Raw genomic sequence first — 72,089 nt, forward strand, 5'->3', positions numbered from 1 at the left:
GCCCATTTCTCTTTTCAGCAGCTCTCGGGTGTCCCCTTCCTCCGATTTTAGCAGAAGAAAGGTAGGCAGGTAAGGGCGCCAGCAGGGATGGGGCGCCGCACCCTGTTGTGTGGGGCTCCCTTGGACCACCAGACTTTGGGTGGAAGCAGGCAGGAGGCACTCTGAACATATAATAAATCTCCAAACACGAGCCCCCTCCCCCCTTCCTTTCTTAGGAGTGGAGGCGGGATTCTTTGGAAGATTCTGGTATTCTGTTTCTCCACTAACCTCACCCCGTTTCGCCGGCTGTTTCCATTAAAACATGTTCTCTCACCAAGAGTCTCTCCCTATTGAACCTGGCGCGAGAGACGTACCTGTGGATCGACCCAAGGGTTTATTGGGTCTGGGGAATACTGATGTTATTCCTGCTAAAACTAACCCAAGCTTAATGTCTCGGTGCAAATGAAAATATACCCAGGGGAAGGCAAGTCAGTGGATTCATCTGACCCCCTAAATGCCAGAAGATCTCATTTTATCTGAAGGCGGCCCCCTTCCCAATGCAAAATGATTCAGGGGACTTCTAGGGAGAGCCTCTCACTCTCTGTCTGTAGCCATCATATCACATCCCTGGTCAGGCTGATAGAAAACGCTTAGGAGTTATCGGTTCCCATTCTCTGCGCCTTTCTCCCCCAGCCCTCACTTTTCCCTCCCCTCCTGTCTGTCTGTCTCTGTCTCTCTGTCTCTCTCTCCCTTTTCCTAAGCAAAGAACAAGAACAGAGCTTTCCACAAAGACAAGGGGCTTTCCCCAACTGTGGATGACTGCCCCTAGCCGCCCCGGCCAGGTCACCAGGGCATCTCGCCTTTCCCAGGGCTCTGGAAAGGACGTCTGCGAAAACTGCCTGGTTTCTCCTCGCCGGGGAAGGCGGACCCCTCCTCCCCACGCCCCCCCTGCGAGTTCTCAGTTGCTAATGAAAACCGTGTGAAACAGATTCCCCTTCTGTTATGTAACCGGCTTCTGCCTTGCCCTGACTCGGGCATCACCGCTTCTCCCCCGCAGCGGCAGCGGCGCCTGGGGAGGGGCCGGTGGGGACCCGAGGGCACCGAGTGTCCTGCCCAGGTTGACGCCGGAGTCTCGCCTTCGAGCAAGTCAGCGCAGCGCTTACCTGGCTGCAGACGCGGCGGCTTCACTCAATCATGATCTCCTCTCTTGGAACGGAGCAAGATTTCATCATTGGCCACACGACGGAAGGCGAGGGGAGGAAATAAAATAAGAAAAAAAAAAAAACACAAACAAAAACCAAAACACCACCTTGCAATCAGATGGTCAGATTTCACAGCAGCCCCCGGAGGCTGTCAAGAGATTCCATCTTCGTCGCGGTGCATCGGGCTCTGGGTGTCGCTGCCGGGTTCCCGCGGGTGCCACCCCTGCGCCCGCCCTCTCGGGCCAGGTGCGGCGTCCCCGCGGGCTCCGCGCGGCCAGAGCGCAGGGCGCAGAGCGCGGGCCCGGAGCGGGGGCGGGGGTGAGCGCCTGGGCAGGGTGCAGCGAAGAGCGAAAAGGCAAGGGTGCCGGGGGAAAAAAAAAAAAATCCCCGGCAGGGAGAAAAGTGATGGACCGCGCGGGGAGACGTCATGAGAGCCGCAGATCCAGTGACTGCTCCTCAATTCCAGCCGCCGGCGAGCTCCGCCGTCAGCGCGGGGCGGCCGCGGGCGCGGGGAGAGCGAGCGCAGCGCCGCGCGCTGGAGAGCGCGGGCCACGCAGGGCCTTCCCGCGGGGGGCGGGGAGCGAGCGCCCCGGGGCCGCCGCGGCCCCAGCCTCACCCTCACGGCCCGCGGAGCGGACGCCGTCGGGAGTGGGTGGCGCTCCACCGACCCCTCCCCAAACCCGGGCGGGCGCGGAAACAGCAGCGCCAACCTCCCCTCCCCCCCAATACGAAGCTGGAAACGTGGGGGAACCTTTGGGCTCAGCCACCCGATTCCCGCTTTTACCCCCGTGTCTCTAAGAAAGCAGTTTCCAGAGAAAAGCCTGGAAAGCAGGAAAGAGCCTTAGCTCCGGGGTCAGTTTTTATCGCTGGTTGGAGGGGCTCCTTCTTTAAGGTTTTGTGGCACCAGGAGAACGAGGGTCTTGTCGCCGCTGTCCCGCTCCGGGCTGGGATGGGCAGTCAGCCGGGGCGCGGGAGCTGGGGCGCGCACTGTCCACGCGGCCGGGGTGGGAGGGGAGGATTCGCACCCAGGGCTTCGGATGCACCTGCCAGGACACGGCCAGCTCCCCCGTTCAGTCCGTCCTGTCCACTGCAGCTGGAACCGGGTCCCCCCTGCTGCTCCACCCTGCCCACCCTGAGGTCTCCGGTGGCACTGGAGACAGAGCAAGGCACCATGACCCTCTCCACGCATAACCCAGGTTGCCGTCAGCGCTGGTTTAGTCCTGCCTTGGACAACCGCCTGCTCCCTCCTCTGATTTTCAACTGGCTTTGCGTTGTGATCCAGGAAGCACCCCCTCTTCCTCTTATGGTCGTCAGACACCGCCCCATTTCCAAAGCCTTTCCACAGCTGGCGTCTCCCTGTGCGCAGTCCCCTCTCTTCTGCTCTCTGCCCCTGGGATGAACGGGTTGACAGCTACGTGGTGACAGGAATGAGTGCCTTTGGTTCGTAGCTGTGTAACGGCCTTTTCAATAACTGGCTGCTCTGGTGCCACTTTGTAAAGCGGCTTTCCCCCCACAAGGCACAGAGTCTCCGTCTCCAGAGGGTGGCCCTGTTCCGTGTGGAGGGCTGATGGAGGCCTCTTATTCCCGAGTATTTTCCCCTGCAGCCATGCGTTCCCATCGCACCGCAGCCGGCCCCTCACGAACGCTGCCTGCCTGTGAAGGTGTCTCTGGCATGAGAGGCGCTTCCCTCCGTTTTCAAATCAACCACATACACTGGTTGAGCTCATGTTGATTTCCCCCAAGAGGCTGTAATCTCACTTGGTTCTGCTTCTGGGTCACATATCTCATGCAAGAAGATATCAGTATGTGTAATGTGTGATTTTTATGCTCCATGGTGCTTGCTGGAACTAGTGATTGTGCCGGAGACAAAGATGAACCGAGAACAACTGGATCCAACGTGCCTGAGGGATAGCAGAGTAAGGATGCAAGAGGAGGGATTTTGGTGGAAACCGCCCTTGAGCATTAAAAGAGCAGCTCACATTGGCTACCTGTCTAGCGAGCATTCTGTTTGATCTGTGAAGCTGTTAAGGGTATTACCACTAATTTTGATTATATAAGTTTCTACTGGTAGAAGGATTTCAGAAAGTTTCTTTCCTACAACACGTCAGACTAAATAAGCAAGTGAAGAGAGTGTAATAACCTGTGTTTCTCCTTTGAGCACTTTGAAAAGTCCCCTAACTGGAAACAGAGGCCAGGGTACCTGGGCTTCATACCCTGTAGGGACTGGTGTGAAATGAGATCGATCACATAAACATGGCAGAAACAAGAGCAATTGGCCGAAATGAATTCATTTATTCCCAGCAGAGCTCAGACAGGGATGGGCATGGCTGTAACCAGGAGTCTCTGTGACATCCAAGAGCCAGGCAAGCTGGGCTTCCGAGCTGCGCACTGTAGTTCCCGTCAGCTCCCAAGAGCCCTGTCTCTCAGGCTGCACTGTGCTCAGAGTGTCTGGCATCTTGTTATGAATCTATTTTATGATTCCAGGTGAAGGCAAGGCCTGGGGGTGGGGGCTCCCAAGCCTTTAGCTCTTTCTGTCTCGGGGTCAGTGCTCCAAAGCTGATAAAGACGGTGGCTTCTAGGATTGATCGATCCTTGTATAGCTGAGGCCGGATTTCCCCTCACATATCAAACTGTAATGGAGGCTTATTAGTAGCAAAATTGACAAACTGAATTATCGCAACTGGGTATCATTTGTTGTGGGTAATCTCCGTTTCCTCCATCATTGATTGTGGCAATTTACAGCTCAGTCTCTCTCCTCTGCCCACGTGAAGCTCTGGTCTGCAGTGGGCAGGCCCACATAGATCTAGGTGGGTGGCTGTGTCTGGTCACTGTCTTGTCTTGACTTCTGTCTACTTATTTTATATTTAAGACCTCAGGCCGCTGTGGGGACCCAGCTCCTCTTCCATTTCACTCCCTGCACCCACCTCTCTCCACCCAAAACAAAAAAACCCAACACAGAAAACAACATCTTTAAAATGCTGAGATGGATGTATAATTGTTAAATAATTTATTTTAGTGATAAAAGGACATCTTTACAGGTATCAAGGAAGAGAAATGTAGAAGTTATTCTATTCTACAACTCCACATCCCATGGACTGGATGGATTTAATCTGTGTTTAGGAAATATCTGTAAACAGCTATTGTATTTCCTTTTTGGATTTTGATTATAAGTTTGGAGATACATTCTTTATGAACATCTCCAGGTGTAAACAAGTAAATACTTTTGCTAAGAAAGGGACTGCTGGTGGTTTTTAGCAGGCTGGGCGCTTTAGTGTGATCTGCAGCGTTTTTATTCTCGTTACTCAGTTATTATTTCCTTTCTTGATACAGTTTCATCTCCCACACATTTTCCTTTCTTTGGAATTCCATTTGCTATTTCTGCTCATCTGAAATTATTTGCTTATAAACATTTTGAAATTATACATTTTTGTTTGTGGTCCATGACTTGATAAATGAGTGCAATCTGGAGTATTTGATAAATTTTTCTTATGAATGTTTTATTTGTTCATTGTTTAGTACGTCTCACCCTGTTGAATCACAGTGACCCCTGAGGAATTATTTAAAACTGCAATTAAAAAATCCCAATAGCTTCAAATATAATATTTCAAAAGATCACACAGGAGGTGATGATTACAAACAACTGTGTAAATTAGTCTTTCTGTACCTGTTACTGGAAATAATTTTAGTTAACATGAAATCTGCACAACAGAAAATAGAAGGCCAGAATAAAGGAATTGAACTTGGAAGATGCTCTTCCTGCAGTTAACCAACCATTCATGAAGATGCCCGGATTCTTTGTGTGTTTACTGACATTCTTCGCAGAGGCTTTGGGCGGGAGGGACTAAGGTAAAGCTTCTGTTGCCTGCTACTGTGACCGTCTGTGCGTCATCTCCTGCCATCGCCCCGCACACCAAGCAGTCACTGATGAACTGGACCTTGTTTGCCTTCGGGAGGGGTGGAGCTCCCGCCCAGCATTGCCAGGCTTCCTCAGCTCCCCCCAGGGGTCTCGTCAGCCTTCTTTCCTAGAGACGCAGCCCAGAGGCCAGTCCCAAATTCCAGACCAGCCTTGGTGGGCTCAGCAAGATTTATATACTTTAGCTGTCTCAGCCCCCAGGGTCCATGCCAAGTGATGAGTTTAGCCGGGGGTCTCCTGCTTGGGCAGATTTTTCATATTTTCCAGACTTGATTAAACCCATCTTATATATACATGTGCTGCACAGTTCACCAATAGTCAGTCCCAGAGAACCACAGCATGCCCTTGGGAGCTCAGGTAAAACCAGCAGGATCTGCCATTTGGATCGTTGGCTGGATCAGGTAACACCCAGGTAATGAAAAAGATTTGAGTTATATGATTACTCATGGATTGGTGATCCATGGTGGGTATTCGTCTTTACCAGAGCCCCACATCCAGCAGGGGGGTGCTTTCAAATGGAAAATTGCTGTTAGCAGAAGAGAGCATGGCTTTACTTCCAAAGCCCAAGAAGCTGTTCAGTGAGTCTCCTACAGGAACTTTCCAGAGCTCCATACACTTTCCTGATTGACATCTGTGGCCACACCACATATCCAAGACCCGGCCTCCACCTGCTCCATCATGGGGCTCTGGGTCTGCAGCTGACTTAGTCTGGGAACTGGACAGGAGGCTGTGAATCCCATGAAGGGAACTTGAGTTAGGATTAGACCCATTCTCCAGATTAGAGTTTTTCTGATATTATAGGCAGAACAACACCATTAGGAGGAAACATTTATTTCGTTCCTAGGGATGCCATCGCCAATCAGATCCCTGCAGGTCAAAACATCCGTCATCACTCCATTCCTGAGGCTTTTAACGAAATGGAAGTTCAGGTTCTGGCTTCCAAAGCCTTGCTCTTTTGATGTAGGTGTATATGATTTATTTGTTTTATTTTGGCTTCTTTATTATTAGTGGATTCTGGGAACCCTAGATAACCTGATTATCTCAGTAGGAACAGAAGGAATCTTGGACAAATCAATTCTTAATTATGAAATGACTCAGTAGACAAAGAGAGTTACAAATACCAGGAGACGCCAGGTAATGAATTCTATTATAGTAATAATGGAAATGCTGAGTGTTTGGGGACATTGAATTCATGCAGCTACAAGAGCAGCGAGACCTCTTGTCATAACATGGTGGTCTTCAGGAGTGTGCATTGCTCTTTGTGTATTTATTTGTATGTATTTTGCTCTGTTAGCCTTATACTTGAGAATGGAGAGTAATAAGACACATCCTGGTTCTTTTACATGACCATAGTTCTTCTTTCAGAGCGGGATGGACCCCAAAGGGTATTAAAGCTATAAATATTAACAAATAAATTCAGACAAATGGGGATTCCTTATAATAAAGAAAATAACTTTGGAACATATTAAACTGAAGGAAAGTAAGAGGGAAAAAGGAACACCACTCTCTTAGGTAGCTGTTTATAAGCCAAAAAAAAAAAAAAAAAAAAAAGAAATAAATTGCTAGAGAGAAGTGCCCAGTGGACTCGGGCTCATGTCATTAAATGGCTGCTCATCGCTGACTTGCAGGGACCCAGACACTAGACTGTGTCAAGCCTGTGACTTGCTGCAAGGACACCACAGTGGAAGACTCAGGCTCCAGATTGTCACTGTCACGGCGACACAGATCCTGACTACCCAGCTCCTGCAGGAAGCATAAAATGACCTTCCCACATTTTTATTTCTCTTCTGATTGATGCCCTTTTCCAGGTTATATCTCTGATTTGAAACAGCGTCAGCCATAAACCACTGGATTGACAGGCATGGGGGACTCTAGTTGGTGTTTCCTTGAAATGAAACAAGTCATACACCGTTCCTTCCCCTTTAATAACAAATTCCATCAGAATGGCAAAGGGTCAGAATTATTAATTGGCCTATTGAAATATTCATGGTGTTTTAGAAGGCAGAAATATACTTGAAGGATGTGTTTTTAAGCAGTTCGATTTTCCAGGTAATTATAAAAAGCAACACAGTTAACACACACACACACACACACACCCCACATAAGAAAATTCCCACCCCAAGCAATTGAGTGCAATCCATCAAGCAGCCTTAGGTGTTGTTATGATGCTGTGTTTTTATCTGGAATAACAGGTCACGTCTTTTCCTTCCCTCCCACTATGACAATGGAGAACCAGGGCTCTTGGAAAAGAGGTTATCAAGCCATGGTTAGGAAGATCCTTTCAAAGGGCCTCTCGTCCCTGAGGGAACAGCTGTGTCCCGTGGATGGGGAGCCATTTTTACTCGGCGAGACCCATATGGAAACCAACCTAGTGACCTCAGGTGAGGGAATTGCTCCAATTGCAAGAGGGTTTTCTCCCTGCCTGCGTAATGTGTGTGACTTCAATAACAGGGGCACATTTCAGCCAGTACCCTGGCTCAAGGGTCTTATATTCTACTGGGAGTGAGTTGATATAAACTTGAAGACAACTGTGATATGTTAAAGATGAATATTGACAACTGAAAAGAAAAAAGACAAAGGAATAGAACTAAGATGTCACTGGAAAAATTGTATAACCAAGAAATATTTGTGTAACACAAAAGGAAGTAGTAAAAGAAGATCAGGGGGGAAAAAAGAGACACAAAGTATTGGCATATGGGCAGAACTACGTTTAACCATACAATAATCATTAAATATGAATGCACACACCATTGCGATCAAGAGGTAGATATTGTCAGACTGAGTAAGAAAATCAAGGCCCTCCTCTATGCTGCCTTTAAAAGATGCACTTTAAATTCAAAGGCACAAATCGGCTGCACGTAAAAGATATAGAAAAAGTGTACCATACAAATAGAAACATAAGTTGGCTTGAGTGTGTGTATCAGACAAAATAGACTTTAATATAAAAAACATTTCTAGAGATAAACAGGGACATTTATCATGATAAAAGAGTCAATAAAGTAGGAAAATACAACAATCATAAGTGCATGTGTATCTGACAATAAGCTACAAAGTAAGTGAAGCAAACACTGACAAATGGAAAAGAGAAATAGGCAAACGGCAGTTATTGTCGAGAATTTCACTGTTCCTCTGCCAGTAACTGACGGGCCGTGCAGACAGAAAATCAGTGAGGATATTGACCACTTGAACAACACTATAAACCAACTTAATCTTAGTGACAACTGTGGAGCGCTTCGCCAAACAAGAGCAGAATATACATTCTTTTAAGCACATAGAACATTCATCAGGGCAGACCATGTGCTCATTCATAATGCAAATCCCCCAAATTTAAAAATATTTCAATTATACGGGCTATATTCTGTGATCACCATGTAAATTAGAAATCAGCGAGAGACCTGGGAAAGCCCCAGCTATGTGGAAACAATAATATAAGTGAATATGTAAACATAACATACAATTTGTGGGATGCAGCTCAAATAGATCTTAGAGAGACACTGTAGCTTTAGAAAATAAAACCCGCCAGGCCGGTGTGGCTCAGTGGTTGGGCATCGACCCATGAACCAGGAGGTCACAGTTCGATTCCCAGTCAGGGCGCCTGCCCTGGCTCCATCCCCAGCAGGGAGCGTGCAGGAGGCAGCCGATCAATGACTCTCATCACTGATGTTTCTATCTCTCCCTCCGTCTCCCTTCCTCTGTCTGAAATCAATAAAAAAATATAAAAAAAAAAAATCCACGCCCTGGCAGGGTGGCTCAGTTGGTTGGAACATTGTCCCATATACCAAAAAGTGGGTTTGACCCCCGGTCAGGGCATAGAGAGGAGGAAAAGGCGTTTCTCAGCTCATTTTCCGAGGCCAGCACTCCTCTGATGCCAAAGCCAGGCGAAGACATCATTAGAAAACCAGATATTAATATACTTCATGAATATAGATGTAAAAGTTGTTTTTTTAAATGTATCTTTATTGATTTCAGAGAGAGGAAGGGAGAGGGAGAGAGAGAGAGAAACATCAATGATGAGAGTCATTGATTGGCCGCCTCCTGCACACCCCCAACTGGGGATCGAGCCCGCAACCCGGGCATGTGCCCTGACCCGGAATCGAACCTCGATCTCCTGGATCCTAGGTCGATGCTCAACCGCTGAGCCACGCCCGGCCTGGTTAGATGTAAAAGTTTTAAACAAAATTTTAGCCAGTTGAATCCAACAGTATGTCAAAAACGATGATGCACCGTGACCGACTGGGCTCTATCTCAGGAATGCAGGCAGGTTTTAAATCCCCAGATCAATTAGAATAATATACCATGTGTGGTAGGCAGAAGAGTGATGCCCACCCCCAAAGATGTCCATGTTCTAAATCTCTAAACCTGCGAATAGGTTAACTTATGTGGCAAAAGGGACATTGCAAACGTGATCCAGGTTAAACACCTTGATACGGGGACATTGTCCTGGTTTTCTGGGGCTGGAGGTAGGGACAGCAATAGACTGCAAAGGGATGCAGGGGAACTTTCTGGGGCATAAAAATGTTCTAACCACTGTCTGTGGTGATATTTGCACACCTATATATATATTCATCAAATCTCATCAATCTGCACACTTAAAATAGGTACATTTAAAAATATCTGAAAAGTTCTCATCACAAGGAAAAAATTGTAATTATGTGAGGTGATGAATGCTAACTAAACTTATTGTGGTCCTCATTTTGCAATATATGCAAATATCGAATCATTATGTTCTACACTTTAAACTAATACAATGTTATATTTCAATTATATCTCAATAAAACTGGAAAAAAATTAAAATGGGTGGATTTGATTGTATGTAAATAATACCTAAATAGAGCTGTTAAAACATGAACATCTCTAATAAAATAAAATAAAAATAAATATAATAGTTGAGCACTGTCATAGTCTTCTGATGAGTCAGCCTGACTAGGCTAAGTGCCATTTATTCAATCACGCACTAATCTAGGTGTTGTTGGGAAGATATTTTGTACATGTGGTTAAGGTTCATAATCAGTTGGCTTTAAGTAAAGGAGATTTTCCTAGATGACCTGGGTGGGCCTGACTCAATCAGCTGAAAGACTACAGTGCAGGGCTGAGCCTTCTGTGAAAGAAGAAATTCCAGCCGTAACCTCAGCTGCAGCCAGGGCCCAGTTCTCAGCCCCTGCCGTGCCCTTCCTGTCTGCTGCTCTGCGAGAATTCCAGCCTGCCTCTGCGGTGGTGTAAACGAATTCCTCGCAATTAATTCCAAAGGCACTATAATTTTGTTCTGTGAAACTCTGCAGAGTTGTAATTTTACTTTGATATTTGACGATGTGACTGATGTCTGTCTCTAAGGGCAGGGAGTTGGTTTTCTTTGTTCATTGCTGGCTCCCCATCTTGTGCCTGACCTATAGGACACACTCCATAAATATTTGCTGAGTAAATGAAGTACGATCCTGGGAATACATTGATATTTGTCAGACCGTGTGTTTCAAATGTCAGCATGGAAAATATTATCATGATTTAACCATAAATCAGGAGTTGGAAACATTTTTCTTAAAGGGCCAGATGATAAATATTTGGGGCATTGTGAGCCCTATATTCACTTCTGTTACTCAACTCTGTCGTTGTAGGGCAAAAATAACCATAGCTAATAGGTAAATCAATGAGTGTGTGTGTGTTCTAATAAAGCTTTATTTATAAAACCAGGTGACCAGCCCATGGGTACAGTCTGCCGGCCCTGCATAGAGTTACGTGTATTTAGAGTAGTCGAGGGGTGTTGTGTTGATGAGTCATCTATCTGGTCAGCATGGGAATTGTTACAGACCAAGGCATCAGACTGTACTAAGATAAACTTCTCATCATAATTTCACTGGATTTGATAAGTATAATGTATCTGAGTGTTCATGGGGTACTCTAGCTTTGCCTCCTCCTTACATAAAAATCCACTGAATATAGATGCAGCAGATGCAAAGGTGTAGAGACTGACCTGCGTCAGCACCAAACTCAGGACCGTCTCTGCAAACTTGTTCTATTTAACATGCACCTGAAATTTCAGTTTTACAAGGCATTGGCTTCTTTCTCGTGAACACATGAGCTTTGGGTCAGAGTTCTCACACTCCACAGTGAAAAGGCCACTTTAAAGGTCCACTCACTGGCCTCAGGACTCAGTTTTGAGAATTAAAGAAGCCACTGCATAAATAGCATTTTTATGACAAATTTTTAGATTATTGTTGTTTTATTCCTTATACTTCATTTATTGGGTGGAAATATTCCTTCCATACACATCCACCTTCTAGAACCTAACCCTAAATGTGCAAATAAAGGCCTTTAACATGGAAAATAAATTTTCCAAAGCCCTGGGTGTTAAAATCTCGTATCTTACTATGTGTTGAGCTCTGCTTTACACGCGGTCCTAATCAACGTGCCCATCTGCACTCCCAGCCCAGAGCCCACCGCTCACAGCCCGAGAGGAGAAGCGAGGTCCCGGGAGCACGCCCACCACCGCCCAAAACACTGCTGGTAGGAAAGCGGCGTCGTATTTATTTAACGCGCTGTATTAAATAACCGTGGTTCATCCAGAGGATCTGAAATTATGTTCATTGTTCTCGGTTTAGAAAGAAGGAAACCATGCTGTGCTCTTTAGAACAATTTCCATTAAAATAGCTAAATTATTTAAATTAATTCTGACTCTAGATGGGGACGTTCTGATGATCTGGAGCTAACTCCTCACCAGCAGCTGATAATGCCAAAAGGCCAGGACACTAACGCGGGACCTGTGCCTCTTTTTAGCTTCTCCTCTGGAAACGTTTTAGCCGTGCCCTTCAGCTTCTTTGCATAACGTACATCTGCCTTTAGAGCCAAGATTCTGGGAAGTATTTTTTACCATGACAAGTGTCTTCAGGTCTTCTGCAGAGAACTTCCTCAGACAGTGTATGGATTTTGACATGCCTGCGTTCATAGGCAACATTAATCACTGCTCCTGCTTACAGAATTGCAGCCAGAGAAGGGCTTTGGCTCAGGAAACAGAAGGGGACTCAGAAATGCCAAATGGCATCATCAGCTTAGATGTGATTAGAGACTCTATCCCCCAAGGTCATGTGTGAGAGGCAATTTGTTATTACTCATTGCTTGGTGCTATCAACTGCAGGCTGGGCTGCTGGTTTGTTGAGAAAGGCAGCCAAGCACAGCTTTCCTGTTCCAGAGCCTCGGCTGCAGTGGAGCTTTGGGGGGGGGGGGGAGGCAGAGCCCTGGCCTTGGGCCAGACACCCCTGTGAAGGCAGGGAAGGGCCAACGGGCTCGAGGTTTAGGTCCTGAAGTGTCATAGCTTTGTCCTGCAGCAACCAGGTGAGGAAAGAGATGGAGCCAGGACATGCTCACGTAGCCTTCTGGGTGACGAGTGCCAATAAGGCACTTGAGTCCGCCTGTCACCCTGCCACATACAAAGGGGGCAGCCTGCCTCAGAGGCTGAGGAAATCTGGGCATGAGTATCCCAACTGTGGTCCCCGAGATCCTTACTGGGCTCCTACAAGGAGAAAGTGCAACCCAGCCCCACCAGAGGGAGAGTGGTCTCCAACTTCGCTCAGACCTTCTGACTCAAAAAATGCAGGGAGTTCAGCTCCAGGTGGAAATCCTACGTGTGATCTTTCAGGTTCCACCATAGGCTCGCTGCCTGACTGTCCACCAGCCACTGTCCACTGTCCCCAGAGGGGACATGGGTCTCCTCTCGCCTCTGGACTTGGACCTGGACTAGAGCTATACCATCGAACCTCCTGGGTCTCCAGCTTGCCAATCTGGGACTCCTTAACCTCCACAAACAAGACTCGGTTTCTTATGGTAAATTAATATCTATCTATCATCTATCATCTATCTATCATCTATCTCTCTCTCTCTCTCTCTCTCTCTCTCTCTCTCTCTCTCTCATCTATTATCTATCTAATCTATCATTTATCTATATCTATCTATCTATCATCTATCTATCTATCATCATCTATCTATCATCTATCATCTATCTATCTATATCTATCATCATCATCTGTCTATCATCTGTCTATGATCTATTTATCATCTATCATCTATCTATCATCTATCTATCTATCTATCTATCTATCTATCTATCTATCTATCTATCTATCTATCTATCTATCTATCTATCTACCTATCTATGTATCATCTATCTATCTATCTATCATCTATCTATTATCTATCTATCTATCTATCTATCTATCTATCTATCTATCTATCTATCATCTATCATCTATCATCATCATCCATCCATCCATCCATCCATCCATCCATCCATCCATCCATCCATCCATCCATCCACTGGTTCTGCTTCTCTGAAGAACCCGACTAATATAAGGCATTGCCTGGCAGGTGTCATGAGAGAAGCAGCTGTTGACATTGTGTGCACACACACATGCACGCACACACATGTACATACACACGCACAGGTGCGCACACACAGGTACACACATGCACACACAGAGGCACACAGGAACCCTGGCCGCGGCTCTGTAAGGCCTGCTCTGCTCAGGCGCCCCTGCCCCCTCGCTCCTTCCCTCTGTCTTTATCTTGGCCCCACACCTCCCTTTCTCTGCTTCCTCCTTTCCTTGTGTTTACCGCCTGCCGCCTGGGCATCTGCATTTATTCATCTGGAGTGAATGAGGGTAAGGAGAGCTAGCTTGCACCCTAAGCCTTCTCTTTGCCATTAGAGACTTGCGCCCCTGTTCAAGCATCCCCAGGAGAGCTGGCCGCGCAGTTCCACTGAACCTGCGGCGGGGGCTCCTGAGGCCACGCAGAGAATCTCCGGCCTGTTCCGAGGCCACGGCCTCCCTCAGGGCCCATGGCACTGGGCTGTCCCCTCACCCCTGCCCCGAGCTGGAAGGTCTCCTCCCCCTGCGCTCCCACTAGCAGGCTCCCAGGAGTTGGCTCCAACCTGCCTGTGTGCTGGAAAGTTCTGAGCACAAAGGTTTCCATTCGTGGTAACTTTGTGGAGAACTTCATCGCATGGGATAAGAAACGGAGCCCGTGGTAGGCCGAGAGGACCGAACCCGGGAGACCTGGTTGCTTGCAGGGAATGTTGGCAAACCTCACGCGGGCGCTTGAGGAGCCGGGGGGCGAGGCCGTGGGGCGGGGGCCACGCGCGCTTTGCCCACGCGCTTCCCGACAGGCTGACAGGGGACGCACCTGAATAAGCCGGTGGGTTTGTTTGGAGGAAGCGTTCCGCTTGCTGATGAAAAGCAACAGAGCTGGGAAGATGGAAAGTAGGGAGCAAGGAGTGATGCTTGGAATTCCAGTGACTCGTATTTTGGACATAAAGAGAGCGGATTTCTATTATTTTCTCCTATTCTTTCATTATTCTCAACGCTGGTGACAAAGAGGTAAATTGGATGGACTTTGCTAGAGCGCAGAAAGCAAAAATCTAATTACCTCGTTCCTCCCCTGCGTTCATTGCTGCCCATTTATATTCATGGCTAGGAGCTAATTCTGGAGCTGTCTGAACGTGGCAGTTCAGAGCGATAACTCGAGCTCCCCCAGTTCCCATGAGGGCGGCGGGAAGCCAAGGGCGGACTGGCCCGGGCCGCCACCGCCCCGCCACCGCCCGGCCACCGCCCCGCCACCGCCCGGCCACGGGTCCACGAGCGGCCACAGGCCCCCCCCCCCCCGCTGCTGCTCAGGGCAGAGGAACCTGCTCTGGGCCACTTTCGGTGAGGAGGGATGGAAGGAGCCGAGGCTGCGAGCGAGATTCCAAGAGGCTGACCAAACCTGAATTTAGGAAAAGTTGTCTCTCCTCCTTGCTTAAAATACTGTGTTGTTGTGTGTGTGAGCAAATGTTAAAAAAACAACGATGTTGCCCAGCTGGCGGGGTTGGGCATCGACCTAGGATCCAGGAGATCGAGGTTCGATGCCCGGTCAGGGCACATGCCCAGGCTGTGGGCTCGATCCCTGGCAGGGGCATGCAGGAGGCAGCCGATCAATGACTCTCATCATTGATGTTTCTCTCTCTCTCTCCCTCTCCCTCTCCCTTCCTCTCTCTGAAATCAATAAAAATATATTTAAAACAACAACAACAAAAAAAACCAACAATGTAAAGTTACCGGTGTTAATATTCATAATAAAAATTAATGTCTGTGAGGCTCTACTGGCCCAGGCTCCCTTTTTTATTATTAACATCAATTTAACCCTCAAGAAGTTATTAGACTCAACCTCCTCTGTTGTTGCTGCTGTATCAGGAATAAATGCCGCTCTCTGGTTGTAAATTCCGCTTTAATAACAGAACATCAGCAAGATGCTGCCTATAAACAATCCCACCAGTCTGTGGTCACTGGTTTGGCCAAGAAGATGAATACTAATGAGACTGTGCCCTGGACACTGGTGCAAGTGCCACTGGCTTCAGGCACAATTACTATGAATGACCTGAACCGTAGGATGGGGCTGGAAACAAATAATTTTAATTGAAACCTCATTGCCAAGGTTATGAGGGATAGTCTTCATTTTATTCAGGGTGTGTTGATGGCCCAGTAAGGGACTTGGGGTGCCTGCTGTATTTCCCTATTTGATAGCGACAGACACTTGGCCCTTGGACATTTTCTTGGTCTGGTGGCAGAGGGCTTGCTGGTGTGCCCACAGGAATGGTCAGGGAGAAACTATTTTAAACCATTTTAATCTTGAGCTTGAAAAAATCCTTCAGTGTGAGCTGGCTGGGAACCTGTCCATACTCCCCAATCAGCCCGCTGTTTCTAGAACGTCTGGCTCATGTGTAGCCTGGTGACCTCAGACTCGCACATTAGGTGCCCGCCAAGATTAAGGGTGACATACCTGATTATTTTTAGGCACCTTGGTAGAATTTGCAGGACACCAAGAGCCTTGGCAACCATGGGAATGGTTCCGTGTCACCCTTTGTCCTGCACTCCTATTACCCGACCCTCAGATGGGGCTGCGTGCCTGGCAGCTTCTGCTTGAGAGAGCATGTTCTCCAGTGTTTGATTGGAGGCGGGTGGCCCTTCTACAGTTTCGAGGCAGGGGTTGTAGATGGTTGTGCCCACGAATGGGTGGCTGCTTCAGTGGGAGATGTCCTGATTCGCTTCTTGACTCACCTTTGGCCTGAGGTGCTGAACCTGATCCTGTAGCTCCATTTCCCCCCACAAGCTGGTTCCACTGCACTTTGAAGCCCATCACCACCAAGTTTGCAGGAGGCCACACACCTCCATCCCCCCACCCCCAGAGGCTGGCAGCCAATGATCCTGACAGGCTTGTCCCTGGGAGACATAAGCCCCAGCAGCCCTGTAGAACCTTCCAGAGACTGCAGCCTGGCAGTTCCACTGCCCAGCCCAGCCTCCTCTGGTCCGTGGGGTGCACTGTAGTAAGAAGGGAAAAAACAGCGCCTCTTTGTTAAGCAGCATCGAAGCGTTTAGTGCTTTTTCCGTAGCAGAGCGTGTAGCTGTCTTCTGCACGAAGAACTCACGTGTCTCAGGGGCACTTAAGTACAACTCTGACAGTTTGCTGGTCACAGCAGCTCCCGAAAGAGAGAGAAAGGGCAACAGTCACTGTGTAACACAGAGGAGGGAGCTTTGGAGCTATAAAGTGACTTGAGCAAGGATCCCCTGGCACACCAAACCAAGTCATATATGGCCTGGGCCGTCTGAGCAGCACGTGGCAGGATGAGATGGAATGTGGGTGGTTTTATTACGGGGAACTATTGTGTGAAGAACATGGCAATGGAACCGGGCAAGGCTGGGAGGACGCACCTGGACTGCCAGGCTGCAGTCTCTGGAAGGTTCTACAGGGCTGCGGGGGCTTATGTCTGCCAGGGACAGCCTGTCAGGATCACTGGCTGCCAGCCTCCGGGGGTGGGGGGGTAAGGGGGCGGCCTCCTGCAAACTTGGTGGTGATGGGTTTCAAAGTGCAACATCTGGAGGCCTTGGTCCCTGACACTCCCAGCAGCTGGAGGTCTGTGAGGCACCTTCCAGTGGCTGCCACAGTCTACTTCACTGGGCTTCTGTCTCCTTAACTAAAAATGAAGAGATTTCCTTCATTAGATACCCATCTTGTTCCAGATCCTGGAGTCACACAGCCTGCCAGTTGCAGATTCACCTCCCAACATGCAGGTTCATGGGCCTGATGTACTAGTAACTCGGGTCACTGAGTGTGTGGGCAGGTCCTGCATGGTGAGGGGGAAAGGTCCTCACCTCTGCTGGGATGCCTAAAGTCACAGGTTCTCCATGAGGTCGATATTCACTTCCCAAAGCCACTGTTAAAACACCAAAGTGTAACTATTCACACGTTTACGTGGGAGGAAGTTCAACATCGCAGGAAGAAAGCACCGCACTTAAACTGCAGAATTAATTTATTCCTGGGCCAACTATGCTGCTGTGTTCAAACGTCTTATCTCCCTGGAGCCTTATCTATGGCATGAAGGTTTTGTACCAAAGTCAGGATGGATGCACCGCATCTCCAAGACCATCTCTGATTGATGGGCTCAGATTCCTTCAAGCGCTGCACTGGGAAGAATTAATTCTAAGGCCATGCCCAGGGTTCAGCTGGGAGGCGAGCCATGGCCTGGTGACGCCTGCCAGGAATAGAGACGATGGAAAAGGTAGAAGAAGCTCAGCCCAAGTGGTTATTCATAGATCTTGTTCTGGATGATTCCAAAGGGTTCTGTCTGTTCTCTTTTCTCTTGGTTGCTCTCTTGAAAAGACTCGGGCCCCGAGAAGATGAGAAATAGGATAGAGACATAGACAACTGGGGGAAGGATGCTCGAAGGTCTGGAGAAGCAGCTCCTTCACCTGACGGCTTAATGGACTGGGAGGGGCCCGGGTAGCACCTGATGCTCAGGTTCTAGGCAGGACCCTGATGGCTCTGACGAGAAGGGAAAATTAAGGCCATCGGGGCAGTGGGTGGGCAAAGGATTCTATGTAGTCTCATTGCCAAAGCAGCAGGGACCTCCCGTTCTCACTGCCTTCGCCACCCTGCTCTGCAGAACCCCAAAGCCATCCACGGCCAGCCTGTGAGGGCGCCACTCCGCTTATTTACATTCTCACCCCCCCCCCCCCGCTTCCTTCACATTCCCAGTTCTGGTTTTTATGCTACATTTCTGACCATTTAAAATCACTTTCTTTCTGGCTTTTTAAAATCTCCACCTGCCCCTTGACTTGCCCCGACTAAATTTTGCAGAGACGACAGTTGCACAGTCCCAGAAGCCCTCTTGCCCCAGGCCTCCCTGTAACACCCAACCCACAGAGAGGGGTCTGTTCACCGTTACGTGAAAAATGAGAATTACACTAGGCTGATATCAGTTGGGTTCACCCTTCCTTTCACCTTTCATTGTGTCATGGAATTTGAAGTAACCTTGAAGATTTTCTGGTCCAATCCTTCTCACTTTCCTGTTGAGAAAACTGAAACTCCAGGAATAAGGCGATTTGCCCAAAGTTAGTCGGTTCGGTTGCTGGTAGAGATAAAGACATTGAACCCAAGGCTAAGCTCCCAGGTAATTTTTTTTCCTATTTTGATGCCCAAACCAATATCTAATAAGCAATCACAGTATGGACCTAGGAATAGGGCAGTTAGTGGATTTAGTGTATGGAAGTGCATTGGAAAGAGCGGCCTTGTTATACACAAGGGACGGGGCCACTGTTGCAGAGCCTTGGTTCGCTTTCAAAGGATACTGCCTCCTGCCCAGGTTTTCCCCACTGTCCCAGTCCTCATGACCTGGCTGTCAGGCGGCTGGCAGCCGGCACGCCTGGCCTCCTGACTCAGCTCGCAGATGTCACAGATATTATCCCCCTGTAATGGGAAGGCTCTCTAATTACACACTGACTGCTGGATCCATTCCAGTCCTACGACTTTCCAAATTATCTGCATCAGAACACAGCCCCTACGAACCATTTCCAGGTATATGGCTCCATAAAATATACCCTGGATGAACTCGGCGAACAGCTCCGTGCCCGTAGCTGATATTTGCTAGCTAATATTTACACAAGCCATTGCTGCCTGTTTTGTGCGTTTAGATAGTTCGTAGCTCATTTCTTCCCATAATTAGCATTTTATTTCGATGCAGCCCTTTCTCCGCTTTCTGGCACAGCCCCTCGGGCAGGGGCTTGGAGCAGTCACTTACTATGTACTTCTTTGGGGGGTGAATGGCTTGCCCATGGCCGCCTTCCAGGTTGCCTAAGGCAGCAACGATGTATTCTGGAATCAGTCAGAGCTCACAGTTTTTCTCTCTCTCTCTCTCTCTTTCTTTCTTTCTTTCTTTCTTTCTTTCTTTCTTTCTTTCTTTCTTTCTTTCTTTCTTTCTTTCTTTCTTTCTTTCTTTCTTTCTTTCTTTCCTTCCTCCCTCCCTCCCTCCCTCCCTCCCTCCCTCCCTCCCTCCCTCCCTCCCTCCCTCCCTCCCTCCCTCCCTCCTTCCTTCCTTCCTTCCTTCCTTCCTTCCTTCCTTCCTTCCTTCCTTTTTCTTTCTTCTTTATCTTTATTGTTCAAACTATTATAGACATCCCCCTTTTTATCCCAATGATCCCTCCAGCCCACATCCAACCCCCCCCTCGCCTTCCTCACACTATTGTCTGTGTTCATGGGTTATGCATATATGCATATCAGTTCTTTGATTAATCTCTCCCCACCCCTGCCTTCCCTCTGAGACTCATCAGTCTGTTCCCTGCTTCCGTGTCTCTGGATCTATTTTGTTCCTCAGTCTGTTTTGTTTATTAGATTCCACATATGAGTGAGATCATGTAAAACTGAATCAGGAAGAATCAGGAAACCTGAATAGGCCAGTAACAACTGATGAAATCAAAGCAGCAATAAAAAAAACTCCCAGCAAACAAAAGCCCTGGTCCAGACAGCTTCACAAGGGAGCTTTCTAATTCTTTAAGTTGTAGTAGGGTTAGATAGTTTACTAAAAATTTTTTCTTGCTGTTTGAGGTAGGCCTGCAGTGCTATGAACTTCCCTCTTAGGACTGCTTTCACTGTGTCCCATAGATTTTGGGTTGTTGTGTCTTCATTTTCATTTGTTTCCAGGAAGTTTTTTATTTCTTTCTTGATCTGATTGGGAACCCATTCATTGTTTAATAACATGCTATTTAGCCCCCATGTGTTTGAATGTTTTTACTGTAGTTGATTTCAAATTTCATGCCATTGTGATCTGAGATAGTTGATATGATTTCAATCTTTTTGAACTTGTAGAGACTTGTTTTGTGTCGTAACATGTGGTCTGTCTTTGAGAATGTCCCATGTGCACTTGAGAGGAATGTATATTCTGCAGCTTTGGGGTGAAATGTTCTATAAATATCAATTAAGTCCATCTGATCTAGTGTGCCATTTAGAGTCATTGTTTCTGTGTTGACTTTTTGTCTGGAAGATCTATCCAGTAAAGTCAGTGGGTGTTAAAGTCCATGACTATGACTGTATTGCTCTTGACCTTTCCCTTAAAGTCCTTAAGGTTATTATTAATAGGTCCTTATTTATTGCCATTTTAATTCTTCTATGTTCTCTCTCTATTTCTTCTTATTATTACAGCAGTCCCTTTGACATTTCCTACAATGCTGGTTTGGTGGTGATAAACTCCTTTAGCCTTTTTTTGTCTGGGAAGCTCTTTACTTCATCATCTATTTTGAATGATAGCCTTGCTGGATAGAGTATTTTCAGTTTCAGATCCTTGTTTTGCATTACCTTGAATACTTCATGCCATTCCCTTCTGGCCTGTAGAGTTTCTGATGAGAAGTCATCTGACAACCTTATGGGAGCTCCTTTGTAGGTAACAGATTGCTTTTCTTTTGCTGCCTTTAAGATTCTCTCTTTGTCTTGAGTTTTTGACATTTGCATTATGATGTGTCTGGGCCTGGGCCTTTTTGGATTCCTCTTGCTTGGGACCCTCTGTGCCTCCTGAACTTGTGTGACTTTTTCCTTGACCAAGTTAGGGAAGTTTTCTGCCATTATTTCTTCAAACAGATTCTCTAACCCTTGCTTACTTTCCACCTCCTCTACCACTCCTATAATATGAATATTTTTACGTTTCAGGTTGTCCCACAGCCCCTTAAACTGTCCTCCTTTTTTTAAATTGTTTTTTCTCTTTGAATCTCTGACTGTGTGATTTTTTTTTCAACCCTGTCTTCTAATTCACTGATCTGATCCTCAGCTTCCTCTAATCTGCTGGTTATTCCTGCCAATGTATTCTTTATTTCTGCTATGTCATTCTTCATTTCCTTCATAGTTTCCATATCTTTTTTCATGCTGTTGAGCACCCTTACAATCAGTATTCTGAACTCTATATCTGATAGATTGCTTATCTCCATTTCATTTAGCTCTTTTTCTGGAGACTTCTCTTGTTTTAGCTCTTTCATTTGGGGCTTGTTTTTTTGTTTCCCCATTTTGGCTGCCTATTTGGGTTTGTTGCTATGTATTAGGTAGATCTGCTAGGACTCTCAGTCTTTTTGAAGGGTCTTTGGTGTAGGCCAATGCCAGATGCAGTTTGTGACTGGCCCTGAGTACCCTGTTTGGAGCTATCAACAACCCTCTGCTTGAGGTCTCCTTTGCTGGGCCTGGGTGCAGTTGGACAGGACCAAGATGCACACCAAAGTCTGCTTTTCCAAGGCCCATGTCCAGAAGCAGATCAAAGACTCAAAGCACTCTGAGGTCTGCCTCTGCCTTCAGGCTGATTAATCTGATTCTCTTAAATGAGCCTCAGGCTATAGAAACTCCACAGGGTGGGGCAGCTGGTTGTTATCAGTCTCTTAATGAGCCTCAGGTTGTAGAAAGTCCTCTGGGTAGGGGGAGAGGTTTTCCAGCAGGGTGAGGCAATTGCTTCCCTCCCAGGCAAAAGCAGCAAAATGTCTGCCTGAGAAAGATGTCCTCTGCAGTATGAGGGAATGATTCGGCACAGGAATCCAGAGGGGTGCCTTCTGAGCTCTATCTCCAGAGCCCACAACTGCAGACTCTCCTCACACAGCTCCAGTCGACTCTGCCCTCCCTCTGCTGGAGCCCAAGGTGAGTGGCTGCACATGAAACGTTGTGCTTTGGCTCTTTAAGAGGGGGCCTGCATTTCCAGTCGTCTCTCCCTGGCAGACAGAAACCCAGCTGCTTTTCACAGACAGATGTTATATGGGCGCCTGTCTCAGGTCTGGTGCTCTGGGCTGGGAAGCCCAGCCTGGAGTTTAGGCCCCAGAGTCCTCAGTGGGAATCCCCCACGGCTGAGATCTCCCTCCAGGCCTTCAGCTGCTGCCTGTGGGAGCCCAGCCGGCCCTCTCATGCTTTTGCACTTCCTACCAGCCTCTATGTGGTCTCCACCTTTCCTCCTTGGTCATGAGGGTCCTCTCTAGCTCTTCTTCAGTTGCAGTTGATGATTCAGGATGGTTTTTCTTTGTTTTAGTTGTAATTCCAGTTTGGTCCCAGGAGAGTGTCAGTGTAGCTTCCACTCAGTCTGCTGCTATCTTTCATCTCTTGTTCTTTTTTCCTGTAAGACTCTCTCTACTTTCCTGGGAAAATAGTAAACTCACCCTCTTTCAAACGTTTTCACAGTTTGCATGGGCAGCAGCCCCCCTATTAGTCTGCCCGGCACCGTTGTGATAGATGCTACATGAAGACGTAGCTTTCAAGCTTTTTCTGCTGAGTCAAAACTATATACTGTATATCTCCACTCTCATCCAAGAACATAATTCCTGGAGAAGGTCCAGGGCAGAATACATGTTCAATAAAGCCTACTCTGTCACAAAAGCATATTTGTGACAACCTATTTCCTGTGGCAAGCCCTTTGGCACCTGTATTAGTTTGCTAGGGCTGCCATAAGAGAATATCACAGATCCAGTGGATAACAACAGAAATTTCTTTAATCACAGTTGTAGAGGTTGAAAGTCCAAGATCAAAGTGTCTTCACAAACCAGGGGAATCAGATCTATGGCCACCTGGCTAATGCCCACTGGTAGATAAAGCGATAAAGGAAATGTGAGATATATATACAATGGAATATTATTTTCAGCCTTAAAAAGAAGAGAATTGTGCCATATGCTACAAAATGATGAACTTTGAGGACATTGTGCTAAGTGAAATAAACCAGTCATAGAAAAACAAATACTGCATGATTCCTTGTATGTGAGGTATCATAGGAACAGAGTAGAATGGTGAGTGTCAGGGCTGGTGAGGCAGAAATGGGAAGCTGTTATTCAACCGGTAAAATTTTAGATATGCAAAATGAATAAGCTCTAGAAATCTATACAGCATAGTGCCTTTAGCTAACGATGCTGTGTTGTACAGTTAAAAAGTTGCTGAGAGTGTGGATCTAATACTAAAGTGCTTTTACCAGAGTAAAAAAAAGAAGAAAAGGAATAGAATATTTCTAGCATTCTAGAAGCAACCTCCTGCCCCTCTTAGTACATCTCACTATCCTGATACTATTAATTAGCTCTTTTCTAATTGGCCTTCAGATACACAGAATTACTAGACTATACTCTTTTTTTTTTTTTAAAGATTTTTCTTTTTCTTTCCTTTTTTAAATTAAATATATCTTTATTGATTTCAGAGAGAGGAAAGGTGAGGGAGAGAGAGATAGAAACATCAATGATGAGTCATTGATCGAGCCCGCAACCTGGGCATGTGCTCTGACCGGGAATCGAACCCTGATCACCTGGATCCTAGGTCGATGCTCAACCGCTGAGCCGCGCCCGGCCGGGCTAGACTATACTCTTTTGCTCTGGCTTTAGCACACTGTTTTCAGGGTTATTTATGTGAGATCATCCCCACTGCTGCAGGTTCCTTTGTGCTCAGTGCACATATAGTCCCAGTGTGTAAACACACCAGCCCTTACACAGTCTGCTATTGATGGATAGCTACCTGGTTCCAGCTTTGGGCCACTGTAAGTAGTGCTATGATTGTTCTTTTAAGTATATGTGACACTTTTGATGAAAAGCAAAAACAAAAAATGAAAACACCCAAAACTTTTCTTTGTCCCCCAAAAGTTGAAATGGCTACAGCCCAAGTAGGAGCCTAGGTTAAGCCCTGAGCTGCGAGGAGACTGGAAAGGCCTCCTGCCCAGGTGCTCAGAACACTGGCAGGTCTTTGATGCTGAGCCCCCTGGAGCTCCCTGCCTTCCAGGAGAAATTTTCTTTATACACCAAGAGGCTGGGGTAAGGCTCATTCTTTAAGGAGGGGAGCTGCCTCCTTTTCTTCAAAAGTAAAGAAACATCATTTTTCTTTGTCCCTCATTTGTGGGGTATCGGGCCACCTGTGCAGGAAAAAGTCCCGCTGGCCCTTAGGCTGCCTCCTGGGGAAGGGCTGGGGCAAGGGATGGACACATATTCGTTGCTACAGGTATTTAATAAGAAATCCGAGTCCAACCCAGAACATCCTGTGGGCACATTTAGGTTAAAATAAATAACAATGAATATTGAAAACCCAACAGTAGGCACAGTCTCTTCTCAAACTCATTCTCTCTCCCCATGGAGGAAATTTTTTCTTAGAAACCTCCCTGCAGACTTTTCCTTCACCCTCAGAGGCCAGAATGACTGGAGTAAAGCCCTAATCCAGGCTGGGAAGACGAGTCTCTGGCACCTGCAGCCTCTACGTTGGAGGCGGGGTGGACCAGAGGGGAAGGCACAGAGGACTAGCTGTTGTGTAGGCATCAGCATCATTGCCACGTGTTGGTGGCTTTCACAGCAACAGGTGTGGTCCTTTCATAAAGTCTGTGTGTTTAGTCAATTTTAGAAAATTCATTACTTTTCACTCATGGCTCGATAATATTAAATTTTATTACCTGTCCCAATTTAATGTGTTACACTGAAAATTCCATGAGGAAATTTGCTGCTACAGAAGGATATGATACTGATGGAGAAGACGACACTCTTCTGAACAAAATCCAGGCTGGTTGCAGGCCTCCCAGGCTCCGAGTTTGCAAAGCCAAGCCAAGGATGCCCTTTCCCTCATGGCAGCTGAGCTCTGCTGTGGCTGAGGGCAGTTCACTAACCCGAGGTTAACTTCCAGCAATCACAGCTTCATTACCTTATAAGTGAGACGCAGGTCCCTCTATCAAAATAAAATAGTTCATCCAAGAGGTTATTTGAGTCAGAGGGACCTCAGAACATGCTCTGAGTTAAGGGTGTCTTAGTTGCCCTGTTCCTTGATTGTGGTCAGAAGTGGAAGCAGGGCACTGGGTAGGTATGGTCCTTGGCAATGTGTGTGTTTGTCACAAGGGAGGACTGAGAAGGTTTCGCATCTTCTCTGAGGAACAGACACTGGTGACCTAGGAAACACTCACATTCTCTCTCACACACACGCTCTCACATGCACACGCCCTTACACACTTACACAGACCCCCTCTCTCTTTCTCTCACCACCTTCCAAGCCACTGAAGAGAAAGGCAGTGCTGCAGCCTCATGTGTTCGGCTTGGATATGCTCTAACTCTTCCGAGGTTCTTCTTCCCTCATTACTCAGATCTGAATATAGTGAACCAACTTTAACTTGGACAGATTAGAAAAGAACAGAATATCACCTCCCTTTTCTTAAAAACATAATATAATTCTATCCGGATAACTTAATTTAAAATTTATGCTTGGATTCTTCATACTTTGTCTGTGGTCACCTAAGACCTTTAGGTTTGGTTTTCAATCCTCATTGCTGTTGTTAAGCCATGTCTCCCAAATGAAATTCAGGTAGGTAGTTGGGTTTGGGCTTCTCTCCATGTCTCTCCCCCCCCCCCCCCCACTCCTCCTTTGTCTCTTTAGCTAATTTCTCCTTGATCTCTCGTCTATGCTCTAGACTCAAGGTTACCTGCCAAAATGACAGCTACTGCGTTTCTAATTGGTATCTACCACATTACATTTTGTAATCATTGTTCACCGACTGTCCACGTGCTCATTTAGACAGAGCTCCTGACCAATGTGCTGAAGACATTGGACGTCAGTTCTAGGCCAAAGCTTCCAGGAGCCGGTGCCTGACCCTCCTGCTGTCCCTTCCAAAGGGACCAGGGCTGCCTTCTCCAGAAGGGGCAGAAGGTTTGAGCACTGGTTATGCAATTACAAGTCTCCTCATTTGAATAGTTTTATGTGCCTCTGTTATTGGAGGAATACATGAGTGGGATTCCTCTGTTCATGGGAGTGGGGTTCTTGGGGTGCCACTAAAATGAGCACTTCCAGAAGCCCCCACAGGCGAGTGAGATGTGGCAGAAGACTTTATTTGGGTAGAGTTGTAAAGTCCCATGGGGCTTGTAAAGTCCCCTGCCCCTTAAACCAGCCTTGGAAAAGGGGCAACTGTGGATTCAGCAAAGCCAAAAGCAAGGCCAGTGTCCAGAGCTTCTGTTCCATGTTGCAGCTGGACCAGTTCAGCACTGAGGCTAATTAAAGTCCATCAGTCCATTGTGTGGACCCCTCATGGCCTTGAGCCACGTGGGCACAGGGGAGCGTGCCCCCTGCCTCTGGAGTCACAGGAGTGCAGGCAGGCAGGAGAGACACGAGAGCGCCCTCCTCTGTTCAGGAGTGTAAATATTCAGGTTTCTCGCCCTGGCAGAGGCCATGCCTGTTCTGGCCCCTGACTTGTTTCCAGGTGTGACTTACAGGTAAGCACCTTCCCATGTCACTCAGACCTTGCTGGGCATGCGCCCAAACTGCCTTTGTCCAGTTGCTTCCCCCACTGACCAGCAGGGAACAGACTTGGAGAGTGTTAAATCACACTTTTCTAGCAAAGGTGTATAAATGGCCTGCCTAGATCATCTAGTCTTCCCTTTATTCCTTTTTTGTTAAATAATAACAAGATTATTATAATGGTATCATGTCTGTAATTCAGTATATTACAGTACTTTATATTGAGTGTAACTGCTAGTTATCACATATCTATCTAGTCTTTTAATAGTTATATAATGTGGTTTATTCTTAGAATATTTTAAATTAATGTTGATGTTTAATGCCAAAGGACATTTTCTTCTCAACATTGCAAACATTTCTGGTATGAGAGTTGGATAAATATATTAGCAGTAAATGATTTCTTTGATTTGGTTTTGGATTTCCTCCAATATTGTTAGAATTGGCTATCTTTATAAAGAGTCATGAATTACAAGAGCTTAAGTGAGCGATAGCTTCTTTCAGTTGCTATTGTGATTCATTGATAAAAATGCTTTATAGTAATATTTTCCGGGTTAATTGCCATCAACATGAAATACCATATTAGATTTTGATCACCTATGATTGCATTACAGTGTGACCACTGCTTGGGCAACAGGTGACAATTTCCGGTCCTCTCAAATCATTGCACCATTTCCTTTCTCCTCTGTAGACTGAAGGAAAACCAGGAAGAAAAAAAATACTTAGCCTACCATCCAAAATTCCATCATCATATTTATTTGTGGGCTAACTATACAAAGTTTTCTTTTTTCTGCCCAGTCTATTAAAAATGATAGAACTGAATTTGCTGAATGGATTGGATAAATGAAATATGAGAAAAATAAACCAGGACTTTTATTGATTGTCTTTGAAGACCTGCATTGGGCTGTTGCATTATGTCTAAAACCTGATTAGGAATAATGTTTTGGAAGATTAAACTCTGTAAGGCAGCCAATAGAGTACTCTATTTCCATCTTGTTGTATTAAATAAATTAGTAACCTTATTGGCCAAAGGAAGGAAAACAAAACTTATTGAGTGTTTAATTACACTTTAGGTATGAACTCATCACTTGACTTTGCAGCCAGCTCATCCCTGCACCGACGATTCTTTATATTCCTCACGTGCACACAATGCTCTTACTTAAAGTATTTCTACCCACACTTCTTTTTATTCCATTTGTTTCCTGTTCATATTGTAAAAGTAACATTTGCTCTCAGTGAAAAAATTAGAATGGTTAAAATAAACCATGCATATGCACTAGTCTTTTGTTCTATTTTATTTTAACCTTTAAAAGAGGCATACCCATTATGATTTTTGTAAAATTGGGATCACGCAACTGTTTTGCATGCCTGTTTTAAAATTTAGTACTAAGTTCTGAAACGTTTTCTAGGTCATTCAATATCCTTTGAAAGTAAACATGATTTGAAACACACACAAGGAAGACACCCAGTGATAATGAAGGCAGACACTGGGCTGATGCTTCTACAAGCCAAGGAACATTGAAGGTCGCCAGCAACCGCCAGAAGCTGGGAGAGACCTGGAATAGATGCTCCCTCACAGCCTCAGAAGGAACCAGTGTTGCCAACACCTTGACCTTGGATTTGTAGCCTCCAGAACTATTTTGATTCCAGGATGGTAGAACATCACAAAGGCACTTGAACTCCATCATGATCGGACTTGCTAAGGGCTGAATGGACGGGACGTCACATTAATGTTACGTGTCAATGACTTGGGCTGTTATCTGTGACACATTCACTTCCTAGCACACTCCAGCCGAGAAGGTAGATATTAAATGAGCACATTCTTTATCTTCTGCCTTCCAGACAAAGAAGACAGGTTTCATAACTAGAAGATCAAACAACCAAACATAACAACAAACCAGCAAGCAAACAAACAAAATCGAGAACTGCCCGAGGTTTGGAAGGTGACATCTGGATGGTTTGGAGAACCCTGCTGAGAGAATTTTGAGGCAGCGACCCATGGCATTTGTTTTTCCCATGGCTAGATTCCTGCATTTAAATGCCATTCTCTCCCTCTTTCTGATGTGAATCGATAGTCAGAGGTGGTGTGCGTGTCTTTCTGAGCTTTTTAGTAGAGCTTTTGCATATCCTCTGGCAGATTTCTGGATATTTGCTTTTTTAAAAAAATTAAGAACATTTAAATCTCATTTTGAAACTCTTTTCCCTGGTAATAGAAATATCCCTCAACTTTAAAAAGTATTGTGAATTCTATTAAATTATCTGTAGACTTATTTGGGTTTTTTACTTACCTTATTACCTATGATTAAGGAAAGGTTTGTTTCTTACTAACAATTCTTTAAGCTTTCATTTCTTTCACTTGCCTTGATGCAGGGGATGAGACCCCCAGTAAGATGCTGAGTGGAAATGTGACAGCGGTCCCCTGGCAAGGTTTTCAATACTTCATCATTAAGAGTTTTATAGGTACATCTGTCCAAGAGCTGCTTTCAGCCATGCGTGCTCCCGATTTTGGGAACAATTCTGATAAATTCAAACGAGGCATGTGCCCACCGATGTTTAGTGCCCCTCGTGGACCTGAGTTCCACGAGGCTCCCCAGCTGCACACTTCGTTGGGCCCTGCTGGGGACACAGCTCCGCCTGGCCAGGTCACACCCCCTCGAAGTCTGTACAGGTGCTGTGAGCTTGGGTGGTGTGAGGGAAGCCTGCAGCTCACAGCTATTAAATAGGAGCTGGATTTACGAACACCATAAATCAAAGCTCTGTCATTCTTTAATGGGACCGACTGTGTTTCCAGAATCTGTGCGACTCCGAGCCCGAGAGTTCCTACATTTTCACCTCTCAAGTCTCTACTAAGGCCAGATACGTAGTAACATATTCCTCCTACGTCCCTGCCTTCTTTTCACGGGTGCCTCGTGCTTTCGGGCTCACTAAATATTAAGGTTGGGGTTCTTTTTAAGTTTTCATTTTGAGATAATTATAGATCCACAGGAATTTGCAAGGACAGTACAGAGACAGTCCATGCCCCCTTCGCCCAGGTCCCCCAATGGTTACGTTTTACGTAACTGTAGTTCAGCATCAAATCCGGGAACTGATGTTGGTGCAAGTCTATGTCATTTTACCACATGTGTAGACTCCTGTAATCAGCACCATAATCAAGATACAAAATTGTTCCACCCACACAAAGACCTCACCCATCCCCACCCTGTGTAGTCACACCCCTCCACCATCCCTGCAGACACGAATCTGTTTTCCATCTCCATAATTTTGTCATTTCATGACTATTGCACAAATAAAACCATACAGTAAATAAACTTTTGGGATTGATTATTAAAACTTAGCATCACCCCCTTGAGATTTACCTAAGTTGTTATTATGTACCAACGTCTCATTCCTTTTCATTGCTGAATAGTATTCCATGCTGTGGAGGCACCACCGTTTGTTTAACTGTTCACCTATTGAGGGACACTTGGTTTCATTTATTTGGTCCAGTTCTGGGCTATTACAAGTAAGACGGTTGTGAAGATTCAAGTACAGGCTCTTATGTGGAGATCCCTCTTCATTTTTCTGGGATCCATGCCCAAGAGTGTACAGCTTCTTAATAAACTGCCCAATTATTTTCCAGAATGTCTATACTAGTTTACATATCACCTGCAATGTTGGAAAGATCCAGTTTCTCCAGATCCTCACTAGCATTTGATAATTGCCTCTATGTTTTCTTTTGACTCTTCTTTTAGGTGTGTATCGATATCTCACTATGGTCTAAATTTGCATTTCTCTGATGGCTCATGATATTGAACATTTTGTCATGTGCTTACTTGTCACTCATATAGTCTCTCTGATAAAATGTCTCATGTCTATTGGATTATTTCTAATTGAATTACTCATGTTTTTGTTTTTGCTTTCCACTGTTGAGTTTTGAGAGTTCTTTATATATTCTAAATATGGATCCTTTGTCTGACATGTGGTTGGAAAATATTTTTCTCCCAGAATTCAGCTTGTCTTTTCATCCCTTTAATGAGATCTTTCACAGAGTCCAATTTGGAATTTTAATGAGGTCCAATTGATTTATTTATCATTTCATGCATTGTTTTTGATATCATGTCTAGAACTCCTTTCCTGTCCTTAGGTCATGAAAGTCTTCTTGTCCTATCCTCTAAAAGTTTTATACTTTTACATCTTTCTTGTAAGTCATGGTCCATTTTGAGTTAATTTTTGTAAAAGCTGTGAATTTGAGTTGGGGTCATTTTTAAATTTTTTTTTGCCTGTGGATATCCAGTTCTCCTGCACCATTCGTTGAGAACACCATCTTTCCTTCGTGGAATTTCTTTTGCACCTTTATTGAAAGTTTTGAATTTTGCCTTTTCTGGAGCACACAGCCCAAATTCAGCTGCAGCGAAACCATCGGTCTGTGGTCTCAACCATCGTGGGCCTCCGTGGCTGTTTCTTCCATGCCCCTGTGGACGGGCGTGGTGTCGTAGAGAGAACCTAACGTCAGGAGCAAGCTGCTATCAAAAAGAAAATGAGCACATTAGGCAATTTACTGGCAGGTTAAGCAGATAGAGAGAAATCGAGAACTACAGTTTGTAGACCAGAGAAAGCGTGTTGCCAAGATGTGCTGGGTGAGGTGTAAGTGGCCTATGAGGCCGTCACACCACGTGCGAGGGACGCTTGGCCGGGTGAGAAGAAGGCCACCGCGCCCCCAGCCAAGACCCCAGCGCGGCTTAGACCCAGGGAGCTTCCTCTCGCAGCAGCAACCCCGCAGCTGCCTCGGGAAAGACGGAGCTGCCTCCTGCCTACGGCTCTCCCCGAGATGTCACAGCACGAGGCAGCTCCATTCTTCTTCGCGCAGTGCGTGAGCTGATGTCACGCTCGTAAGCGAGGTACCGCTCAGTTGCTTGAGTGACGGGCCCCGGATTTTCTGTGGCCCGAGATGTGGCCTCTGTAGCGTCACCTTCCACTTGGGAAGTCGCTCCTGCACCCGGCTGCCATCGGCCGGCCCGCTAGCTGATCCCCATCTTTTGCAGACCTGCCCTGCTCTGGCTGGTCCCCAAGGGCCCCGGCCTGCCCAGCAGGGGCGGACTGGCCAGGGGGAAGTGCCCGCAGACTTTCTGCGGGAGGATCCGACTGAATATAAAGCAAAACGGCCACCCACTGGCCTCTGGGGTCCACCAGCGCAGCCGGCGCCATGGCAACGCCACCCGCCTCTCCGCAGGCCCGGGGCGAACATCTGCTAAAAGCATGGTCTCGGCAGCATTGAACCCGGCCCCACATTAAAAATGGCTATGACCTGTCAGGTGGTCAATCCAGGGACCCGAGTGCAGTTGAATTCCCCATGAAACAAAACCTAGCAAGTAAGAGGAAGGACGACCGCCGGGAGAGTAAATTTGGAGGACGGTGAGGGAGAAAAGCCAGCCCTGGGACAGTGCTCCGTCTGACCCCAGGGCCCAGCTCGCCGTCGCTGTGCGCCCGTCCCGAGTAATCTGGGCATCCACGCGGGACTCCCGCTCCCTCCAGCAGCTTCCCTGTGCTCCCCGCACCCACTGAGCTCACGCCACGGGGCTCTGGTCTGAGCAGGCCGCAGACAGAAGGCAGAGGGAGATCAGTGTGAGCGGGAGAGCGGCGGCCTTTGCAGACCCGGGTAGGCTTTTTAATTGCCGTAAGATACGCAGATAGCATTTACCGTCTGAATCATTTTTAAGTGTTCAGTTCAGTGGTTTTAATACACTCACATTGTCATTGTTGTGTGACCATCACCATCAAACTCCTTTTATCTTGAAAAACTCTATCTATAGGAAACTCTATTCCTATTAAACATTAGCCCCCCGTTTCCCCTCTTCCCCCAGCCCTTGGAAACCACCGCTCTACTTTCTGTCTCTATGAATTTGACCTCTCCAAGTACCTCATGTTAGTGGAAACATACAGTATCTGTCTTCCTGTGACTGGCTGATTTCATCCAGGCTGTAGCACGTTGCGGACTTTCCCTCTTCGCTAAGGCACAGTAATATTCCGTTGTACCCACAGATTGCTTATCTATTCCAGACCCTGCTTTCAAGTCTTTTGGGCACATACCTGGATCACATGCTGGACCACAGGTAATTCTATTTTTAATTTTTTGAGAAACCTCTATGCTATTTTCCATAGTGGATGCACCATTTAACATTCCCACCAGCAGTACACAAATGTTGTGATTTTTCCCATCCCCGCCAACACTTGTTATGTTATTTTCTGAGTTTTTAGACTAGTAGCCATCAGGATGAGGTGGCATCTCATTGTGGCATTTCTCTAATGATTTGTGATGTTGGGCATCTTTTAATATGCTTATTAGTCATTCATATATCAACTTTGGAAAAATGTCTATTTAAATCCTTTGTCCATGTTTGAATTGGGTTGTTTTTGTTGTTGTTGAGTAGCAAGTTAGACCTTTGAAAGGGATGATAGGCTTTAAAAAAATCCTTAAAACTTAGTGTGGCCAGGGACTTAGGCCTGAAAGGGGAGGCTAACCCCCATGCCAGCCTCAGAACAAAGTTGTCTTTTGGGATTATGGCCTCCGCGAATCTCAGATTCTTTAAAGGCAAGAAGGTGGGGACTGCCTTGTGTTGCTGTCTGGGAGTGGAGGGGTGCGTAGAGGCGTCTGGAAAACAGCCCCAGGGAAGCCAGGAGAGGGCCCAGGCCTCGCGGAAGCTGGACAAGAGCCCGTCCATGATGGCATGACCGCTGCCTCCGCTCCCACGGGTTTTATAGGCTTCGTTGGAAAGATGCTGCTCCCAACTCTATGTTTGTCCCCACACGTCACGGGGGATGGAAGGAGTGGATGGCACCGGCTGGTTGACTTCAGCCAAGGTCTGCTGGACACCCAAGGGGAAGCTGGCGCTGGGCCTGGGGGCACTCGGAGGGAAAAAACAGACAGTGACAAGACGTCTGAAGGATTCAGAAACCCTGGAGAGTTTCCAAGGTCATTGGGGACAGAAGGCGCCGGTCCAGGCCCAGCGAGGTGAACCCAGGGGCTGTGATGACTGGAACAGCGAAGGCCCCGGCGGTCAGAGCTACGAGGACGCAGGAGCCCCCACACGCTGGCCTGGCTCGCAGACCTTAGCAGGTTGTACCGACCCTCAGGACAAGTGTCAGGTAGACCCACAGTGCTCGCTCTCTCCCCTTCCTCCGCTCACGTCCTCTCGCAGAAGGGGCTGGAGGCCGAGGGAGCATGGGAGGGTCTGTCCCCGACTGCTTGGACAGTTCACCATCCTGGCTGGAGGGACCGTCCCCAGGGCCTAACATCACAGGAACGGGAGACAAGTGCCACCTGCCCACCGGAGAGGTGGAGACAAAGTTTTCTATAATCAGCAGGGTTGTAGGGAATCCTGGTAGGTTTTTCAATAGCTAAGCAACTGTGGGGCAGGGTGGGGGCTGGGGTGCCCGCCAGGACTGGGCGCAACGGGGATGCTAATCCGAGCAGCTTTCATTTCAGTCCCCATGCTCTTCGCCCTGACACTCAGCGCTCACAGAAGATAACCTCTGAAAGACAGCAAGCTTGGTGAGGCCAGATACAGCCGACAAACTGGACTTTTATAGACAGAGCTTTTCAAATTATCCATAAGGCTGGTGTCTCCAACAAACCTTTCACCAACTCCCCATTCAAATCGGAGCTATTCCCTGGAAGAGCCTTAAGTAAACCTGCTGCCCCAGGTGGGTCTCCTTTATCGCCCACTGGTATTTTCTGACGATTCCAGGAAAGGGAACCGGGGCCTACATTCTGGCCTCCCCATGGTCAGGTTTGCCTCATACTTTCTCTGGCTGAGGGTCTGTTGGAGGTGAGCCCAGGTTCCTAGAGGTTGTTCTGATTGCCCCTGTGTCCCTTTGATGGCAGCCTGGCAGAGAAATACAAGTACAGGGAAATGCAAATCAAAACCACAGTGAGGTACGACTTCACACCCGCCAGGCGTGATCCAGAAGACAGAGGGTAGCGAATATTGGCAAGGATGTGGGTGGACTGGGGCCGGGGGACGTGTTACACTGTTAAGCAGGGTGGTCAGGGAAGGCCTCACAGGAAGAGGCGTCATCTGAATAAGGACCTGAAGGAGGTGCAGGAGAGAGCCAGACAGATATCTCACAGAAGAATGTGCCAGATGGAGGGACAGCAAATGCAATGGCTCTGAGGTGCACCCCAGGGACAGCAAGGCCAGAGGGGTTAGATGTGAGGGGGTGCTGCTGCTGCTGTGAGGGCAATGGCTTTCTCTGCAAGAAATGGGGAGCCATGGAGAGTTTGGGGCAGAGGAGTGACATGATGTGACTTGGCCTTTAAAAGGATCACCCTGGGGAGTAGAGTTGCTTGCTCACTGGTACTCAGGACCCGGGGGGAGGCAGGGAGACCAGTTAGGAGGCTGGTGCAATAACCCAGCCAAGAGTGATGGCACCGTGGACCAGGAGATCGCCGCAGAGGTGGTCGCTTGAAAGAGTTGTCCCAGCGCCCTTGGAAGAGAGGGGGTGGGTGAAGGGATGCGAGGTTTGGCTGTAGAGTTAGAGAGACAACCCAGACAGATCAAGGAACGGTGAGAGCAGGGGGCTTGCGGGCCACTTGTGGGTGTTTGTTTGCACACAGCAGAGGGAAATGGCTGGTGTCCTAGTCAGAGGATTGCAGCTGTCCATCTACATAAAATTATGGAACTAATCCAGTTGCTGCCTCATTGTAAATGATGGCAGGAAGCAACCTAAGTAAATCAATTAAAAGTGCTTTATGGGTTTGTTTTTCAAATTAAGGGACGGAAAACATATCAGCTCAGTGGGCAAACACTCAGAGGTGCTTCTGAACCACGAGGCAGAAACCGTGTCCGCTTTCTTCCGTCCCGGTGCCTGGGTCGGTGGCCCTGAACCCGGTGCCTCCCAGCGTCTCCCTGTGGAACTCGGGCCCCTCCCGGTGACGCCCAGTGCATTTTAGCTTAGTAAAGTCCCAACAGTTTCTACAGGGAAGGAAAGATAGAAAAAAGAGAAAAGAAAGAGGGCCGTGGAGTATGGTTTCTGATAGTTGTAAAACACGGCATTTCCTGTGCAATTCCCTGAAACATCAATAGGCAACAGCCGTATTTTTTGCTTACTTACACCTTTTTATTCTCATAAAATACACATAACATAAAATTTAGACTTTTCTTCATTTAGGAGTCTACAATTCAGTGGCACTAAGGGCATTCACATTGCTTTGCAACCATCGCCACCCTCCATCTCTAGGACTTTCTGCATCTTCTCAAACAGACGCTCGGTCCCCTTTGCACAACGGCTCCCACCCTCCCTCCCCCAGCCCCCGGCACCGCCACCTACTTTCTGCCCCTGAGGATCTGACTCTGTGCTCCTCATATAAGGAAGGGGGTGGGGGGTCACACAGTGTTTGTCCTTTTGTGACCGGCTTATTTCACTCAGCGTGTTTTCAAGTTTCATCCATGCTGTATGTAGCATGTGTCAGAATTTCTTTCTTTTTAAGGCAATAAAATTCCATTGTGTGAACGTAGCACATTTTGCTTATCCATTCACCTGTCAGTGGACACGGGTTGCCTCCACCTTTGGCTGTTGTGAATAGTGCTTCAGGGGACATGGGTGTGCGAATTTACGTTCAAGTCCCTGATTTCAATCCTTTTGGGCATATATCTAAAGTGGGACTGCTGGGTTATATGGTAAATCTATTTTTAATTTTTTTGGAGAAATGCAATAGCAGTATTTAGTCCAGTGTTTCTAAGGCTATTCACTGTGGAACTCTGGCCCCATCTTGGTGACTCCCAGTGCATTTTAGCTCAGTAAATTCCCGAAAATTTCCGCAGGGAAGAAATCTCAGTATCTTGGATTAACACAGCAGTTGCCACATTTATTTAACCACAGAATCCTCGCCCTGTTTTTTACTGGGATGTATATCAAGGCCCCACAGAATATAATGTAGTGTAGGAAATATTAATGAACCATTCATCTCTCAGTATCACGTGGGCTGCGCAAGAAATGGCTACATGATCTGAGAAAAAACTGGAAATGGGAACGCAGATGCTATAGTGTGACCGGTCAGCTCACTGGCCAGCACTCATGTTGGCCGAAAATCACTAAAAATGTCTGATTCCACCAAAGCCCCAAAGCACAGTGGAGTCAAAGAAATGAAAGCTGGCAGGGAGGGAGGGTGGGGTAGAGAGTGGAGGCAGGGGAAGCGTGCACGTCTGTGAAGGTCCCCGTGCCCTGTGGGCTACAGTCACCTCCTCGCTCATTTCATCTGCGCCGCGGTTTGAAAGCCGGTGTGGCTATTCCTGTCCTTCCAGGTGGGAAACTGAGGCTCAGGACCCCACCACTGGTAAGCAGTGGGGTTGGGACTGGAGTCGTTTTTGTGACTCCAAAGCGGAGGGGGGGCAGTGGCGTTTGAGGGTAGCCGTGGACATGGAGGTAGCGCAGGGTTACCTGGCTCCCCTGGCTGCAGGGAGCGACACGGCGGCCCGGGGGACGTCAGGGTGCAGACAGGTAGCCCCCAACCACAGTGGACCCTAATGTGGTCCACCTTAGGTGGAACTTCCCAACACCTTTTGGATTACAATATCCACAGGAAATGATGGTGTTTGTATGATAACCTGGGACGCATATGAAAAAGCCTAGTGGGTTTGGCCACAGACCTGGAGGCTCCCGACGCCCCAGACCCCTGCCTGGCTTCCCTATGGGAGGAGGGCCGTGCACTCTGGTTCCTCTGCTCCCCAGGGGCTGCACCCCATTGAGAAGCTCCCCCCTCCGTGTGTTTTCTATACCCACATAGAACTCGGAGTGGTGAGGAAAGCTGTGTGTTGTGGGGGCAGGGGACTGGAGGGAGCAGCCAAGGTGCCAGCTGCCTTTGTGTTTTTATCAGGGGACTAAGGAAAGGACTTTGTGGGCCTGAGGCGTGGGGAAGGACAGGGGGGTTGATCCTTCCTCGGAAGCTGTGGCCTCTCAAGAGGACCCTGAGGGTCTGTACCTGAGAGGGGTCTTTCTACCTTCCATTGTAGGTGGACAGAGCAGGTGGGGGTGGACACCCATTTATCCACCGAAGTCATTCTTTTTAAAACTAAAACAGAAAAGGATTTTATTATAAAATATAAGAATTGTTTTCTTATACATGTTTACTGTATAAAATCTAAAAAATAGCCTAAAAGTAAAACAAGAAATAAAAGATTGGTGGATGTTTATAAGAAATTTAAATTTTGTTCAGAAGGCTCTGATTTCTTAGACATCAATGTGTGAGTACAGGTTAAATAATTTATAATCAACAGGTGTTTTTAAAGATAGATGAATTTGTAAAGTTTGAAATAACATTAGACTTTCAGAACAGTTGCAGGCAGTGCGGGGCACTCCCCTGGAGAGTCCTCACCTGGGTTTGGTGCCCCCTGATGGTGCCATCTCCCGGTACCAGGCACAGTTGCCAGACTTGGAAACCAACGTGGGTCCGTTGCCATTAATGGAACTAAACAGACTTTGTTTGGACTCAGGTTTACTTCTAGATAACTCTACCTCCTCACTCCGCCTCCATTTGCTAGGGGCGTTATTAAAGATCTTAGGTTTCTGCCTCTCATTCTCGGGCCCATTATAATCTCACATTTCTGGGACTCTCCCTCGCCGTGAGAGGTTGCTTCCTGTTATTGACAAATACGTGCTTTTCTACGTGGCAGTGGAAGCGAAAGGGCGAAGCCACGTCCAATAGGCCTCCTCCCAAGGACTGCAGGCGTCTGTGCTGAAGGAACCCACTTAGGAGGTTTCTAATAAAACCGAGTCCTTCGATGCCTTAAAATTACTTGGTTATTTCACTTCTTTGAATTCTGTGTTATTAAAAGGAAAAGAAAGGAGATCTGTATCAGTCAGAGTCCTAGAAGGAAGCAGATGACACGCTCAGTGGAGTCATTGAGGACACTTTAATAAGACAGCTATTTACGAAGCTGTGGGCAAACGAGACACTCGGGGACAGAGAGACACTCTGAGCAACAATAGTGGAGAGCTGATGTCACCTCCAGGCTGGAGGGGCCGGGAGGAGCAGCTGTAAGAAACGATGGTGACATAAATGCAGCCAGGTCACCAGTGAAACCGGAGGCCAACCGTATGACTTCACTCGCACGTGGGATATAAGGCTGAAAGCCACAAACGAACAAACGAGATAAACAAACAGACAGACAGAAACTCAGAGACACAGACAACACAGTGTGGTGGTCGCCAGAGGGAAGGGGTAAGGAGGAGTCAAGGGTAAAGGGGTCAAACACATGGGGACAGAAGAGGGTTTGACTTTGGGTTGTGGGCACACGATGCAATATGATCATGTGTCATAGAAATGTGCACTTGAAACCCATATAATCTTATTAACCAGTGTCACCCAATGAATTTAATTCTAAAAAGTAGTTTAGCCCTGGTCAGTGCGGCTCAGCGGTTGAAGTGTCGAGGGCACTGGTCAAGGGCACGTACCCGGCTTTTGGGTTCTGTCTTCGGCCCCGGTCAGGGGCGTGCAGGAGGCAACCAACCAATGTGTGTCTCTCACGTGGGGGTTTCTGTCTCTCTCCCTCCCTCCCTCCCTTCCATTCTCTCTAAAAATCAGTGGAAAAGGTTGTCCTCGGGTGAAGATTAACAACAAAAAAAGTAATTTAACTAGAATTGTTCCTGTCATTCAGTCTAGACGCTATTGTCCGCATCAGCTGTGCAGAGCTGAACAGAGACAAAAGTCAGACTCCTGGTAAAATAAACAAAAGGATGACACGTCTGGTTCAACCCTAGTGTCACAATGCCCGTGCTGTTTCTGGTAAATGCCACGCTCTGTGGCAGCTGGGAGAGCTTGGCTAGTTTTCTGGAAGGAGGGTAGTTTTTCTGATTCCATTGCCCAGAGTCTTAACCATAGGACCCTGCTGTGTCCCAGTGATTCAGATTTGTGCAGGATCCGAGGAGGGGAGGTCTATGAGAATCTTGACAGCCTCTCATGATCAGAAGCCTCCAAAATGAAATGTGACTTGGTTAATTTCTTAACGAAGCTGTATTCATGTTCTGAAAGTCCCTGTGCAAATATGGAGAGGGGACAAAATTCTTTCCAGTATCAGTATCTACAAAAGGACTAGAGGCTCTACTTAATAGCATTTTTGAAGTGAGTCTACCGTGTTGTGTTGATTTGGCTGCCATAAATGCTAAACAGCATCTGGGAAAGTGCTTTGTGAGCTTCAAATCACTCCACAATGTCATGTGTACGTACGTGTTGCATTGTACCTATTGATTCTGCTATAAAAGCTGAAGATAGCATATGGGAAAGTGCTTTGTAAACCACAAATCACTACACAATATCACCTGCATACATGCCTGGTTGACTGGTAGATATTGATTCTCAGGAGGAGAGAGAATTTGGAGCAATTCTCCCTGTTCCTGGCTGGAGCCCCCCTTCCCCCCATGTCTGGAGCATGGCACTCAGGGCTTGGCACTATGCTCTACTCAGAGAGACTGGAATGCACTAGAAGGGGGTCTCTGAGTGTGTAACTCACATCGCTGAGGTCTCTGGGGAGAGCAGGGAGGCCTTGAGCAGGTCCCAAATGTCTTGAGAGAGCACAGGAAGGAGATGGGCCTGCGCATTTAATGTGAAGGGCACGGGCGTGATGCTTTGACCCTCGCCGGCGCCCCCAGCAGCTTGTGCGGGTGTGGGGCCCCGGGGGAAAGAGGGTGAGGCTGGGAGCAGCCAGCAGTCAGGCAGCAACCGTGGAGTCAGCTTCCTCATTACCTGCAGGCTCTAGGCCACCACGCGCTGGCCCCAGCCCAAGTCCACGAGACTCCTGCGCGCACACAGCCTCTCTGTCTTGAACTTGAACTCGGGAGGAAGCCAATCCCTACGCCACTGCCATCCCTCTTTAGAATCCCCTGTAGGCAGCAGCCAGCCGGTCTCGGGAACCTCCGAAGTCTCAAGGGGAATCAGGCATGTGTCTGTCCCTCCGCTGCAGCCAGGCACAGCGCAGGCACCCACCCCTGACTCTTGGGGTGAAACTCACAGTGTAGCTCACGCCGAACGAATCCTCTTCACAGCCTTACCTGTCTCCACCGTCGCCTCCCACCTTTCCCCACCTGGTGTTGAGAGGTTCATGAGCACCGCATCTGCTTGTAGTTTTTGGGCTAAATCTATTGTCTCTGACATTTCAGTTTGGAACTTCCCATCTGTTGTACCTGGGGGTATGTTTAAGCATCCTGCTCAGTTTACATCCTTCAGCTCCTTCTCAGAGGATCTGAGATGCTGACAGAACTTCACGTTCCGTCGGTCAGTTTCAAATACAGTCAGAGGCCCTGTTGCTTTGGTCTTAGTCTCCTAAGAAGCTCCGCATCCCCATGTGAGATGGCTTTGATGATCCTCAAGGTTTCTCAGAGACACTAATGCAGGTGCTCAAGAGAGTGGAAACTATGTCTTCAGAAAATATAGTTCTTAAAGCATTATTTAAGGTCAGTGATTTTTAATCAGGTATATTCCAGAATCTTTGATAGGCTTTTTAAAAAATTCTTTAGTATGTTTGTTTTTGAAAGAAGGAAAAGATCTAGAAAGATTTCTTTCAAATACAGTTAATGACATTTGTGTAGTGCTTTCAACTTGCAAAGTGCTTTATACGTATATTGTCTCTTTTTTCCATCACCAAGTATCCCCTCACCCCTGAAATCACACTATTGTCCATGTCCATGAGTTCTCTCTCTTTTTTGCTCAATCCCTCCACCCCCAACCCCCCCAACACCAACAGGGCTAATTTGACCTTTAAAAGAAAGTGTTTTATTTACTCAGAGTTTACTGAACTCCATATGGGGGAACACTGGAGGCTGAAGATGACTTGGTTAAGTTCCAGAATCATTCAGGTCTCAGGCAAACGGGCTCTATTCTAAGACGGGGGAAGTGGGAGGGGAAACCAGGCCATGGATTAAAAATACATCGTAGAGGTAGGTTACCCAAATCTGTGATGTTTCTGCCCATTCAGGGCTTCTCAGCTCTCCTCCATCTCTTGTTAATCAATTTAAGCTTTGTGTTTACATGGTACCCAAATAAACCAATTCAGTTTTTTTTTTTTAAAAAAGGTGAGAAACAGAGAAATATATATTAATATGCAAAGAAAAGCAATATAGAAAGAGCCTCAGGTAGTGATGGCCTGCGTCGTTTGTCCTGGGGAAGGGTCTCTGAAGGTGGTGAGTAGGCAGGGGTCTCACAGTCTGACTACATTGAACTGTTGAGTTGTAGGCGAATGAGCCGGTTTGTCTTCTCCAGTCCCTACTTGCCGATTCTAAAGAAAAAGGCCCTCCTTCAACCACATGATTCCCATGTTTCACCTTCATTCTCAACGCCCTCGTTTGTTTTGTCCTGCAGCTTAATTAAGGCTCTAGGTGTGTGGACTGTTCTGAGGACAGAGGGGCCTGTTTGCAGTGACACATCCCAGGTGGAAGTCGGCCCCTTAGGAAGCGCAAAACCTGGAGGCATTTGGTCTGACTCTTTCCACTTGGCGAAGTGACTCAAGGACCAATTTAGATTTTGTTGAAATTATAGTAACATTTTGGAAAATGACACACATAAATGCGAATGACGCACGCAGGCGCAAGCACTGGGACGCAGGGGCCCCGGACCATCTGTGGTCCCCAAATGGAGCGCTCGTCGCTGTGAATAGAGTGGGTCGCGTTGAGACGGGGAGTGCTGGTCACTCTGTTGGCTACATGTCCAGAGACTTCTGATTATTTTAAAATACAATCACTGAGAACACAGACATTATGTAATAAAGTTTTCACTGTAGAAAAATTAGAAAATATTAAAATGTAAAAAATTGCCCCAATACCACCACTCACCAATAACCATGATAATTTGGTTTATATTGCTATATAATTAGTTAAAAGGGTATCATATTATATAATATTTTTATCTGTTTGGTTTGCTGATAAAATCTCCTAGAACAGTCCTTTTGAAATAAATAATAATCCCCGATTTATTGATTGCGCATCTACTGTGTACCAGGGATGTGAGATACTGGGCATGTAATGGGAGCAAAACTGCTCTCGTGTGACTTCTGGTTCAGTGGAAGAGACAGTCACCCATGAAGGATTACGCCGCATATCGTTACAAACTGTGATAATCGTGTGACAGAAACACACAGGGGCTGAGGAGAGACTAAACTGAGGAGGGGCCGGTGTCATTTGCAGGGTCAGGGAGGTTCCCAGTGAGGAAGGGACCTTTGAGCTGATACGTGAGGAATTCGCGGGAGACGCCTTGGGGGGAGAGCTGGTCACGCAGGATGGGGACAATCTCACATTTACCTTCCAAGGTTCAGATGCTGTTTCAAACTTACCACGCTGCAATCTTAGTACTGTAAGAAAGCCCCCGTGTCCCTCTCCCCGCCGCTTTACTCCTTTCCTTCTGTCCTGGGTAAGGAGCCTTGAGACCCACCCGAGCAGCTCTGAATCTCCTTTACTGCATGGGCCTGACCCCCAGCTTCCCACGTCCCTGCGGCTCTGTCCTGTGTGGCACCCACCTCTTTCCAGCACAAGCGGTGCCAACGCCAGGCCCTTTCTCCATAGGGGATCCCGGGTGAGGAGAGACACTTTCTCTTCTCATTGCCAACTGCAGGAGGCCAAGATAAGCTTGTCCAGTAAAATACATGGTGTGATTGCAACGCTCCCTTGGTATTTGCCCAAAGGAGTTGCAAAACCTCCACACAGATGTTTACAGCAGCTTTGTTCATAACTGTGGACACTCGGAAGCAACCAAGGTGTCCTTCAGCAGGTGAACGGACTAGTAAATTGTGGTCCATCCAGACAATGGAATATTATTCAGCACTAAAGGAAGTGAGCTATCAAGCCATGAAAAGACATGGGGGAAACTTCAATGCTTATTACTCAGGGAAAGAAGCCCATCTGAAAAGGCTGCTTGATTCCAACCATAGGACATTCTGGAAAAGGCAAAACTATGAGCCAGTAAAAATGTCAGTGATTGCTGGGAGTTGAGGGGTGGGGAGGGATAGCTAGGGAGAGCACAGAGGACTTCTAGGGCAGTGCAACTATTCTATATGATACTATAATGATGGATACATGATATTATACATTTTTTTCAAAATCCACCAAATGCACAGATCAAGAGTGACCCTAATGTAACCTACGGACTCTGAGTGATCGTGATGTGCCACGTCTGCCCATCAGCTGTAGCAAATGTACCACTCTAGTGGGGGAAGTTGATAACAGGGGAGGCTGTACATGTGTCAGGCCAGTAGGTTTATGAAATATCTCTGTCCTTGGCTCTCAATCTTTCTGTGAACATAAAAATGTTCTAAAAAACAAAGTCTTAAAAAAAAAGCACTGGCTAGACACACCAGAAGCACAGGCCACAAAAGTGAAACTAGACAAATTAGACCACATCAAAATAGAAAGCTTCTGTGCATTGAAGGACATCAGCCATGGAGCGGAAAGGCAACCTAAGGGATGGGAAAAATATTTGAAAACCATACAGGGGGGTTGATAAATGCTTAATATCAAAAATATATAAAGAATTCCTACAAGTCAACACAACATAAACTGCAAAAAACCCAGTTAAAAAATGGGCATAGGACTTGCATGGACATTTATCCAAAAGATGATACATAAATGGCCGAAAAGCATAAGAAAAGATATCACTGATCACTAGACAAATGCAAATCAAAACCAAATGAGATATCTCCTGGTCGACTGAAGATTCTTTGAAGGAAGGACGTGAGGAAATGAAATGTTAAAAGTCTTTGTCTTACTAATTGCAAGCAGAGACGCTCAGATGTGTGCCAAGAAGGCGAGAAAGTCCATGATCCAAAACAAAGACCTCACAGACATGCTGGCAGGGTTGGCGGTGAGAATATTACCAGCAAAGACTCTACAGCCGGCAGCCTTAGCCTGCTGCCTGGCTTTCACAGAGTTCAAAAACAAAACAGAACAAAACAGAATGTTCATAATATAAGTTTGATTTGACCCTTTGATAACTCTTACCTTGTTCCTAATAGTAAATGTAGTCAGAATGCTTTTCTACCCTAACTAGGGCAAACTTGCTTCTGGGATAAATGCAGCCCTCAAAATACAGAAGGGCTCTTTGTTCCAGAAAAATTCATTTCTAGGTCAGTTGAGCGGAAGTTGGAACTCGTGTAGTTGGAAGAGAATTCTAGGTAAGGTCTTCATCAATTCTTATGATTCAGATCTTAGGAAACTACCAACAACCTGAAGGTTCTTAGGACCGATTTTATTCATAGCCAATGGCCATTTCTAATAGAACTTCTGTGGTTCAGTCAAGAAAACTTGATAAAAGAATCCTAGGCCTAAGACTTCTCCCTCCCTCTAGGACTCTGGTCAATGTAGTACAGACACAAAGACTACTTTCCAAATAAAGGCCAGACTATTATGTTAACTGCCAGGCAAGTGCCCAATGCCCATGCCTATGCATGGCTTCTGGGACACTTTGATAGGGACACAGGTTTGACCTGTGCCCAGAGTAGGGCCTCTATGGGGGGCTGAAAAAAAATAGCTCCCCAAAAGGTATCCTAATCCCCAGAACCTGTGGATGTGACCTTGTATGGCAAAAAAGGGTCTTTGCAGATGTAAGTTAACGATCTTGGGATGGGCAGATTATTCCAGATTGCCCAGGTGGGTCCTAAATACAATCACATGTATTCTTTATAAGAAGGAGGCAGAAGGAGATTTGACAACCCACAGAGGAGAAGGTGACTGGACTGTAAAGCAGAGAGAGAGCTGAAGAGCTGGCCTTAAAGATTAGAGTGGTGTGGCCACAAGTCAAGGAGTGCCATCAGCCATGAGGGGCTGGAAGAAACAAAGAACGTGCTCTCCTAGAGCCCCTGGAAGGAGCTCAGCCCTGCTGACACCTCCGTTATGGCCCCATAATCCCGATTTCAAGCTTCTGCTGTCCAGAACTGTGAGAGAATGAACTTCAGTTGTTTTAAGCCATCAGGTTTGTTTCAATTGGTTATAGCAGCCATAGGAAGCTAACACAGCCGCTGTCTGCCACATGCGCCCACCCCTGGCACTCTGGTGGACGACCCCAGATACAGACACTGCCAGGTGTCTATCTGCAGGAGACAGGAGCAGGCACAAGATGCAAACAGAAAGCCAGCTGCCCTGATGGGGAGGAGGGGGGACACGCTTGCCTTTAAGGCATTGTGACCCTTCCCACTTGTAAAACAGACCCGATGAATTCCATACTTCCAGCCCCGCTCCCTTTGGGAGGAACGAACAGGAAGGAAAAAGGGATTGAAACTGTTGATTGCGAAAAGGCCCCATCTCCGTCCCGCCACCTCCCGGGCACATGTTGCGGGGGAAGGGGCTTGGGACACAAATAGCCTGCCCTTCCCAACTCCCTCCACGCCCCACACGGATCTCATTATTTCCCCTTTCCCTCCTAACCCACCATCTTACCCTGCCTTCAGCACCCCATCTCAGCGTGTGGCACCCTCACATGCCCTGTGCACACCCAAGAAGAGTGGAACCCCCGACTCCCCTTCTTCCATCGCACCCCCATATCCAGTTGGAAATGTAAGCCCCTCTTATTCTGCACTAAGTAGAATCTCTTTTTCATTCCCATTCTCAAGTCTCCATTGTAAAGTCATGAGCTTTACAATACCCACGTCTGAGCCATTACCTTCCCGATGGCACCTTCCGTGGCTTCCCGTTACATTTAGCATGAAGCCCTGGCTCGTTAAGATTTAAACCTGCTTTCTTCCAAGTTTCAACTTCTTTCCCCTCTCACCCTACCCTTCCCTCCAAACTGCGACAGTAGTGGTCACACTAAAGGCGCCTTACCATGCGGTCTCATGATTCCCAGTCCATTGTCTTCTCCGCACATGACCTTCCATGGCTTCGAATCAGAACTGGGGAGAGCAAAAGCCTGCAGTCCCGACCACCGCTTCCCTGTAATGCCACAAGGAAGAAACCTGGAGAGGGGGCTTCAGAGGACAGTTCACCCTGCATGTGGCCTGTCCACCTTCTGATCACCTCGAGTGCCAGCATCTCCACTAAGAGTCTCAGAATCAATATGTTTGCTCCCAAAGTTTCCAGATCACCACCCACACTGAGCTGATTCACCTTCTCATTACCTTTCTAGAATGTATACATTCATTTCTTGTTCAGGAAAATTGGGTTTACTTTTTCCATTAATACTCTCTAGTCTGTAAGTTGCCAATCTCTGCATGTAATAAGTTTTATTTTGCAGTAAATTAGAGGAATCAACTCCTCCACTCTAAATCATCACTTCCTTCTGTTCCATCTGCTCCCCTCCCCAGCGTGTGAGCTTCTTCAGAGGAGCCCCTCCCAGCCCCCACCCAGCACCAGTCATTCGGTGCTTCCTTCCCCACTGGAGTGTGTGAGGGGTACAAGGATTTTGCTTCATGGCTCAATAGATCTCTTGGACAATAGTGCATACCTGTATCAAAATCCTGTATCTGATGTTATGCAGCGGTTGATTAAGTTGCAACACTTCGCACTGTCTGAGCACTTGCCTAGAAATCTTACACCAGAAATAACCGGGGGAGTCAAGATTACACATTGATTTACCCACCACCAGAAAAAGTGAGGGCTCGTGAGCATGCTGAGTCCAGCTGTCGGGAAATGCACGTTGCATCTCTGCGCATGTGAATTTCACCGACGGACACCCACCGGACAGAAGCCATGTCTGTCCCCTGGGGAGAGATTGGCCTCCCACCTACATGGACCACACTTTTGCTTTAGGACAAGCTCAGAGCCAGGTTTAAACTGTTGCTTCTTGGAAAGTGAGTTTGGTTTTACCCAAAGCTCTCTTTATGAGCTGCAGCAACTTTTGCAGGAAAAGTCCATGTGTGTTGGATGGACGGCCCATCCCATGGCCCCACGGGAGGAAGCCTTCTCCATCCCGCTTCCCCTGCTGGGGGCTGGTTGACGTTTATCACCAGATATCTCCAGGTCAGGGGTCGCCTACAGGATAGTATGGATAATATCTGGTTAATGGATAATACAGGACATTTTGCATACTTTATGCAATACTGGTCATCATGTTAGTGTATAAGCAAATAGAATCCAAGATTTATGTCTTCAATGCACTTCATATTGGACTTACCACTTTATGCGCGTCCTGTAAGTGCAGGAGAGGAGACAATGGCAATGAAGAGGACCTAGGGGTTCCGTGTTATAAGCTCTGAAAGGGTCGGCTCTAGTGAGGCTCATCAGGCATTTATAGCATGTGTCCCATCTGAGATCACACTGCGCAACCAGCCACAAGTCAAACGGCTGCCTGACCTCTTTACAAAGTGGAGGGGACTGCAGCCTCGGTGAGTGACACGTGCTGAATGCCCGCGGTGGCCTCACCTCTTAGAACAAATCCACGGAGATCTTTCTGTCCAGCTTCGTGACAGTTAGCTAGCCAGAAGCTCTGAGAAAACCTGCAGTGTGCCCCAGGTCCACCTTTTGGGCCCTGTAGCACCCTTGGGTGCTGTCTAAAGGAGTGAAGCAACCTCCCTCTGCCCAACCCACCCTCCCAACTTGTACTTTGATTTGCGTATGCAGAAAATCTCTGGAATTAGAGCTGCACACCCTGCCCACTCGGGCACAATCCTTCACCCAGCTGAGCCCAGTGACTGTGGGAAGTGCTAGCAGCTGAGGCCGCTACTCTCTAGAAAGTTTTCCATCCACTTGCAAATCCCCCCCCCCGTCTGTGGTCTGTGCCTTGACCACACTCCTGTGATGTGGCCTTCCTGTGGCAGTTGGGTCCATTGCTCTCCCGTTTCTATTCTCAGTGGGCCCTCCACAAACACCTAGGGTGGTGTTTTCAGCCAGGAAAGCATGATGAACACTTCTCTCCCCTCATTCTGGACACCCCGGGAAGTGTTGGCAAGTGAGTGCTCGAAAAACAAAGCCCGGGTTCCTGTTAATTACACAGAAAGATGACTCATGTAGAAGGAGCCCAAAAGTAATTGGAAAAAATAAATTAGGCAAGGCAAAGTAAGGGAGTGAGATCCTACAAAGGTAATAGGGGGGAAAGCAGCCGTGGTGATGAGACTGAATTGATAGAGGGGGGGATGGTGCTCCCAGGAAGCAACTGTAACGGGGGAGAAACCAAGGTAGAGATCAGGCATATGAGTCACCAGTAAATGGAGCAAGTTTTGTTTTGTGAGGTGAAATGTCCAGCCAATTTAATCCACCAACTGGTGTGTTTTTGTTTGTTTTTTTCACGACTGGTTGTCAGACTCCTGTCTCCTCATTAAATTGCCTGGTTTACTTTAGGAGTAAAACTGTCACCCGCTCTTCGAGACAGACTGAAAGACGGGTGCAGAGGAGAGCGGCCTGCCCGGGGAAACGCGCGGGCTTGTCTCGCGCAGGATGACAGGGAGCCGCTCAGGGGCGCGGGCAGGGCGGGAAGGTGGCCCGGGCACAGGGCAGTCGGGAGCTGAGGCCTGAGGGTGCTCCCGATGGAAAGGCTCATGGCCTCAGTGTTACAGCCTGTGTGTCTGGCCTCCACGCGGGGGAACCGAGAGCCCGATGCCACAGCAACGGAAAGGAAAGGAAAGGAAAGGAAAGGAAAGGAAAGGAAAGGAGAAAGGAAAGGAAAGGAAAGGAAAGGAAAGGAAAGGAAAGGAAAGGAAAGGAAAGGAAAGGAAAGGAAAGGAAAGGAAAGGAAAGGAAAGGAAAGGAAAGGAAAGGAAAGGAAAGGAAAGGAAAGGAGAGGGGAACCGGCGGGGAGGAGCCGGGGAAGCCAGCTCGCCCCAGCCCGATGGCTCCTGTCTGCTTCCAGCAGCTGCTCCTTCAGCAGCAGCGTCTCACCCTCACCGAGCACCCAGGGTCTTCCCAGCGCCACCCGGGTCCCTTGGCAGCCCCAGCGGGTCAGTTGTAGTAGGTTCCCTACCAAGGCCTGGCAGGGTCAGCATTTATTGAGTGGCTATCACATCCCAGGCACCTACCTACAGCTTACTAACCCTCACAGATGGGAAAGGAGAAGATGACAGGAGTTAAGTAATTTTCCAGTGCCGGACAGGTGGTGAGTTTGGGATTTGAGGCCACCTGACGCCTAAGCCTGCCTTTTTCCTGCTGGGCCGTGCTGTTTCCTTCACGAAACAGCATTTTCGAGGAACTTGCTCAGACTGGGTATTGCATTAGGGAAACGAGCCTGTCATAGGCACAGAAGATGCTCACAGCTTCTACTTTGAGAGAGAACCAGGCTTGTGGACTTTCCCACAATCATTTTCTAAGTTTTAAGACAAACATCTTGAGGGGTGTTTCATGTAAACCTACACGTCCTTCTTGAAAATCCACTTCACAGGCCTTCTGGGGTACTTACTAACATCAGTTTCCAGGTGAAGTGGTTAGAGATGATAAAGACACGTTCCTGACTACAGGATGCTCAAGGTTAAGTGAAGGGCACAGCCATGGGCCAGATGAACAGTCTATAACCTAATGAGTGCAGCGGTGGAGGCCCAGCACCAGAACCTTGAAAAAGCATAATACCTCCCCCAACTGTTTATCGAGTGCTTGCTCTGCCTCTCTCTGTCTCTGCCTATCTCTGTCTCTCTCTGTCTCTCTCTCTCTTGCACGCGCAAGCATGCTATTTAAGATTTGGATTTGAGGCTGCGTTTTTCATGTTCTCTCCCCAATCTTTTGCCTGCACTATAACATTTTTCTTTCGGGAACTGTCCTTTCTCCACTCCTGGTCCGTGTGACTCCCAGCATGATGTGACCTGCTTCCTGGTTTGAACGCACGAAAGAGGCCTGCTGGTCAGCATATTCCAAGCTCCCGTCCGGTGGGCTTGGGCATGTGACTCAAGTCAGACCAGATCAGAGCTGATCCTGCACGTCCGCTGGACAACAGCTCTCTTCTGTGGTTGCTCAGCAGGTGGAAGGTACCCTTGAGTATACTGGGCTCCCACAGCAGAGCTCCTGCCTGAGAAGGCTGCTGACCCAGAAGAAAGACACGCAAAAGGTGGAGATGGAGAGCGCCTGGGGATAAGTTTGCATCCTGGGCTCAGTCATGTCAGGCCAGATGCAGGGATTTGCAGATGTGGGGTCCCATGAGTAGCCACCCGAGCTCAGGAAGGGCTCGGCAGCTGTTACTAACAGGATACACTGATTTTCATCTGCAATTGTTCTCAGCTGAATAGCTTATTGGGAAGCCCGCTGGAGGAAGAGTGACTAGTGGGGTAGGAGCCAGGCGTTCTCAGGTCTCTGGTTATAATCTCAGTCATAATTCTGTCAAACGTTATCATATCTCCTGGCAGAGTTCATGGCTGTCATTTTCCCACTTGTATTCAGGTAGGATTTAAGTTCTCTAAGAGCTCTGTGTTGACAACATCAACAGCTACTTGTGGGGTCACATCACTGGCTCTCTGATCGTGTAAAACTGTTAATGAGCTTGGGCTTCAAAACCTGAAAAAGTCTAAAATGGAAAAACACCCAACCTCTGCCTCCTGTGATGTTTGTGTACAAGTGATTACTTGCCATCATCACAAATGACTTTACTTCAAAGTAAAATAATCTTTCCATTATACTGGAAACAGTACACAAATAACACAGTCGAGTCTCCACCTAATAGAAAGGGTTAGTTGAGAAAGTAAGCTTGTTAACTTTCTGCCCCATTTTCATAGCGTATAAAATATTAAATAGCATATAAAATATTAAATAGCGTGTAAAAGAAACCTAACGATCCATCTAAAAGTTCAAACCACAGATCATGTTTGCCACCACTGGCTGCACAAGTATGGAAAAGTGTCATTTTAAATAAAAATGGCAATACATAGGAAAGCATATTTGTAGTAGAAAGCTTTTGCTATGATGGCATAAAACTTCTGCTGTAAATGACACCACATCTTGCCTGCTGCCTTAAAGAAATCAGTTTGCATATTCCTGTGCAAACTCCTCAGAGGAACATAGTATATTTCTTCAAAAACAAGAACATTTGCTGTGCAAACTGTCCCTTTCCCAGGCTCTGGGAGATATTCTGTGTCCAGTGGCAGAATGATTCTTAAACCATTAGCATCATAAATCACTTAGAGGACAAGGTGCCGGTCATTTGAAAGATATATTGAGTGGAACTGAGCAAATTAGGTCTGCCTCTGTTGTTTTATCTTAACGTATTAATGGCCATAATTCTGTCCTAATCTGGACAGAATTAGCACTTTATCAATTAGGTGACTTGCAAAGCTCTTCAAATGATTTCCATTGACTCCTTCCTTCTTTCCTGCCCAGACAAAGATGCAGAAGCTCTGCCTCCTTAGCCTGAGGCCAGGAGGTGAACACACACTCAGGGTTCTGCTAGTAAAGGGGTCTGGAGAGGTTCAGCCTCTCCTCCCCGAGACAGGAGCTTAGAAGTGGTGAAGTCAGCGAGGGACAGGTCAGGGCACAGAAGGTAAAGCCACTTCAGTGAGACAGGATGGTTTCCATGATTGCAGGTTGGGAGCAGTAATTTTGTTGGGAGTATGAGCATGTTTAAAGAAAGGATGTGTCAGTCAGAGGAGGCCAGACCGGTCATCCCCGTAGGTAAAGAGACAAAAGTGAGCAGAGGGAAGCGGACCCAGCCCACCTGGAGGAAAGACCTCTCTGGCTCGGGGAGGAGCCAAACGGGTTTCCAGTTGCCTGGGCCCATGGACCCGGCCATCGCTTTTGAGGACATGGTGGAGGAGGGAGAGAGGAAACAGACCCATTGGTAAGACCATTTCTCCCAAGCGTGTCTCTCACTCATCCACCCTCCTGCCCCTGCCCCAGTGCCGTGAAAGTGTCCTCTGTTGTGAGTATTACTTTCCCGGGGACATTTCTTCATCTGCTCACCATGTGAAGCCTCCCAGAAGGTTTCTTATATCAAAACTCTCACATCAGGCAAGTGACCCCAGTATCCTCAGCTTCTTCTGAGACCTTCACAGTGAGAAGCTCCGGTGACTGTCTGAGATCTGCCAGCAAGTCAGGGTCCTTTCTGGTGTCCTCCAGAGGCCACTCTGATTTGGGGCTCTCGGAAAGGGCATTCTCTTTTATGTTACATTCAGGTCTCTGAAGCACATTCAGAATCCATGTTAGCTATTGTTTTTGCCTTTTGGTGGAGGTTACTTTATTTCCAATTGTTCTGTGTTAGAAGAACACTTTGTGTGTGCATGTGTGCATGTGTGTGTGTGTGTACCATGCTCTGGGGGTCACAGCTAAGATATGATGTAAAACCTCTATTTAACCAAAACGTGGTAGATCATCTTGTTTCTGTTATTTTCTTTTTTGCTCTAAAATGGAATCGAAAAAATATCTAGTTGCCACTCACGGTGTCCGAAGAGATTTTCTGGATAATCCAGATCCCTTGCCTTGTCCACACAGACAACGCTCGTTACCCACGTCAGTAGCGTTAGCCAAGCGCACCCTTAGGGAGGGAGGCGGCACAGGCTGTGCCCATGGTTGCGTTTCATTAGGCTCCGTTTCCGGATCAGTTGTGCGCATTAGAGATGGAAATAACTGCTTGCAGATTTCATTTGGGATGATTCTGCCCAATAAAGGTAACAGAGAGGAACCGAAAACATCCTCGTTTTGAATGAAACAGAAAACAAACCAAAACTACTTGCCGAGGACGTGCTGAGCGAGGGCCAGGCGGGCCCTGGGTCCCTTGCGGACGGCGCCAGCCGGAGAGGTCAGGGGCGAGCTGGGCCCCGCAGGAGGCTAGGCCCAGAAACCGCGCATCCTGCGCTCGGGCTGACTCGCACCGCCTCGATCGTTAACTATTGACAACGCTGCGAACAGGGCCGGATTGGCAGGAAGGTGCTGGAAAGGTCCTATTTTAACGAAGTGTGCCCTCTGCAAAAAAAATTACCCCGGAGTGTTTGCTTTGCAATCAGGCCACTGCTTGTTTAAAATGCCCGCATTTCTAAGAGGCGTTCGGCAGTGACAGAAACACCATCCTGCCGTCCCTCGCAAATTCACACCGACCGTGATGGGTACAAATGGGAAGGAGCGGGGGCTCTCAGTGGCTTCGTGCAGACTCGTCGCTGCGCTTCTGACGTTTGATGAACTGGTTTTCAAGAACTTTGGGGCACGGGTTGGCAGCTGGTGCTGACGACACCGAGCGCCACTTGGGACCAGTATGTCAGCGTTAGTATTCTCAGCAGGGAGGATGCCAGCCCCAGCATCTAATCATGAAAGCCACATAGGAGCGCCTCAAATATCACTCAGGTGACATTCCTTCTGATTGATGGGGCTCAGTTCTTGCTTTTAGCTCTAGAGTTGCTGCTCTGGGTCAAAAAAAGGCAATGGTGTTGTGAGAGAGGAGGGTGGGTTGGCTTAGTCATCGGTGTCCTATAATTTGTTCCCCTACAGTAGGACCGTAAATCACATTGATTATACTCTGGGAGGAGCCGATCTTTTTTTATTCTTCACATTGTCTAAATTAAACTTTGTAAAATAAGCCTTAAAACATTAGAAAGTGAAGCTCCAAGAAGTCGTGAGGGTCCGTTTTTCCTTTGTCAGTGAGGGCGGCTGGAGGGAACATCTGAAGTCCCTTCGAGTCCATTTCTGTGACTGAGAGTCGCAGCATGTGGAAGGTTCGTGTACACACACTTTCCCCACAGGATAGAGGGGACGCGTGGATGCTTTCCCTGGGGCCGCCCCTCTGCAAACTGTGTTAGTAACTAAAACTAACACATTCCTTCTAAATATTTAAAGGTCTTAAATCTTTTTAAAAATTCCAAATAGTACATAAAAATGACAACAATGATTATTCCTTAACATCCGTGCGGATCAATTGGGAGCCCAGGAAGGTGCGTGAGGCCTGGGCAAGAAGGCTCATGCAGAGCTGCCACCGTATCAGTTAGCTTCTGCTGCATAAGAAAGCACACCAAAACAAGCAACTGGAAGCAGCAACTATTTATTTACTCACAGTTCTGTAGGTGGGCGAGTTGGTTTAGTTCAGCCAGGATAGCTTGTCTCTGCTCCGTATGGTGTCAGCTGGGCTCACACAGGTGTCTGAGGTCAGCTGGTGGCGTTGAGGCCATTTGACAGGCTGGAGGAGGGCTGGATGGCCTCCCTCAGAGGACTACCAATGGTGAGAGGTGACAGGTTATGTGTTATTGACCTAATCTGGGTTTATCGGCATGGTGGTGGTCACAGAGTTTCTATGAGCACCCAGAGAGGTCATGCCCAAGCGCTTTTCAAGCCTCTGCTTACAACACCTTGTAATATCTCACTGGCCAAAGTAAGTCCCATGGCCAAGCTCCAGGGATGGAGAAGTAGATTCAACCTCTTGATGAGAATGGTTTGTAGTGGTTCTAAAACGTGTCCACAAACTCATTGACACTACTTCTCCTATCAAGAGGTGCAGGTCAATGTCACCTCCCCTCCAATCTGGGTTAACCTTAGTGACTTGCTTGTAACCTTAACTGTTGAAATTATGCTGCGTAATTCCAGAGGTGAGGTCTCAGAGGCCATGTAGATACTGAGTTGCTAAAGAAGCCATACATGGGTGCTCCGGCGGACCCCCAGCTCAGCTCGCAGCTGACAGCAGCCTTAGCTGCCAGCACACCAAGTAGTTCACAGTGGCTCTCAGTGGTGAGCCGCTGATGTCCCGGTATCCAGGGAGCTCCCTGTTCTGGGTCTGAGTGTCCCTCCCCTGTTCGCTTCAGTTGTGATCATCTTCACAATTTATAAAGAAAAGCCCCACCCAGGTCCATGTCTTTTCACCTAGGAGCACATTTTCTCAAGTCTGAGTTATACAGCCTACAGGAAAGTCCAGGGTCCTTGGGGTCCCCCAGTCAGAACCCCTTTGAGGTGTCACTGCCAACAAGAGCTCCAGATGTGGCTCCTCCATCATGTCCTACAGGAACTGTGGGGTCACACTCCGCCCTCTACATGGGAATGACCCAAGACAGACCCACATTTTCAGAGGAAGGAGGGATGGTCGCCTACTCACCCTATAAGGGGTGCTCATTCTCTCTCTCTTGTACACACACACACACACGCACACACACACACACACGCACGCTGCTGTTTCACACGATGCGGGGCAGTGTTAGCCTTTTCATGACTACTCTGCTCCTGTCCCCTCGGGTCAGCCAGCGATGTGAGGCAGTGCCCAGCTTCATAAAGACCCAACCATTTCCTCTAAACTGCTGCTCAGAAGGACTGGTTAAGCGTTAAACCACCGCCATCCTCCCGGCAATCCTCTCCGCTTGACAAGCATGGTCCTTTCTCCTGCTCCATCAGCTTATACTGTGAAAGGCTTGCTTTCGAACAGGAGGGTCAGCCTGGGTCTTTGTCTCCTCTGGCTCCTGCAAAGGCCACTCAGCTCATTATGTGCTTACCCTTAGGATTATCGTATAATAACATCTCCGAAAAAACGACACTTTGTCACCTAAATGTATATATGTCACTGCTAAATGGGAAAAAGAGAGCCAAAGAGTATGGCTCTCATTGGCTTCATGTTATGAGTTGAAAATGTATATACGTTTGAGCCTTGCTTTAGTGCCATTATTTGAAATACAAATTCATTTCTCTACAAGGTAGAAGTAGTTAAAAGGGATACACCTTGTCAGGGTGAAGGGGTTTCTCTGAGGGAAAAGTTGGCTTTAAGCTGCATATCCTACCTAGATTTCTCCAACCCCTCGCCAGTGACGACTTTGTCTCGTGTCCCATCCCGACACACTCTATGAATCCGTCAAACCACGGAGGCTGAAGAGAAACACACTCCCGTCTTATAGGGATAGTTGGGTCACTTCAGGTCAAAATTGTATTGGTTTTAGCCTAAAAGCTATGGGAAAACTTGAAGAATGAAGAGTAGCTACAATGTGATTTTAAAAGCAGATTTCAAAGATGAAAACAGAACAAAATTGGTTTCTGACCGTAAAATGTTCTTTCCAAAAACCTGTGAGTTATTGGCACGCAGCTACATTTCCACGCTCTAAACTATTGGGTATAAAGCAGACCAAGCTCTCAGCTGGAAAAGAAGAGTTTGCAGGTATTAAAGTATTTGGCTGCAGTAAAGAATCTTCGGGGTGTCCCCTGAGTAATGCCCTCTGGTGTTGCTCCAGAATAGGTAATAAATAAAATCCGACTTTGTTCATACCAAATCATGATGGGAATAGCGCCCTTCTATGTAAGACATACAAGAGATCTCTCTCCCCCTCTCTCTGCCGTGTGAGGACACGGCTGTGCCACGTAAGGCAGCCATGTGCAAAGCAGTAAGACAGTTCCCACCACAACCCGACAAGACTGGCGCCCCGATCTCAGACTTCCAGCCTCCAGAATTGCGAGAAGGTAACTTTCTGTTACTGCAGCCTAAGGGGACTAAGGCAGACTGTAAGAGTGTCCTGCTCTCCCCTAGATAAGGGCAGGTACAACCCAACCCAAGCTAATTAGACTAGTTATCCTTGGAAGTGGGTTTGAGCAGTGGAAAGAAAAGAAAAAAAGGTCACCAAAGCTGGGGTCCATTGACTTGTGATGGAAGCACCCTGGCCAGACCCCTCCTTCTGGGACAATCCTTCTATTCTACATTCTTGTCTCTTGAAGCTGCTCATCTTCCTGCCTATTTCCAAGCTCAAGTCCCCAATCTCCCTCACTGATGCTGTGAGGTCTTGATAGTCTTCCAATAAACCCTCCCTTACCCCACTTAAGTTAGACAGAATTAGGGTCTGTTGCTCAAGACCCAAGAATCCTGCTTAATGTATCTACCTGCTGTGCAATTTAATGGGTGAGACCTACATACTTCACAGGTTCTCCCTGTGTAAGACATTATAGTTATGTTTTTATACGTATCATTGCTTTAGAGACTTCTGAGATAAAGTTAATTTGATGACTTTTGACATATTTGAGTCATTGGTTGCATTTTGATGGAGTAACCCTAAAATATTGTGAACTAAAACTTTATTCATAAAGGAATATTTGAATAAATCATCAGAGCCATCCCTTTGCTGTGTTAAATTGCTCATTATATTTGGAGGAGAGGCGTCTGGGGAATGGTAGGGTGGATAAATGACATGTAAGTATGCTTATGCATAGGCTAGCATTAATAGACATTGGGCGCTTTCATCCTTGCTATAAATTATAAAACGAATAACGATTTGCATACATGAATAGGAAACTACAAATTACTTTATGGTTAGGAAATGCTGAAGTACCTATGGTATTGACTTTCCCTGAGGCCGTAATTGGAAAGAGTGAGGTGGTTTAAGATGAAAATCGATTTACATAAATGTCTACCATGGCCTTTTATTTCTCTGGACAAGGGATATTAATGCATTACTTATATTTTAACTTCCACAGGCCTTAGCGAACATTAAACTTTCACATGATACAAAAAAGGATGGTGGTAAATTGGATATCAAGCCACAGTGGTTGATGGTTTAGTCCCATCAGAGAGAGAGAGAAAGAGAGAGACGAATTTTAGAGCAAGGATTTAAAACTAAATTTAATCAAAGTCATAAGGAGCCTCGATTTCAATTGCAGGAGGCTTAAAAGCATCTCTGGCTTTACCTACCAGATGCCAATGCCACTCCCCCGTCCCCAAGTTGTGACAACCAACAATTTCTGCAGGTAATGTAAAGTGTGCCCAGGGTGGTAAAATTGTCCCGGTTGAGAGCCATTGCTCTGGATATGTAGCAAGGGAGCCCAAGCTGCACCCTTCATCAGGATAGGAGCATGGACTGCAGAAATAGATTTTAGATAAAAATTGATGCAGCCATAAAGTTGTCTCAGAAAAGATGTGTGTGTTGATGGGAGCCAAATAACCAAGCAATACAGACCTTCACTGTTTGAGTAAAACATATTATTTTTTCTGAAACAATGAAAATACTGTCTCTAGAAGAACAGTACAAAAGAGTAAAAGTCAATAATAAAAAAAGATTGTACTCAGTCACATCCATACACTCCTATGTACATGGGAAAGCAAGAGCTCATAGCAATAACCATTAATTTAGGGCTGTGGTGAGCAAGACCCATCCATCTCTTTGGTAATAGTCCTCATAGATCTTCAGTGGTTGATTATAATACCAGCTCAGAGTCATGTAATTTGTTTTCTACCTCACCTCTGCTTTCCTCAAAGCAAAAATTCAGGTGCTTTTAGTTCTTGAGGCAGAAGCAGTGTTTCCCCCCTCCCCCATCATTTGGTTTGGTTTTCTGCTTTCCAGAATCTGGGGGATATTTATGGTTATTAGCCGATTTATTTTCTCTTGCTTACTTTAAGAAAACAATGGCATGCATAAGCCCCCTAGTGAGGATTTCCCTCTCCTACCAAATATGCAGCTGTGACTCACACTCAGGTCTTGGTGAGTGGTCATAATTCATTGGTTCATTCATTCAGTCAACAAATAATTACCATGTGTCTGTTATGTGTGAGGCACTACGCTGCTCACTGGAGAGACTGGAAGACGTTATAGACGCAATGGTTGCCTTCCAATTGAACAAGTTAAATATAAATTAAAAAGATAAAATAAATACAAATTGTGATCATTGCTATGTGGGAAATAGAGTGATGTAGCTGTAACTGGGAGGGGGGAGATGGGAGGTCTGATTCAGATAATGGTCAGGGAAGGCAGATCTGAAGAGAATGAGACCCAGCCAAGCACTTGAGGAGCTGAGGAAAGGTAAAGCATCACCCAAGAATAGGAAGGATGACAGTGTAGTGGGCAAGGGGCTGGGTGGTGGGAAAGAGCACTAGTCAGGGAGGCCGATGCCAAGTCACAAAGGACCTTTTGCATTTGCATTTCTGTCTCAACAATGGAAGGAAGACAGTGATGGGTTAAGCTGGAGATGAGAAAAGATGTGTGGTCTAAGTTTTTAGAATATAATTTTGCCTATTTTGTGGAAACTGCATGGGAAGATTAAGAATGGAGGCAGAAAGACCAGTGGGGAGGCCATGGATCAGCTCAGTGACAGGGGCTGGTGGCATGGCCAAGGGTGGTGAGGGTAGACAGAGAAATGGGAACTGATGAGATAGATGTGTGTTGGGTACAGAACAGATGGGATGTGGTAAGCATCAGAATTACCCCAGAAGGTGGCAATGCCTAATTCCCAGAACCTGTGGATATGTTACCTTACATGGCAAAAGGGACTTTGCAGATATGATTAAGGGCACCGACCTTGAGATGGAGAGATTGTCTTAAATTCCCAAGTGGGTCTAATCTAATGGATCCTTAAAGAAAAGCACAGAATTTCCCCAGCTGATTCAGAGAGATACAATGGAAGGAGAAAAAGACATTCAAAGCATTAGAGGGACTTGACCCACCATTGTTGACTTGGAGGATGGGGGAAAGGAGCCAAGGGATGTGGGTGGCCTCTAGAAAGGGAAAATCTGTCAGTTGGCAGCCAGCAAGGAAGACAATTCCGCACAAGTGAATGAGCAAGGAAAAGGACTGTCCCCAGAGGCTCCAAAAGGAGCGTGGAGCATGGCTCTGCTGACACCTTAATTTTAGCCAAGAAAGTCTCATGTCAGACTTCTGCCTACATACTGTAAGATAATACATTTGTATTGCTTAAGCCACAGCTTATGGTAATTTGTTACAGCAGAAATAGGAAACTAATATGTGGGCTTGGTGGATGATTGAATATAGAGGGTAGGAGGGCTTAGTCAGTCAGTGGGCAATGATGTCATAGGCTGAGGTACAGAAAACTCAGGGCGAAACAGACAATGGAGGCGGAAACCAGGCTGACGTTTTGGTCATATGAAGATTGAAATGCCAGGCATCCGAGATGGCAGTGGAGTAGGTGGAAGTTACGCTCACCTCCTCCCAGGACCAAACTGGAATTAAAACTAAAATATAGAACCATCAACCTGAATAACCACCTGAAGACAGGCTGAGCAGAAGGCTTACAGCCAAGGATTTACAGAAGAAGCCACATCAAGACTGATAGGAAGGGCAGAGTCATGAAAAGGGCTGGCCACACTCCCGAGGTGGCAGCTGAGAACTGGGAGGGACATCTCAGCGGCAAAGGTTCCCTCTGAGAAGCGAGGGGGTCTCAGCCCCATTCCTGGCTCTCCAGCCCAGAGCACCAGCGCTGGGAAGACAAGTACCACATAGTTTCAGTTATATGTGGGATCTAATGAACAACATAAACAAGCAAACAAAATAGAAGCATGGATACGGAGAAGAGATTGACGGCTGTCAGAGGGGAGGACCATTGGGGGGCTGGGTGAATGAGATGAAGGGATCCAGCAGAAACCCCCTCACAGATACAGACAATATGCTGTTTACCAGAGGAAAAGAGAGTGGGGGCAGGTAGGAGAGGGTAGAGGGGGAATAATAAATGGTGACAGAAGGACATTTGACTTTGGGTGGTGAACACACAATACAATATACAAATGGTGTATTATAGAATTTGCACTTGAAAGCTACATAATTTTATTAACTAGTGCCACCCCAATAAATTCAATAAAAGTAAGAATCAGAAAAAAATGTTTGGAACACCTATAAGATATTTCAGTTAGAGGTACCAAGGAGGTAATCGGTTATGCAAGTCTGGGGTGCAGAGGAGAAGTCTGAATGAATGACAGACTTTTGGACTCGAGAGAAGACAGGTGATATTTACAAACCTGGGACTAACTGAGCAGACCTGAGAAGGGAGTGTCGATGGAGAAGCAAGACTAAGTCGTGACCTAAGACACCGCAATAGTCAGAGATTGGGTGGAGCAGGAGCAGGAGGCGCCGCAGGTAATGGAGAAGGAGCCCCAGGGTGGCAGGGAGAAAAGCAGGGGGTGGCAGGGAGAAAACCAGCATCAGCGAGTCCAAGAGGGGTGCACTTAATGAAGGAGGGAGCAGCCAGCTCTGCCCAATGCCACCGAGGGTCTGGTGGGAGGAAGGCAGGGAAGTGGCACTGAATTTGGCAATGCGAGGTGGCTCAAGGTTTCCGGGAAGTGGAGCAGTGAGAACGGAGGGTGAGTGGGGTCGGGGTGAAGAGGTAGGTGGTGGTGGGCGAGGTGATTGACTTTAGTTAACGACTCCTACAATTCCATTCACAGGACGCAGGAGCAAAGAGTGGAGAGGTCCTGGCTGGAGGTGGGTAAGCGTCAAGAGGTGACTTAAAGATGGATCGAGTTTGTGCACCCATAAGAATGACCTACGGGGAGGGAGAGGGGGACCTGGGGAGAGAGACTGAGCATAAGCACGGAGCGGGGTGTCTGGGGAGGGAATGGGGGTGGGACCCACTCGCAGGCAGAGGGATGCACCAGCTTTGTTCCCTGAGGCAGGAGAGCAGAGGGGGTGGAGACACTGCGAGGTCTGGAGATTTGTTGGTGGGACGACACGGAAGAATAAACTCCTGGCAGCCCAGAAGCCCAATCTTTCTACGTTAGTATTTCCTCATCACAACTGGGGAGTAATAATCCCAAAATTCAGATGTCAGGAGTGAGTCGACACTGTGTCATTTTGATCCAAATGGCATTTTTATGATTGCACTAGATATGTTTATGGCATTTGTAAGAAGGAAGTCTAGGAGGTGGAATAAAATGACGCCTTTGGGAAAGAACATGGACATTTTTACTGAGGACAGTAACTGCCACGCTTGCCTCCCTCCCTCCCTGGGGCCTCGTGAATCTTCCCGTCCGTTTATTACGAGGCCCCTGGGAGGCTGGCCAGCAAGCCTGTATCAAGGGACAGGCTCCCGGGGGTGTTGTGCCGGGAGTGGTAGTGGATCTTGTTGAGTGAAACAACTTGTCTTTCCGGGTGGACTTTAATGTGGAGATGGTCACCACTGAGCTGACCTGATCGCGTTAGTGATGGCTCAGATTCTGGAGGTGTTTCTTTTCCCTGGGACAAGTTAACTGGACTCTCTGAAATGATCAGTACCATGCATGGTCTTCAGGGGTCCACAGGGGAAAGAAAACATCACAATGCTTTTATTAAAGTATAGTGGACCTATAATATTACATTAGTTTCAGGTGTACAACATGGGCATCTGACATTTCTATACCTTACGAAGCGATCACCGGGGTAAGTCTAGTACCTATCTGTCACTGTACGAAGTTATTACGGTATTATAGACTGTATCCCTGTGGCACACATTACATCTCCATGACTTTTTTATTTTATAACTAGAATTTTTATGGCAGTAATTTTTATCACATTCTCTTAAAATTTGTGTATATTACAGTGTGTACGAAATAACATATGCATTATATGCGTGCAATTTATGGCTAAACAAACTCCTATGATAGCGAGTGTGGTCCAGGTCTTCACTCCAGAGAGGGGGTTAGCACCTCCACACTGGCCTGGTGACTTAAGGAGCTGCCCTGTCCTGAAAGAACCGCCCCACCCCCTTCATTGCTGACAGGGGCCCGCACCCTTCCGTTTCATTGTGCAAGAGCGCGCAGGTCCTCAGGTGGTTTCTACAAACTACACGAGCCTGTCGCACAGTTAAAGGTTATAAACAAAAGTGCCTGTAGCTTTGCTTTTGCTTCAAGGAGGAAGGAAGGGCCAAAGGAAGGAGGTTAGCCGGGGCGTGCCCGCGTCTCTCTTGCCTGCGTGAGGAGTGCTTTCTGGGGAAGCATTTGCATGAGGCCGTATGAGGCCAAACCAGACATCTGAAACTGTTTGTTTTTTAAATTAAGGTATATGTTTTACTTCTTATTTGTTTTACTTTATTTGCAATTGATTCAGCTCAAAATAAAGTATACTTATTTGACTAACTTGCCTCTGTCGGTTGCTCTGATGAGTTTTCCCCCTGTTTTTTTATTTAATTGTGATACTAAGTACTAAGCCAGACCTAAAACAGAAAAGAAGACATGCAGGGTTTTCAAAGATTATATAGGCCCTTGGGTGGGACCTCTTAGAAGGGAGCTGGCTTGAGCTTGCAAGAGTTCCAGCCCTCTGGTAAGCACTAAATAAAGTCCCTTTTTTCACAACAAGAATGAAATACAGAGTGGGCTTCACATGGTGAGCCAGGGCAGGCCGGGGCCTGAGGCCACGTCTGACTCATGTCCACGGTGGCTTCCTTCTGATTCATGCCCATGGTATTTTATGGGCTTTTTGGCCCCTCTATTTGACCTGGCTTGAGCCAGCTCTAGTCAGCTTCACAGCTTGTCACACATTCCCCCTGCCCTTTTTCATCCTGTATCCCTTCAATTTTTACGAAAGACACCAGCTGAGGCACGAGCCTGACTGGAGCCCCCAGCAGACTCTGGGAGTAGAAAGCTCCAGGCCTTCTCTGTGGACTATGTCTCTAGGCTGTGTAGGACCGAATGCTGGTTTATCAATGAAGAGGCAGCTGAAAATCTGCCCGCCAAGACAGAGGATTGGGTCAAGGCAGGTTAGGAAAGGTGCCTTGAGTCCGTGTTTGTATAGCAAACATTGTTTTTACTTTGACCGTGTGCTTCTATGGGTGGCTTGGAGAACTACCCACCTGAGACAGCCCCGGGGTTAGGTCTTGACGGAGACGAGCGAGTCCCTCCTGGAGAATTTGGTGTGGGACAGTTACAGAAAAGCTGTCATTTCAAAGCCCAGGTGGACAGTTCAAGGTGTGACAAATCGCAACCACCATCGCGATCGAGAGGTGAACGAGCTCCATCATCCCCAAAGCACCTTCCTGGTGTTTCCCTCATGTCAACCTCATGACATGTTCCCTCGTGTCATGTGGCTGTGATTATGCATCCAGTATACAAGTGGTGACATTCAAAACTTCCCTACACATTTTCCTTCACCCTCCTGCACAGCTTAGTGGTGTCCCGAGTCTTGTTGGTTCTAAGATAAGGGATGGATAGGAGAGTGGCTTTGAGTTTCTGAAAGGGAAGCGTGAAATCAAAGCACAACAACAGCCCTTGAGTGAATGTAGAAAACAACCATGGTGTGGTTCACTCGGCTCTCCTTTTAGGAAGACGTGAGCCCGCTCTTCCAGGAGACACGAGTGACGCTCCAGCCCAGGAGCCTAACAACTCCAGTCACCATCACCACGTTTCAACAGGGAAGAAATGGCGCGGGCCCATTTCAGGCGAGGGTCACTCAACGGTCATAATACCCTCCTAGAAAACTCACTACTTAGTTAAATCACACAATTGCTTTCCAATTTTATCTTTTGATCTGGGAAACGGTTATAAAAGAAGCTCTGAAGCCTGAGGCTGGGACATACACAAGTCTCAGGACCCAGAGCAAAATGTGGGCATTTGATGAGAATGACTTGTAAGATCTGCCTAATCAGTAACACGAACTGGGGAGATAAGGTACTTCGGGCAACATCTCACAGGCACTCGTTTGGCTCTCACCTTCCGTCCTTACAGGGTCCTTTCCCTCCCTGCCCCTCTGCCATCCTAGGTTCATTTCTCACTTAGCATGTTGCCGCGGCCTATTTCTAGACCCCTGCGTACCCCTGATGAGGAGTCCTAGCGATTCTTCCCCACCTTGGAAGCGCTTCCAATTCCTATTCTTGGTGTCGGAAGCTCTCCTCCTCCAGAGACTAAGCCTAGGAGGAGTTCCTTTCACTGTGACCCGTGGAACCTCTGCTGTCACGGCTGAGAGTGTCACTCACCTGTCACCGCTCACCCCCCCCATCTTAGCTGCAACCTGGCTGCCCACTGATCAACATTCCTCCACTTTTACCATGGGGGGCACGCCTTCTCCCAGTTCTTTGTCCCTCGGAAGCAAGGAGAGGTCAACAGAGTCGGTGTTCACAATTGCAGTGCAGAGGGACCAACAGTTTGAAATTCATAAATGTTTCAGAAAAAATTATCCAAAATTTTGAAGCACAGCCAAGAAGGTGGGTGGGATGTCTATCAATATCACACAGGGGCAGAGGCCACTCAAGGATGGACTAGGAGAATGTACTTATTTCATCTCGTCGTTTATTACTGCTCAAAGTAATAACATAAAGTGACTTGTTAAGTGCTTTGGTCTGATAGGGATACAAATCATTTATGTCTGGCGGAACAGATGACTCTAAAGTTTTATGGCCTGTTCGGCACTTACCAGTTTTATATCCGACTCAACAATCTCATTCTAATATTACTTTATTAAGCTACCTATAAATGTCTTAGCTTCACAGATGTTCTCTGAACTGGTCATAACTTCTTACTGGTTGCCTCATTAGCTAATGAGTTAAATAAAATCTTTAACACATGTTCGTGTTATAGTCTCCCAAGAGTCTAATTTCGCCTTTTTGAAAATTATACTCTAGCAAAGTGATACCCATAGAAAGTGCTATGTTTGTTCAGCTGAGGGATGGTGTATGTGGGAAAAGTGGAAGGAAAAGTGGAGGGAAAAGGCTAGAGACTTCTACTGACAGTGTTATGTTGAAAAATCTGTACCTAGTCCAGCAGGCAATGGACAACCACCGAAGGTTTTATAAAAAGAAGATTGGCTTGGTTGGAGTTGTGCCGTCACTAGGTTTTCCTGGCGGGCATACGGAGGACTCATTGAATTGAGCAGGGAGCCACGGGAGGCTGAGGAGGGGGTTGAGGCAGTCACCCCTGTTGGAAGAAACGGGGTCCCGGGCGAAGGAATAGCAGTGGGACGTCATGACTGATAAGACCAAGAGGCCCAGGCAGATACCCCGTCGGACCCTTGGCATCCTCAGGTTGAACCGTCTCCCACTGACTCTTCACCTCGAGCTGTGATATCATGGTTTTGGTCTTTACCATTTCCAAATTTTCTCTTTTTCTAACCAAATATTCAAACTGTACCATGTTTTTAGATGGACGAGCCATGGTTCTCTCATGGCTCAGTTTCTTTAAGATGTTAAACATCGCAGTCTCAATGACGCATGTTCTTTTTAACTCAAACTCACCAACTCAGGCCAGTTGATTTCAGTGACACATCACCTCAGGGCAGTGAGAGCGTTGAGAGCAAGGAGCCAAACCATGGCCAAGACACAGTCCCAGGAAACAAGGCAGGAAGGGAAGGTCTGGGCCCTTGTGCAGAGCCAGGGTGGGGGTGGCAAGTCAGAGTCCTGAAGGGTTCATCATCAAGACACAGCACCCCCACTCCGAGGAAGTATCCCCAGGGGTTCGATGTTGACGAGCCCTGGGATCTATGACTCACTATGCCTGACGTGAGCTCTAACTTTAATGGGGAAAAGAAGATAAAAGGAATATATTCTGCTTGGCTCTATTGGTTTTCTTATCTCAGAAAATGGGAATAACTCGGTAATGCTGTGATATTTTCAGTCTGCCCCTGCGAGATGTCGGGTTGTTGGCCCCCAGGAGCTGCATCCCACACCTTCCCCCTCCCCCCCGGACGGGAGCATTGCCGTCTCCAGTGCAATGTCATTTGAAGGACAAGCACGTCATCTGGATGTGGTAAGATTTTGGTGCAGCCTTTAAAACCGAGCGAGCCAGCCAAATGCTGGTTACAGCAACACATCTGAGCTTCCCATGTTTCTTTGGAACCTAGTGGCGTTTGACTCTTCTCTGTGGGGACTAGGAGGCTGATGACAGTGGGGCACCTAAGTCAGAGGCCGCTGTTTCTTATGGAGCAGCTTGAGACACTAGATTTGCCTCTCATGTAAATGGAGTCACCCTGAGAACATTTAATTCCAACAGTTGGGGGAAAGTGCTCCTGTGATCAGACTGTTTCTCATAGTTTATAAAGACGATGGGTGACAATGGCTGACTTTCATATTTCTCTCCTGTGGCGACCTGCAGCAGATTCCGGAGCTTCTGAAAGTAGCAGGGAACAGATGTGCTGAATCGCCATTATTATTAACAGAACAATAGGGTGATTTTAGCAATCTGAGAATCGCGGCAGCATATCAGATATGCGGTAACCAGGCCACGGCTTTGGCGAGGTGAACTAACCGTTTTCATGACCGCAGCGAGCATCCTATGAGCTGCGTGTCTCACGACTCCTCGCCCTATGCGTCCGTCGCATCGAGTCTAACACTCTGATGGCCGTTTTCTCTGTTCCTGGAATGCTCTTCCCCTCATTCCACCAGTAGGAATTTTATTCTTTGGTCACAACCAGACTCACATGCTGTCCCCTCCGCCCAGCCTTCCTTCCCTGGCACCTCCTTCCCCTACTCCAGTTGGAATGAGCCCTTTCCACGGGGGGCTTTTTTACCTTTTATAACTCAGCGTTCCCACTGAACACTCGGGCTTCTAGGCCTGTCCTCGACTCTCATCCCCGCGGGAGAGCGGCCCCTGCCTCAGCGGGAGCCACAGCAGCCTTGCACAGCCTCACGCGGGCAGCTCGCGTGGAGCTGGGCCTCCTTCTCGCCCCCTTCCACGCAGAGAGCACTGGAGCTGGCCGGAGCTTTTATTGAACGAGTCCCCAACGCTCTGCCTGGCTTCAAGAGGCGTGACGGCTCGCACTGAGCAACAGGTCCGCGGTTTGAAACGTGAGGCTATAAATAGGAGCAGGAAACGGGTGGCACACGGAGAGTGTATGTTTAGGCAACGATGACCGGGCGCTGTGTGGGCACGGACAGGGTGGCAGGATCTCTGAAGGGGGGACGCCATTGCCCGTGTGTTAATCTGCACCCGCAGGCTGGCAGGAAATCAGCGTGGCGCTGGGCAGAGAAGGCACCTCCCCAAGAGAGCAGGAGCTTGAAAGAATTCAGACATCTATAGTGAAAATGAGCCCATTTCCTTTAAATTTTTTTTTCACTTTGAGATACTTTTAAATATGCAGAAGAATGGCAAAAATACTGGAGTCTGTATCCCCTTTACCCAGCCTGTTGTAAGGTTAACATCCAACGAAACCACGGTGCGATGCTCACAACCAAGAAATCAACGTTGGCACAATGCTGTTGATGAAACGGAAGACTTTACTCAGGTTCCACCAGTTTTTCTACTAATCCCCTTTCCCTGTTCCACATCCAATCCAGGATGTCACCTTCCATGTATTTATCCTGTCTGTCTGGACTCTTCCGATCTGTGACAATTCCTCCGTCTCTCCTTGTCTTTCACGACCTTGACACTTTTGAAGGGTACTGGTCAGTTATTTCATAGAGTGCTCCTCAGACTAGGTTTGTCTGATGTTTTCTCGAGATTGGATTCGGCGTGTGCATTTTGGGGATGAGTACCACAGAGGTGAGCGGCCCTCCTAGTGCCTATGTCAGGGGGTACAGATGTTCATCTGTCATACTACTGGTGACATTAACCTTGACCACCAGGCTAGCTGGTGTCCGCCAGGATTCTCCACTGTAAACTTACGGTTTTTCCCTTTTTAACGAATAAATATTCAGCTTGAGGGAGATCCTTTGAGACTAAAAATAACCCGTTTCTTTTAAAAATTTCGCTCACTAATTCTAGCATCCATGGGAGGGCCTGGACTGCAGACATTTTTCCTGTGGGGTTCCAATGGAGACTTTCTATCTTCTGGTTCTTTCTACATTTATTAATTGAAATTTCTTTACAAAGAAGAGTTATTCCCCCCCCTTGTTTATTTACTCGTTCAGCTACTTATTGACCTGAGTATGAACTTAGACTTATGTATTTATTTGTTGGGTTATACTTCAATACTATGGTTGTTTATTTTGTCGCTCCAGTTTCTCAGCGTTGCCCCCGGTGCCCCTTCAGTTGGCTCCTGCACCCTGCCGCCTGCGTCCATCCTTTGAGCTCGCCCGTACTTTCTGCATCTGGTATATTCTTTGCCGTAGCCATGGTACCAACCGCTTCTCCATAAACCCTGTTATTTTTACTGTGAAATAGAATTTAGGAACCAAGATCCGGGCACTGGGCGTGCTCACGGCTCCTGGAGTGTCCTTGCTCCCAGGCCCTTTCAGCAGATAGAACGGGGGACGCAGGTGTCATACTAACCTGTGCACACACATATGCCTTTCCCTCTGCGTTTCCCTCTGCGTATACTCCTCTGCGCATACATTTTATGAACACATAAGCCCATATCGATCCTCTGACTCCAGTCCAACCCCGCTTGGTTCAGTCATGCCCCTCCCCCCCCATTGCTTATCTGAAACTTCCTTCTCTGTCCGGGAGAAACCCCACTGTCCTGAGCCACAATCCCTTTCTTATTTGTTCAGTTCTAGTACACACATACCGTGGTTACTAGAACCGTTGTTAACCCACACCCCAGAGAAAAACAAAGGTGCCAAGTAAAGCCCAGTTCTTTCTGTCTCTAGCCTTCCAGGACCCACCCAGTCCAAACACGTCCCAAAGACACGCAGGTCAGCTCCTTTCTCCCCGCTGTCATCAGCGAGCTCCCGGGAGTGATTTCGCACCATCTGCGTCCCCTCTTGAGTCCCCTCCATCCAACAGCCTTGTTGATAGAAAATCGAAAATCCCCATCGGAACCCCAGAGTAAAAGTGTTTGCGGTCAAGATTCTCCGCTGGATTCTAGAATCGGTGAGCTAAATTTTAAATGTAGGTTACAGCCAGCAAGTTCATGCTTGTGATGTACAGTTTTATGGATTTTTGATAAACAAACAGTCTTCTATTGATTGCCACAGTGCCTTAGAGAACAGTTCCACTCCATACCCTCCCACCCCCAATTCCCTGAGGATGCCTGTTTACAGTCACACTTCCCATCAACGCCCAGCCAGTGATCTGCTTCCCATCTTTACAGCCTGGCCTTTTCCCAGATGCCATATAAATAGAATTTTATAACACGCAGCCCTGGGGGCTAGACTTCCTTCACACAGCAAAGTGCATTGGAGATTCATGCGTGCTGTGTAAATCAGTAGTATGTTCCCACTTATTCCACTGGGTAGGTGTGCCACGGTCTACCCACTCGAGCTTAGAGGTCATGTGAGTTACTTCTAGCTTTTGGGAACGATAAATAAGGTTTCTATTAAAATTCACAGTCAGGTCTTTATGTGAACATGAGTCTTTCTTTCCTTGGTAAAGAACTAGGTGTGGGATTGCTGAGTCACATAGTAGGCCTACACTTGACATGGAGAAAACTGTTTAGCAAAGCACTTTGCCACTTGATCTGAACTCTTGCTGGCATAAAGTATTGTCACGGTTTTTGGTTTTAGCCATTCTGATAGGTGGGTTGTGGCGTTACATTGTGTTATTACATATCTCTCATTACATTTCCCTAATGATTGATGACCATAATTTTTAATATGCTTATATGCCATTGTTGGAGTCATATCTGTTTAGATCATTTGCTCGTTTGTAAAGAACTGGGCTGCTTATTTTTTTTAAAATTTATTTTTATTGTTGAAAGTATCAAAAATGTCCCCCCTTTTCCTTCATTGATCCCCTCCACCCCACACCTTTCCTCTCCAGGTCTTCACCACACTATTGTCTGTGTCCCTGGGTTATGCATATATGCTTAAAGTTCTTAGGTTAATCTCTCCCCACCCACCCACCCACCCTGCCTGCCCTCCGAGATTCATCAGTCTGTTCCATGCTTCTGTGTCTCTGGATCTATTTTGTTCGTCATTTATTTTGTTCATTAGATTCCACATATGAGTGAGATAATGTGGTACTTGTCTTTCTCTGACTGGCTTATTTCTCTTAGTGTAACCCTCTCCAGGTCCCTCCATGCTTCTCAAAGAGTAAGGGATCCTTCTTTTTTAGAGCTGCGTAGTATTCCATGGTGTAAATGTCCCAGAATATGCTTGATGTGATTTCAGTCTTCTTGAACTTGTAGAGACTTGTTTTGTGCCCTAACATGTGGTCTATCTTTGAGAATGTCCCATGTGCACTTGAGGAGAATGCCTATTCTGCAGCGTTGGGGTGAAATGTTCTGTAAATGTCAATTTAATCCATCTAGTGTGTCCTTAATTGGCACTATTCCCTTGTTGATTTTTTGGCCTGGAAGATCTGTGCGGTAAAGTCAGTGGGGTGTTAAAGTCCCCTACTGTGACTGCATTGCTGTCAATCTCTCCTTTAAAGTCTTCGAGAAGTTTTTTTTCTTCAGTCTGTGTAAGTCTTTTGTTCTGAGGTGGGTCTCCTGTAGACAGCATATATTTGGGTCTTGTTTTCTTATCCATCCAGCTACCCTATGTCCTTTGATTGGAGCATTTAACCCATTTATATTTAAGGTTATTATTGATAGGTACTTATCTATTGCCATTTTATTTCTGGGCGTGAGCCTCTTTGGGTTCTTCTTGCTTGGGACTCTCTGTGCCTCCTGATCTTGTATGGCATTTTTTCTTGACCAGGTTAGGGAAGTTTTCTGCCATTATTTCTTCAAACATGTTCTCTAACCCTTGCTTACTTTCTACATCTTCTGGCATTTCTATGATACAAATATTGTTACAACACATGTTGTCCCATACCATGTTGTCCCATAGCTGCCTTAAACTGTCCTGTTTTTTAATTGCTTTTTCCTTTTGGTTCTCTGATTGAGTGATTTTTTCTACCCTGTCTTCTAATTTGCTGATCCTATCCTCAGCTTCCTCTAATCTGCTCTTTATGCCTTCCAATGTTTTAAATTTTATTTCTACTATATCATTCTTAATTTTCTTCATAGTTTCCATTTGTTTTCTCATGCTGTTGAGTATCCTTATGATCAGTATTCTGACCTCTATATCTGATAGGTTGCTAATCTTCATTTCATTTATGTCTTCTTCTGGAGAATTCTTTTGTTCTTTCATTTGGGGCTTGTATTTTTGTCTCCCCTTTTTGGCTCCCTGTTTGGATTTGTTTCTGTGCATTAGGTAGATCTGCCAGGACGCCCAGTCTTTTG

Source organism: Miniopterus natalensis, chromosome 6 (genome assembly GCF_054644295.1).
Source record: "Miniopterus natalensis isolate mMinNat1 chromosome 6, mMinNat1.hap1, whole genome shotgun sequence".
NCBI classification, from domain to species: domain Eukaryota; kingdom Metazoa; phylum Chordata; class Mammalia; order Chiroptera; family Miniopteridae; genus Miniopterus; species Miniopterus natalensis.